The 71,453-nt window shown below is 46.3% G+C and overlaps 2 protein-coding genes across 4 annotated transcripts; one reads left to right on the forward strand and one right to left on the reverse strand.

The window, feature by feature from the left end:
• Positions 1 to 641: 641 nt before the first annotated feature.
• On the reverse strand, positions 642 to 23,893 carry LOC128347660 (Bardet-Biedl syndrome 12 protein-like). Of its 3 annotated transcripts, XM_053302590.1 has the most exons (3): positions 23,442 to 23,893; positions 6,619 to 8,056; positions 642 to 4,244 (listed from the first exon to the last, which is right to left on the reverse strand). In XM_053302590.1, exons 2-3 carry the CDS (start codon positions 8,041 to 8,043, stop codon positions 4,239 to 4,241), a joined length of 1,431 nt encoding a protein of 476 aa, XP_053158565.1. In that variant the 5' UTR covers positions 8,044 to 8,056; positions 23,442 to 23,893; the 3' UTR covers positions 642 to 4,238. The 3 variants fall into 3 exon arrangements, with proteins under 3 accessions (XP_053158565.1, XP_053158563.1, XP_053158564.1); XM_053302588.1 differs by lacking the exon at positions 642 to 4,244 and having other exon boundaries at positions 4,546 to 8,056; XM_053302589.1 differs by lacking the exons at positions 642 to 4,244; positions 23,442 to 23,893 and adding an exon at positions 19,215 to 19,275 and having other exon boundaries at positions 4,546 to 8,056.
• A 5,916-nt stretch (positions 23,894 to 29,809) lies between these two features.
• Positions 29,810 to 45,829, forward strand: NMRK2 (nicotinamide riboside kinase 2). The gene is made up of 8 exons (XM_053301338.1): positions 29,810 to 29,982; positions 35,245 to 35,335; positions 39,272 to 39,320; positions 39,537 to 39,708; positions 43,655 to 43,726; positions 44,289 to 44,395; positions 45,281 to 45,366; positions 45,482 to 45,829. The coding sequence occupies exons 1-7, from the start codon at positions 29,957 to 29,959 to the stop codon at positions 45,364 to 45,366; spliced, it is 603 nt and encodes a 200-aa protein (XP_053157313.1). The 5' UTR covers positions 29,810 to 29,956; the 3' UTR covers positions 45,482 to 45,829.
• The last annotated feature ends 25,624 nt before the right edge of the window (positions 45,830 to 71,453 follow it).

Genomic DNA, 71,453 nt, shown 5'->3' on the forward strand with positions numbered 1-71,453 from the left:
TTCAGAGATTTGCTTGTATTTCTTGTACTTCCAAGGCTGCCAAATTTAAAACCTGAAATCTTAAATTTACTTTGCAATCTTCTCTTAGCAAAGTACAAAGTACACTCATCTGTGTAGTGTACAAGGTTCTGTGGTAAAACTGCCGCCCCTGTAACCAGAAGGTTACAAGTTCGATCCTGACCAGGGGCTCAAGGTTGACTCAGCCTTCCAAGGTTGGTAAAATGAGTACCCAGAATGTTGGGGGCAATATGCTAAAATCATTGTAAACCGCTTAGAGAGCTCTGGCTATAGAGCGGTATATAAATGTAAGTGCTATTGCTATTTTGAACTCAACCTAATGTCTCCAGATAATCTCTTGGGCTAAACTTCTTTACCACCACACATACTCTGCGGTGTGAAGATTTTAATGTTTCTCCTCACACACCTTTAACAGTTCCAGGGAATAAAAGGGTCACTTTTAATTCACTTTCTACTTTAAAGCCATATGTTAATGATGAGTCTAGTGGTTCTCAACGTGTGGGTCCCCAAGATGTTCTTGGACTTCAACTCCCATAATCCCCAACCAAAGGCCACTGGGGCTGGGGATTATGGGAGTTGAAGTCCAAGAACATCTGGGGACCCACACGTTGAGAACCACTCTCTAGCACATTCAGTTTTGTCCCTGAGAGAGCACAGAACACCCTTCACTGTTATTTCTGCAAAGGAGTTTGCTACACCAGGCATAAACACCAGGTGGCAGCGCAGAGAGAGGGAAAAGAAGCTTTACTGGAAAACTGCAAGGAAAATAATCCAGCCAACACTGCCAGACAACGCACCCAGTATCCTTGCCCTTGTTATGTCTCATCACACATGACAAGTCAGCACCAAGAGCAGGAGTGACGAGACCTTAAAAAGAACTGAGATCACTGAGAAATCTATCCAGATTCATACCTCTTGATCTCCTGTCCTATCCTGACAGTCACCTTTACATAGTGATTGATGTTCCTGAGTTTTGGAACTGGGGAGTGATTCACAACCCTTTCTCCAGGTTGGAAATAATGAGCTTTCACAATTCCTTTGCATTTCAGTTCAGCTTATAAATCAGTTCAGTGCATTCTGAGTTGCCTCTACCCCACTATCTCCCAGCAGCAGCAGGGAACAGAGGGAAGAGCTGCCTCTTTTGGCCTCCATTTGGCCCAAAGGTAATATAAAAACTCTTTCCCCTCAGTGGCGGTTCAGGAGGCAGGAAGCCAATTCTCCCACCCCCTTCATAGCCTCCTCCCCTTTTTAAAAAGGAGGACAGGAGAGCGTCTTGCTGCCTTGCTGGTGTCTCAATAATCTGCAGCAACCACCTCGTCTCATCTCATGGAAGGGCTGCCCCTGTTTCCCCTTCATTGTGGACGATGTTATTCATTACAAGATGCTGAAAGCTGTATTTGAACGGGGTACGTCCCCATGCATGGAAGGACAGGTGGAACCAAAGCCAGTCACTAGGAGTAAAACATCTTAGCTACAGAAGTTACATGTTCAAATAATGTTAAATAAGAATTCATTATAATATCAATTACTATTCTGTTCTATGTTTTGACAAGTTTGTGGATTTGGTTGTGCAAAATAAAGTCGTACTTCTCTATTACCGACAGGTACCACTTTTGGGCACACAATCCTGCCACTTAATTTAGCTGAATGCACTACCTTGTACATCGGAATATGCTGGAGGGGAGGTTTATATATTTTACTTTTTTAAAAGAAGACATTCTGAATATAGCAATCATATTTTAACTGTTATTGTTCCCAACAGATTTTTAACATTTAATTATCAGAACAATAATTCCAAAATCACATTCTGCCCAAGAGAAGCACAAGATCTTTCTCAGATTCAGATTTAATAGGATTCAAAGTTACCATATATAGCTGTTGGTCAATAAAATGAATAATGTTTGAAGTTGAAATCCTACACATTTCAAACTGTGCTTTTACTTCCCTTTTGCAAGCACATTGATAAAAAATTCTATTACATATATTTGATTTCTTGAAATTTCCTATCAGTAGAACAACACAAAATAACTTTGCCCAGTCAATGATGAGCTTCACCAACTAGCATCAGATAGGTACATTAAATAATTAAATATTAATTTTAAATAAATAATTAAAGGTGAAGTGTGCCGTCATGTCGGTGTCGACTCCTGGCAACCATAGAGCCATGTGGTTTTCTTTTGGTAGAATACAGGAGGAGTTTACCATTGCCCTCTCCCGTGCAGTATGAGATGATGCCTTTTAGCACCTTCCTGTATTGCTGCTGCCTAACAGAGGTGTTTCCCATAGTCTGGGAAACATACCAGTGGGGATTTGAACCAGCAGCCTCTGGCTTGATAATCAAGTCATTTTCCCGCTGCGCCATATTTGGCTAAATAAATAATTACTAGATGTTAAATAATAATTATGCCAGCATATATCTTCCAATTCTGCTGTCTCAAAGAGAGCTAGTAGCAATGCAGTCCTCCTCCCTTGAGCACAAACGGAGGACAGGGCTGCTGTTAATGAGATAGTCTTCCAGCCTTCTCGTACAATGGTATAAACGGAACTCTTCTTGACTAGCTTGTTTTGCTAGCTCAACACCTGGGTATGTGTGATGCGTGTTCTTTTTGTCCTCAGTATAAGTGCTTCCTGCCATTCACTTATCTAATGCAGGGGTTCCCAACCTGTGATCCTCCAGATGTGGCTGAACTACAACTTCCATCATTCCCAGCCACAATAAATTGTTGCGCAGTTCATGGTGCCACTACGATTGCATGTGCTTGTGATCATACTTCAACATTTATTTATTTTTGGTGAACAAAGAATTGTGTGCTTGTCTTGCCATCCTGTCCCCCTGCTCTTCTGAGCGCCAGAGTGGGGAACGTGGGCATCCCCCAATGTGACTTCTCCCTTTGGCAGGATGGGATGAGGCGGAGTCCCTGTTGCCGGGCAACGTCTTGAGTGGCATGGAGATGGTGTGTGTGTGTGTGTGCGCAAGAGTTTGGAGAGACAACCATTGAGAAGTGCAGCAGACATGGAGCAGGCAAGTTCCTGGGTGGGTCTGGGCTGCCCCTCGCTCTGGTTTTGGTTCCAGAAACAGCATAAAGCTGCGGTTATGGTGGTGTCTCTGTTTGGACATAATGCTGCTGCCTTCAAACCTCAGGCTGGAGCAGCAAAACTCACTACAAATTGAAGGTTCAACTTGGAGTTTGGCAAGGGAAACGGCAGGTCGTTTTTGCCATGAAACAGCAGTTTCACACATTCAGACATGCACAATTTCCAACCTCTGCCCCCATCCAACTCGTTACATGCGAATGGGGCCGATGAGAGTTATCTTTACAACAACACTGTAAGGTAGGCTAGCATTATCATCTCCATATTGCAGATGGTGGCTTTCTGGAGGATATGACTTGGTGAAAACTTACTACTTCTTTTTTTTAGCTCTTAGAAGGAATTCTGAACGTCATACTTCCCAGTTACCTACAGATATCAACTTTGTGTGAACAATCCTGCCTGCCACTTAAATTAGCTGAGTGTGCCACTTTTAAAACCAGAATATCCTAAAAAAAAAATCAATATTTTCCATTCTATTTTTCAGGGGGAAAAATCTGAATATATTTTAACGGTTGTTGTTCACAACAGATTTTTAACACTAAGTAAGCATCCCAATCACTCCAGCCACCTTCTTTCTTCCTCCTCCCTCCCTGTAGAGAGAAAGCCTCCCTCCTCTCACTCTTCCTCACGTAGGGTTTGGGGGAGGAAGGAACAGCTCCTGGAGGGAGAAGGTTAAGTTCCCCTTCCCCCACCCCAACGCCCCGCATGTCAACAGCTGCACTGGGAAAGAAAGAAAGAAAGGAAGGAAGGAAGGAAGGAAGGAGCATAATGGCACAACAGTGGCAGAGGAAGGAAGGAAGGAAGGAGTGGCTTGCGGTGGGGAGTTTCAGTTCGCTTTCCCCCAACCCACCCGGGCATGCCATTGGTGTGGCGTCCTAGGAAAGGGAGAGGAAGGAGCAGAGCAGTGTAGTGGCAGGAGGAAGGAGTGGCTCGCCCTGTCAGGGGCCAGAGGAAGGAGTTCTGTGGGCAGGGGGTTTGACACCCCCGTTCTAAATCCTATAGCTTTAGCACTTAAGCCTGTTGGTTCTTCCAATATCTAATACATTTGGGCTCTGCCACTCAACTGTCAGGCGACACTATTTTTCCTCCGTTCTGCAGAATCCTGGTTCACATCCATAGCAACTGCATCAGCCCTTCAAAAGAGAAGAAATAAAGGAATGTTGGATTGGAATCAGCCTCAAACTTGGCTTTTCAAAAGCATCAGCCACAGTATTCATTTAACAGGGTTAAATGTCTGAAATGAATTTGTCTGAAATGAATTTTAGTGGGATTCATCATGTGTCAATGGTTCATGAAGTAAGCAACTTTAAAGTATATTTTTCTAATGACTTCTCACACTGAGCCAGGATCTGAAGTAGCCTCCAATTCCCAATCACACTTGAAAGATGTGAGCATCCAATGTCATGTTTTAAAAATGTATGCAATATGAATAGCTGTTATAAATGTTATTTTAAAAGTGAATCTGGATACAGGCCCTTCAAATGCATGGCACATAGGAAGATACAGATCTGTACCTGGGTACACTGTACACTTGTAAAAATGAACATAATGTGTGAATGGGTTATTGAGAGAACAAAACCAACAGAAAGAGATCGAGCTGAAAGAGAAAGTGTTACAGAGGCAATTAGAGACCGATCAATTTTGTCTAGTGTGTGTCGTGTGGGGGCGAGTTTCTAGCATACATGTACTTCAGTTTATGATTTGTATTTCTTTAAAGTCTCTGTTTGACTATACAGGATTCACAAAATCTAATTGTATAATGGTGTTCCACTGAGGTAATGCGGTGTTGTGGGTGTGGGGGTACAGACTAAGTTACTCACAGATTCTTTAAAAAGGAATAAAATAGAAGTTCTGATGTCCGCTTAGTTCTCTAAGGAAAAGGAGAGTTGCTGGCATGCTTGGTTACAAAACTGTTGTTTAGACTGTTACAGAACCCTTTCATATACTTCAGGCATATACAGTTTTCACTAGCTGTAAACCGTTTCTCTTCACAGCTCATACAGCTGATCCTCTTTAAACTAGCAAATACCTGCGAACCAAGGAATGCAAGGTCAATGGGTGCTGCATCCTACAGGCTAGAGTTAATCAGGATGAGTCAAAGTGGAAGTCTCTCCTACCCCTTAAATTGTCCCTACACAAACTGCCTTTGCCAGTCCTTTGTCTTAAAATACCAAGAGAGCCCCCTAAAGGAACTTGCTATTCAACAGTCTTATTATGCTGCCACACCTTTTGTTTAAGACTATCATCTGCCCCCAGAACAATGCATACACCATTGTTCAGAACAACTGTCCAGAACAATAGATGGACTGATCATGCCCCCAGGTCACTTTATGGCTATAAAAATCTCCTTGCACCCTTTTGTCTCTGGGAAATGAAAAGACGACATGTGGTACCTGTCAACTCACAGGCTTGTTATTTTACCTGTTCAAAACCAACTCACTTAATCCATGCACATAGAGAATTGGTCTCTTGAATGGGGCATTTTGGTTTTTTGCTCCCCCTTTCCCTTGGAGATCCTTAGGAGTGCTTCCCCACTCAGTAGCAAGAGCTTGGCCCTCAGCAGGCATGCTACCTTTCCATGTGGCCTGGAGTCACTCTATCCCAGCTCCCTGCAACTAAAGGACTCTTTCCTTGAGCATAGTCTTAAAACAGGAAAGCAATAATTTTGAACTTTATTTTCCTATCAGGGATTCAGTTCAGGCTAGCACCGAAATACTGGTGCTCATATTCAGCAATCATAACCATAAGGTGGCCTACAAATTCCTATAAAAATATGAACTCATTTGAGGCCTGTGAATCAAGTAACTGATCCCTCTTAGGTCCTGTAATAATTTCAGCATCTGTTTGAAGAACTAATAGCACCAAATCTAGAGCTCTACGCCATGCTTCTGCCTTGGCCGTAACATTGTCATACACTCTTAGAGCTTTTTCGTGAATCCCTATATGTTCAAAACTGGCTACTCCTATCTTCTCCTTTCTAAACTCATCCATTACGTAGGACAATGGTGACCAGCACACTGCTGCTTTTGTGAGATGTTGCTGTATAAGGGTGCTGGCTTCCAACTCTGTTGCACAGTTTGCAGCCTTATACATGACAGTACAAAGGTACTGGTGCCAACCACATGCCAAAGCATTAAGCACCAGAGTCTTATATTGTTCCAAAGACTTTGCAAGCCAAGAGGGACCAGCACATAATTCTCCTGTGGGATTTGTGACGGCTTTCTCCAGATTCTCAAGGTAAATGAGGCACAGAAACTCAACAGTACCGCCTCCAGGAAAGACTGCATGATCGAGAAGGGCATGATGCACACGATATGCACAGGTCCAAAACTGATCTTCAATGGCTAGCATCTTGGATATAACTGGGCTACTAAGCACAGCTGTAGTCAGGTGAATTCCGTTCACTGTTATAGCAACTGGCATGCAATCATCCAGTTCCACCCAATTTAATTCCAGAGCTCCCCAGAGTTTCAGAGAGACACCTTCACCTATACAATGCTCATTTACCTGAGTGAGGTAGGTCACTCTTTCAGCCTGTGTAATATCGCTAAAAGCCTTCAACACACAGTGGGGTACCCGATTAATGATCACTATGTTGTTTAGTAAGCATTTCCCCTCTAAATTTTCACATGCGTTGCCGTGCACCAAAATTAAATTTATCCTGGACTGAAGCAGAATATCCAACATAGAGTCAACCCACAAGCTTGAGTTGCTGTCTTGAATATTCACACCTTCTAAGACCATTCTCACATTAGGTGACCTGTTAAACCCCAAATGGTGATATGTTTCAGTCAGGTCACCATCTGCAAGAATAATACGAAGAGGCCTATCCTGAAGTTGCTTAGCAACAGCTGCTTTCTCTGGGCATACTAAAGTGATGTACCCAGGATAAACACAAGAATGACTTTCAGACATTCCTGGTAAACAACACGTCACAACTTCTGAAATATTAAATTGGAAGGGATGGGTGTCTGCCATTTTGCTGGAAGTTTGCAACTGGAATTTGAGAATATCCTGTACTAGTTTCATGCAAGGCCAGTTTCCATGGCTAAGAGACATTGCCAGTTGCTTTAAATCACTGGGCCCATCAGAATGTTTTGCAGATTCATCCCAGTGTTCTGTTTTCTGTTGTGAATTATTTTCTCTTGCACTACTAAAGTACCTACTGTGGGTCAGTTTTAACCTTTTGTTATGGCTTGATCTTCCCAAATTATTTTTGCAAACTGTGTAAACATAACTGCCATTTCCTGATTTAGCAAGTGAATATGCTGTGCTCCTTGTAGGTAACACTGAAGGAAACATAGATTCTTCCCAAGATTTACATGTGTTCACTTGGTTAACTGGAGGAACTGATGATTTTTCTTCTGAAGCTTGCAGATAAAGATGTTCAAGCGAATTTAAAAGATCATCGTTTGATTTTATATCTGGGGCTGGAATTTCAAAAATCTGCCTTCCACATGCACCAGAACTTGTGTCAATAGGAGCTTTGTCATTACCTTCTACAGGAACACAACCTAGCTTTTGCTGCATCTTTTCTATCGATATTGAAAGGCACTGCACATGCTCAATGCAAGAATCCAGACTTTCAGACATCACAGTTACTATGACTGAAACGGGAACATCCTGCTGAAGACATTCCAGAACAGCATTGCTCCACGCACCAACAAGAAATAACAGGGTAGTTGTCCCCGTTTTAAATTCATTGTGCTGAGCCTGGACAGCTTCATTAAGAAGCTGTCCCACTGCACTACTTAAATCCAAGTTTTCAAGGAGTTTCACAGCAGAGCAAATCAACGTGCTACCACAAGTACTTTCATCAAAAAAAAATTTGGATGATTTCACTGGTCCTAAAAGGCTTCTTCCGATGGATGCCAAAGACGAAAGCTGCTGTAGTCCAATGTGCCTCTTTCTGTTCATGTTCCTGAAAGCCATGATCCTAAGACATCTGCAAAGGAAACACAGAATTATTGCTTCTGCTTTTTATTGCCTTCCTGCTCTGACTTCATCCATCCCATGCTGTTCAAAGTTTCTTTTAACATTTGTGATAGAGATACAGGAACTCCCCCATTTTTCAGATGGAAACGAAACCCCACATTCCTCATAAAGAGAGTAGTGTGGTTTGCAAGCATGAAGGGCAGGGAACCAAAATGACAGCCTCTGAATTTGGGCAGATAAAACCAGCAACTGCCTTAGGAGCTGTGAGGATGCTTATTAGGAAAAGAACACTATATCAGAGAAAGGATAAGAACCAGGAAAGCACGGGCCTGTATTCCATTCCCTGAGGTGCAGAACAGAAACCCAGCATGACCCAATACAGTAAGTCAGAGTTCCCAGACTTGGGTCCCCAGATGTTATTGGACTGCAGCTTCCATCATCACCAGCCACAATAGCAAACAGTGAGCTTTACAGGGGAAAGAGATTCAAAAGTCATAGGAACATAAGAAGCTGCCATTTACTGAGGCGCTTCACATGATTACTGTGAAGCTCCTCAATGAGGTCTGCGGGGAGAGCGGGTCCACTCTCCCCACAGACGATCATGCCCGGAGCCCTATATGGCCAGATCGGCCGCTCATATAACTACCAGCTCCATCACCCTAGAAGTCCCAGGATGCCCCACATGAGTGCGTGGGGCATTCTGGAGAGACCCCTGAGCCCGGGAGGCTGCTTGCGGCCTCCTGGTCAGGGGTCTACTCATGCGTTGCCACGTGCTGCAGCAGCACACGAGCAATAAAATGAGGTTAATGGAGTGCTCTCTCCGTTAACCTTATTTAAGGGGAGGGTGAATTAGTCGGGCTAGCTGCCTGGGAACCACCGGGCTCGGCTCGCTCGCAAGTTCTTACGAGTGGTAGAAAGCAGGCTAGGCTCTCTTAGCCCACTTTCTACCGATCGTGGGAATAGTTCCACTGAGTCAGACCATTTGTCCATCTAACTCAGTATTGTCTACCCAGACTGGCAGTGGCTTCTCCAAGGTTGCAGGCAGGAATCTCTCTCAGCCCTATCTTGGAGAAGCCAGGGATTGGCTTCTGCTCTTCCCAGAGTGGCTCTATCCCCTAAGGGGAATATCTTACAGTGCTCACACTTCTAGTCTCCCATTCATATGCAACCAGGGCAGACCCTACTTAGCAAAGGAGAAAGCCAGCGTGGTGTAGTGGTTAGAGTGCTGGACTAGGACCGGAGAGATCCGAGTTCAAATCCCCATTCAGCCATGATACTAGCTGGGTGACTCTGGGCCAGTCACTTCTCTCTCAGCCTAACCTACTTCACAGGGTTGTTGTGAAAGAGAAGCTCAAGTATGAAGTACACTGCTCTAGGCTCCTTGGAGGAAGAGTGGGATATAAATGTAATAATCCTCTCTAATAAAACGCTTGGTGTCCGTCCGTGGACGGGCACCAAGCGTGTGTTCGTGCCTCCCTGCCCTGTTCTGCGCCTGCGCGAAACGCAGGCGCAGAACAGGGCAAGGGAGACATGAGGGCCGGCACCCGGTGGCCATCTTGGGCGACCAGAAGCGGCCGCCCCGAAGAAGCCGGGAATGCGGGGAAGGAGGAGACTGGCCGAGGCGGCGGCGAAGCCGCCGCCTCGGCCAGAGGACGCAGCGCGGCCAAGGCGGCGGTGGAGCCGCGCCGCCGAAGCCGGGCGGGGGGAGGAGATGACGGGGTAAGCCGGCCGAGGTGGCGGCAGAGCCGCCGCCGAGGCCTGGCACCGCCGCCGCAGCCAGGCGGCTGCGAGTCCTTGGGGCCCTTGCCCGTCCGGGGAGACCGGCCGGGAATGTGAGGCGGGGGCGGACCGGACCGGCAGCGGCGCCCCCAGAGTCTGCCCGGCCACCACCACCGCCACCGCCCACTCTCCCGCCCTCCCAGCTGCCCACATACTCCTTCCCCGCTCCCCCCCCGCAAATGATTAAGGGCCAAAACGGCCCAGAAGAATGCCTCCGCGGCCGCCGCCATGGCCGCCAACCGCCCTCCCAGCTGGCCGAGACTTCCTTACCCAAAGCAGCCCGCGACAGTCGGGCGATCAAAAATCCATTTTTTGCGAAGAAGAGAGGAGCTCCGGAACAGAGCTCCTCTCTGTGCTAAGCCAATGCCCAAACTGCTGCTATGGACGCAAAGGACGCAATAGGCGTCCTTTGCGTCCATAGCAGCAGTTTGGGCATTGGCTTAGCACAGAGAGGAGCTCTGTTCCGGAGCTCCTCTCTTCTTCGCAAAAAATGGATTTTTGATCGCCCGACTGTCGCGGGCTGCTTTGGGTAAGGAAGTCTCGGCCAGCTGGGAGGGCGTGGGGGGGGAGGCCAGAGGAAGTGGGGCGGGGGGGGGAACTCTCCCCTACTAGCGCCCGTTATCACAACGGGCCTGAAACACTAGTAATAATAATAATTAATAATAGGGGACAGGTCATGCTTGCTACCACAAGACAGCTCTCCTTCCTCTTAGTTTCACTGACTGATTCCTTCCTTTGTCAAGTCTGGGTTTTATCTTTAGACATAATTAGATAAGACCCTATGGATATTTTTTCTTTCATTTGGAACACTTGAAGAAGTGTTCACTTCCTTCTCCTGTGAGAAAGGAAGGGAGTTCTGCCTCATTATTGTGCGGCTATCTTAATTAAAATAACTCCATCTACTGCATTATCTGATACATGTTTTTTTAAAGGAAACTATTAAATAATCAACTTCTTTATTAGACAGAGAGAATATATGTGAAGAAGAAAAAGGAAGAAATGTACAACTCAAACTAGCTTGAGGTTTCTGGGCAGTTTTTCTTTGCAGTTGGTTAAAATATAAATTTTCAGTTTATACATTCTCATCTAGGCTTGCTCAGCTATGTATGTGCAACATTTTCCACAAACATTTTTAAAGACAGAATCATCCAATAATTTTAATTGTCAGTGGCACCACTCTTTATCTCAAATTAAAATAACGGAATTGCACCACTTATACCAGCGAAACATCTCACAAATGTTCAAATTATACTGTAAGAATGCCATTTTCAGAGGCATGGACTGGGGAGAGCAAAAAGATAGAACATCTGGATCAGATGATATTATGATTAGTTTTCTCTTTAGGTGGAATCTAGCATTCAAACCAAAGGATTGTCAAATGTCCTAGCTGATGAGGCAGTCACCATGAGTGTTCTCTCTAATTTTTTCCATCTGTGTGCGGAATGAGTTTCGTTGTGGGTGGCAGTATCAAGGCAGTGTATGTGCATGTGCATTTGGAGTAGGGGATTCTTCATTCAACCTGAGCGGTATCTAAAATTAACTGAGCGGACATAAAAAAACTTGTGAGTGCGTGCATATGCGCATGCCTTAGAGGGAAAACTGGTCACCATCATGTTCTGAATCAAGAATATTTCAGAGCAGGAAAACAACCCAAAATTGCAAAGTACATACTGAGGCTGTTCTCACGCACAGCCTAACCCAGGCTAGGGAAGTCCAGCCTGGGGGTGAGAACTACCGGGCTCAGGCCCAATCCTAGAAGGGCAGCACCACCTAGCCGGGCTTTTAACCAGGGTTAACCCAGCTCTGGGATAATTGAACACATTATCTTGGGCTGCATTGAACACATTATCTTGGGCTGCATTCAGCCCGAGTGGACACAGAGATGGGCACCTAGAGCGCCCCTCTCCCAGGGTAGCCCCATCAATGTACCACACTCGTCCTGGCCTCTGGGATGTGTCATCTCAGCCTCTGGAGCTCCGCATTGCATGACAAAGTGCGGATCATCTGGAAGCACAGTCGGCGCTCCCAACAATTTCTCTGCTGGGACATATTGTCTTGTGCGTGGAGGGGAAATGAATTGGACAAGCTTACCTGCCCACCCACTTGTGTGAATGGCTCTAGCCGCTCGTGTGATTTGCAGACACTGCACTAGCTCTCCACCTGCTCTGCGACTACAAGTCCCATCACCCCAGGCCACTGACTGCCTGCCTGCCAGTGCCCAGAACTTCGTGGAGGTGCTCTGGCTTAGAGCTCTATTCTATGGACTAGACTTGTAGGACAGAAAGCATGCTTTCGTGGCAAGTCTGCCATGATGAAAGCATGCATTCTGTCCTGCAAGCAGTATTCCTCAACTCTAGCAATCTTGACACGCTCTGGTTAGGGATGAAAGGTACTGTACGCATGCACATACTCCGCGCATTTATGGTTACTCAACATACTCCCGCCTCCAGCGTTGCTCCTGAAAAAAATCAGCTTCCCGAGTGAACTCCAACACAGATTAAGTCTTGCCCACATTGCCCTCCCTAACACGCTTGCGCGCCTTCTGCGGGGAATAAATACCTCAAGACTCACCACGGCGGAGCGCCGAAAAAACAATCTCGCCAACTCGCCAGTGTGCCCTTCCCTTGCTACTGAGCATGCCTATTACATAGCGCGCATGCCCAGTGGCGCCAATTGAAGCCATATGCCTTTCTCCCAAGGGGGTAATGGATTCAGATGTTACAATAGTGCATAACATTTGGACACAATAACCGTAAAAGTAGGAGAAAGAAGATACAGAAATGTATGATTATACATCCAGATAGGGCTAAAACTTACAGAAATGAAAAGCGCTATATTGTTTTGTTCTTTAAACGATAAACGTGCAAGAGCTTCAGAACTGGCAAAAAGCAGAGCATGTGCAGTCTTTTCTACTGTTGGCATTGCCCTTACTCTGCCCATTCCTGCTGCCAGACTTTGTTCTGTGTTCCCAGAACACGATAGCTTATTTTAAAAAGCTCATATATCTTACCAAGATCTGAATGCATTCCATTCATTTTATTTGCAAATACTTGAAAAGGGTTTCCATTCATTTTATCTGCACATATTTTAAAGATATCGGATCTTCGGATAATATCTTGATTAGATATTAGATGTTCTAATGAAGATCTTTTAAAAAAAGAATCTTAAATAAAAACCGAACATGTATATTTCTGAACATTTCAAGACAGCAGGAAAGGTGAGATAAATATTTGCAGGAGTGATGAGAGGCTGTAGCGGTGGCGTAGGAAGAGTGTGCGCGGGTGGGGAGGGGTTGTTTAACTGTGCAAAGACGAACTTACGCCAGTGAGTCGTGTGGATGGATTTAGTGGACTAACCAGAGTTACATGAGAACATGTCAGTCATTTTTAAAAATTGTTATTACTTTTTCGGGCTCTGCTCAGGAGGTACTACAAAGCACTGCAGTCCCCAGTTCTCCCTCAGACGAGGATTGTATCCGAGGAACATGGGTTGTCGCCACCTACTGCTCTGAGACAGGGCCAATCAGAAAAGATCTTGATAGCAGGAGGGAGGGACATCCCCCTCGCCTCTCCAGTCTTAGCCCTGTCTCGCTCCAAGCAGGTGCTCTCCTTTTGCTTCGCTCCAGTTTTCACCTCTTCGTATTTTCTACTGCCTTCTGTTAGCTAGCAGTTTGGGGCATAAAGAGGGAAAAGACCTGTCCTAGCGCTCCGCTCGCGATCTCTCCTGCATTCGCGGCGGTGAGTTTTTAACCATGGAGGTTTCTGGCTCGCGCTGTGAGAGGGAGGCCTCTCCCTCCCTCTCTGAGGACTCCATCGCCCCGGCAGTGTGCCATGCTGAGTGGGCTGCGGCTACCTCACCCGCGCCCGTGACTCAGCCCCCCCAGCCGAAGAAGCCCAAAAAGCTCTCTAAGGAGAAGAAGGCGGCAGCGCGCGCGGCCAAGCGCGTCGCACCTCAATCGCCTGCAGGCGTTGGTCGAGGGCATGGGGTGTCTGGCGGGGGGACCCAGTCCCTCCCGCCGCTATTGGAGAGTGGCTCGGGGACTCAGGCGGAGGATCAGCCGGAACAGCAAGGCTCCCAGGTAGGGACTTCACGCTCGGGAGAGCCTGCCGCCAAGCGCGCCTGTCCCTCTCCTCCCTCTCTAGAACGGAGGTCTCCTGGTGTGCCTGAGGAGGAGATTCCTCCAAGTTTCGCTGCCCTCCTCCGGCGGGTAGTTACGGAGGAGTTTGGCAAACTTGTCCCTGATCTCGCCCGGCAAATTCCCATCTCCGCCACTCCGGCATCCATTTTGAATCCCCAGGCGGCGGGAACAGTCGATCGGCCGCCATTTTGGGGGAACAGGCGGGAAACCCTCTCGTTTTGCCGCCTCAGCCGTGCGCTCCTGGGTCTTTGCGGGCACCTTTGGGACTGCCTATCCTGTTGCCCTGTGCTCCTTCTTGCCCTTCTGGGCAAGGGGCTACTTCAGCAGCACCCATCTTATTTCCAGAGGAAGAAGGGGAACAGCCTTCTGAGGACTCTGATTCAGGCAAGGAGGAGGGGGAGCTGTCTGGAGATGAAGGAGAGTTTTTGCCGCCTTCCCAGGCCCCCTATCGTTTGTTTAGTCAAACTGATTTCCCAGTTCTCCTTCATAAGGCCCGGAAGTCCCTCCGCTTGGAGGGGTTTGTTTCTCCACCACAGGAGGTGCCAGAAGGGGATCCGGCTGTGTTACCTTCGCTGAAGGCCCCGGAAGTGGCTGTCCCTTGTCCCCAGATATTTCTAGACATCATTCGAAGTGAATGGGACCGGCCCTTAGAAAGCAAGGGTCCTCCACCCGGGGTTAGGCGACTTTACACTATTCCCAAACCAGTTATGGATATGTTTCAGGTCCCTCCGGTGGACAAGGAGGTCGCTGCTCTTGTAACTGGGGCAGTCCTTCCAAAGGACAGGGATGAGGTTCTTCGTAATGTGGAGGACAAGAAGTGTGATGCTGCATTACGCAGATCACATGAAGCCTCAGCCCTCGCTGTCAGGGCTTCGGTGGCCAATTCCATTTTTGCTTGAGCGTCTGTTTTATGGGTTAGGGACCTTCTTCCCATGGTTCCGCTGGAGCTCGTGGCCCTTCGTCAGGGTCTCAGTAAGTTAGGCAAGGCTTCTGCCTTTATGGCCGACAGCTCCCTGGATGCCGTCCAGCTGTCTGCCCGGGCTATGGCTTCTGACATCACAGTCAGGAGACACTTATGGCTCAAAAACTGGAAAGTTGATCAGAAGTCGAGGAGCAATTTGGCCAATTCTTCCTTTAAAGGGGGTAAGCTTTTTGGGGAAGTATTGGAGTCGTGCTAGTTGAGACTAAAGACAAGAAAAAGGCTATGCCCTCCTCCGTTCAGCGGCAGGAGCGCAGATCCTTCTCTAATGCTTCTTCTTCCTTTTCCTCCCACTCCTCAAGCAGCTTTGGGCAGAAGGGGTACCGGTCTAATTTTCGTGCCCGACAGAACAAGCAGGACAAGCCTTCTTGGTCCAGACCCCAGGGCTTCTCCAGAGACCGGCCTCAAGGGAAGTTCCAGCATTCAGGCCAGTATGCGAAGTCTGGGTTCAAACGCCCCTCTCCAAAATGACTCCGTGCCGGAGCCGCAGGTGGGCGGCCGGCTGGCATTCTTCGCCCACCAGTGGACCCGGACGTCCACAGATGCCTGGGTTCAGCGCATAGTTTCCCAGGGATACAGCCTGGAGTTTCCTATCCCAGCCCCCGGACCGGTTCCTCTCCTCTCCGCTATCCCGCAACATACGCAAGCAGGCCCTGATGCTCAAGGCAATTCGCCACTTGCTCGACATCAGGGCAATCGAGCTGGTCCCCCCAGAGGAGGCGGGACATGGAGTTTATTCTATACTATTTTTGGTTCCAAAAAAGACCACAGAATGGAGGGCCATTTTGGACTTAAAGTTTGTCAATCGCTTCCTCAAGGGGAGGCATTTTCGGATGGAAACCCTGAGGTCCATCCTCATGGCCCTCCAGGAAGGGGACTACTTGGCCTCCATAGACCTCAAGGAGGCCTACCTCCATGTTCCCATTCACCCTCTGGACAGGAGGTTTCTGCGGTTTGCGTATGCAGGGGTCCATTACCAGTACCGGGCGCTCCCCTTCGGTCTCTTGACTGCGCCGCGAGTGTTCACCAAGATTATGGTGGCACTCGTGGCGCACTTGAGGTCCAGGGGGATACATCTTTACCCTTTTCTGGATGGCCTTTTAATAAGGTCGCCATCTTGGGACAAAGGGCTTCTGGACATCAGGGAGACCCTAGTGGTCTTAGCCAGTCATGGGTTTCTAGTGAACCGCAAAAAGAGTTCCCTGGTCCCCAGCAATGTGATTGAACATTTGGGGGCGATAATAGACACGTCTCGGGGGACTGTCCATCTCACCGACGAAAGGAGACAAAAGTTGCTTGCCACTTGCTGCAAGCTGCGGGGTCAAACTCAGGCACAAATTCTGTATCTCTCCCACTTACAGGGCCTGATGGTTTCCACGATCGGGATTGTGCCCTGGGCGCGTTTTCATTCTCGTCCTCTACAGTGGCTCCTTCTACCCCTTCAGGAACTCATCACGAGCAGGTCGAGACTCAAGGTGTCCCTGACTTCTCGCGTTCATCTGTCCCTCAGGTGGTGGATGTCCCGGGCTCTCCGCAGGGGGATGAGTTTCCTGCCGGTCGACCGGGTCATGGTGACGACCGACGCAAGTCTCTCAGGATGGGGAGGTCACTGCGGCCCTCAGGTGGCTCAGGGTCCATGGTCAGACATAGAGCGTCGCCAATCCATCAATTGGTTGGAGCTCCGGGCGATTCGGCTAGTCCTGGCTCGATTCCTTCCCGAGATTCAGGGTCGGCACGTGCTCGTGCGCACCGACAATGCCACCGCCAAGGCACATCTCAATCGTCAGGGGGGAACAAGGTCTTGGCCCTTAATGTGCGAAGCCGAGACTCTGTTGCACTGGGCAGAAAAGAACCTGGCCTCATTGGAGGCCAATCATATCAGTGGGGTGGACAACTCGGTGGCAGACTGGCTAAGCCGGTCTCAGCTGGATCAGGGGGAATGGATCCTGGATGATCGAGCGTTCAGGGAGATTGTCCTCTGGTTCGGGGTTCCCCTAGTCGACCTCTTTGCACTTCCAGTCAACTCCAAGGTGCCCAGATTTTTCTCCAGGTTTCCATCTCCGGGGGCAGAGGCGGTGGATGCTCTGATGTCCCCCTGGCCGCAGGGTCTGCTCTATGCTTTCCCACCCTTTGCGGTGTTATCCCGGACGGTGCGGAGGATCAGATACCAGAAAGCAGAGGTCATCCTTGTGGCTCCGCATTGGCCATGGCGGCCGTGGTTTTCGGACCTGGTCGCCCTCTCGATAGAGCCCCCTCTACCTCTGGGAACTCGAGCGCATCTTCTCCACCAGGGTCCCGTCCTTCATCCAGACCCAGCGTGGCTCAATCTTCACACTTGGAGATTGAGCGGGACTCTCTAGCGCGTTGTGGATACCCCGTTGCGGTCCAGGATACTATCTTGGCCTCGAGGCGGCCGTCCACGGCTCGTATATACCAGTCCACCTGGCAAGCCTATACTCAGTGGTGTCTCGCCTCCAGGGGGGACCCTCTGGCGGCTTCTGCGACGCAGGTCTTAGGCTTCTTGCAGATGGGTCTAGATAAGGGCCTCCGTCCCAACACTCTGCGTCGCCAGGTGTTCGCTATTTCGTCTGTGCTAGGGGTTCCAGGAGTCCCTTCCATGGCTGCACATCCCCATGTACAGCGTTTCCTGAAGGGAGCAGCTGCCTTAAAGCCCCCTCCCATCCATCGTTTTCCCACGTGGGATCTCAATTTAGTTCTCGGGGCCCTCTCAAAGGCACCATTCGAACCTTTGCGCGCTGTTCCTCTACGGATTCTAACCTTGAAAGTTTTGTTCCTGATAGCCATCACGTCAGCCCGTCGGGTCTCCGATTTGGGTGCCTTGTCTGTCAGGAAGGAGCTGTGCCTGGTTTTTCCTGACTATGTGATTCTTCGCACTGACCCCACTTACCTTCCCAAGGTGAACTCCATCTTTCACAGGGCGCAGGAGCTGATGCTCCCCTCCTTTTGTCCTAATCCTTCCTCCCCAAAGGAGAGGGAATGGCACAAATTGGACGTCCGTCGTGCGATCCGTATTTACTTGAGGCGGACTAAATCTTTCAGGGTCTCCGAATCCTTTTTTGTGTTCTTTTGTGCCAGTTCTATGGGTAGGAAGGTCTCTGTCTCCTCCCTGGCACGCTGGATCTGCCAAACCATCCAGCTGGCCTACGCCGTGGCAGGAGAGACTGCGCCTGAGGGTATTACCACTCACTCCACCCGGAGCGCAGCAGCCTCTGCGGCCTTGTCTACCTTGGCCCCCTTAGCTGATATTTGTAAAGCTGCCACTTGGGCGTCCCTTTCTACCTTCGTTAAACACTATAAGATACACGGTTGGGCCTCTGCAGATGCATCCTTTGGCCAACGTGTATTGCAGAGGGTGGTCCCTACTTAGGATCAGACCTTCTGGTGTGTGCCCTCCCGATTTGGGTTATAGCTTGGGTATGTCCCATGTTCCTCGGATACAATCCTCGTCTGAGGGAGAATGAATCGTTGGCACTTACCTGAATGGTCATTCTCCTCAGACGTATGGATTGTATCCGACCCACCCAATTGTGTGTCTGATCCTGTTCCCCTCTGATTGTCCTTCTTCTACTGTACCCTATATTACTGTGGGGTGGTGTTTTCCTCCTCTGTTCTGAGGTTTAATTGAGGGGGTGTTTCAGTGTTAGGCTTGGGCCAGGCATCCTTGTCAGTTGCTTCTTTGGGCACCTTGCCTTACTTTAGTTTTCTACAGTGTTTATTCTAGTTTGCCTTTTTTGGAGCTTCGAAGCGCTTTGTTAATGACTGAAGAGGCGAGGGGATTGTCCCTCCCTCCTGCTATCAAGATCTTTTCTGATTGGCCCTGTCTCGGAGCAGTAGGTGGCGACAACCCATGTTCCTCGGATACAATCCATACGTCTGAGGAGAATGACCATTCAGGTAAGTGCCAACGATTCATTCTCTTCTCTTCTCGGAACTCAGAAGCACATCCCCGCTGCGAGCCTCTTGCGCCTTGTCTCCTCCTCCCCTCCGCACTTTGAATAAGGCACAATGTATAATAAGAATAACGCTAGTATCCTGACTGGTTGATATTATGCGGGTCCCAGCAGCCTGCGGGGATTGCTGACAGGCAGGTGCTCCTTTGTGCTGCTTCTTGCCCTTCAAAATCAGAAGCGCTCATCGGATTTTTCAAGCACAAAATAATTTCCGGCAACTGGTTTGGAAAAACGTTGTTGGTCAACATTTGACAAACTGGAATTCTTAACGGCCTGGTGAACAAAAGAAAGCCTAGCCAACCTTGCAGGAAAACCCTGCCAAGCGCCTTAGCTGGGATTGGTTGCCAGGAGACTGTGGCCTCTGTTGTGTATCCAACTGAAAACTGCAACATGGAGTTCTGTGCGGCCTCACAATGCCTGCCCGGCATCCGCGTTGCCTGATTGGCCTTTGGAGAGAAAGAAGAGGGGGAGCTTCACGGGAATCCCCTCTCTCATTGGGCGCTGATGCCTTTCAAGGATGGGCCGTAATGTGCGAGCGCAGGTGGCTGAAGACTGAGCCCGATGCTCGGCTTGTGCGGGTTGCGAGCTAGCGGAGTGGTAAAAGCAAGGCGGTAACTTTTACATAATGGTGAGTGTGTGGTTCCTCCTGTAGTTTCCCCCCTGAGTAACTAATAATATATCTCTCCCTCACAAGGACTGAGTTATGTGGAGCTATTAAACTTGTATCTGTCCGTCTCCCGCTTCACCTTTGCCTCATTCATTGACTGAGCCTGTTTTATTCATACCTTCACCCCTTTCTCATAAGCAGCGGCGCATTGCCATGTGCCTCTGATATTACAGGCGGGTGAAATCAAATTTAGATCCTGAGCCTAGGCATGTCTACTGGGATGAAAGTGAGACTGCTTCGCAGCACAGGTAAGTGCCATCCAGGAAATGTGTTCTTAGTTAGCAGTAGGTCCTGCTAACTCCGATGGGATTTACTCCTCAGTAAATGTGTTTAGGATCGCAGTTTTACATGAATCTTCACTTTAAGCTGGGAAGAAACACTGAGCACTGGTTGGCTCTACAAAGCAGTGTCTATTTAATCCACCAAGTCTGCCAGGGAAGTTTCTTCCTGTGAACAGATAATTTTATACTGCTACAAAATGATGGACATCAGGGGTTCCCAGATGTGTTGGACTGCAACTCCCACAAAGCCACTGGCTGGTTATGACGAGAGTTACATAGGTGAAGCTGCCTTATACCGAGTCAGACCATTGGCCCATCTACACAGCCTGGCAGCTTTGTCTCTCTCAGCCCTATCTTGGAGATGCTAGGGAGGGAACATGGAACCTTCTGCATGCAGATATTCCCTGAGGGAAATAGCTTACAGTGCTCACACATGTGGTCTCCGATTCAAATGCAACCAAGGCAGACTCTGCTTAGCAAAGGGGACAATTCATGCTTGCTACCACAAGACCAGCCATACCAGCTGTAGTTGAATATCTGAGAACCTAGGATGTAGACGGGCACCATACACTACAGTAGTTTTTTTTCTGTGAACTACAAATGTCTGTAGCAAATCTATGTTGTTTGGCTTTGTATATGATGACTTGAACTTTGTTCATATCTTTAAAAGCATGTATCATCCTGATCTCGGAATGGTTGCATTTGTCATATCCACTAAAGTGCAGCCCATGGTTTCCTTACGTCTAGAGTTGTCTCATTAAAGTCTATGGTTGCTTCCACATTAGCCTTTTTCTCTAGAACTACTATCCTTTGTTCACTTGCTTTTTAAGGGGAATCGCTCTATACAATGTTGTTGTCCACATCTTGCATTCAATTCCCAGGGGAACTGTTGCATTATACGGAAAACTTCCTATTTTCTGGTTCAATTTGTTTAAATGCTTCCCCAGTGGCTGCAGGATTAGTGCTGAATTGTCTCTTAAAATTTAGTCAGTTTGTGTCTGTGTGGTGCATGTGAAATGATTGATTGATTGATATTTTTACACTGCCCAAACCTAAGTCTCTGGGCAGTTCACAACAACATAAAATAAAAGTTTCCAGACTACATTAGGCCCCACATAGAGTGCATTGCAGTACTCAATTCTGGAGGTTACCTGCATATGTACTACTGTTTTGAGGTGCTTTATCTAAAGAAACGGATGCAGCTGGTGTGTCAGCCGAAGCTGATAGAAAGTATCTCTGGCCACTGCTTCTGAGACACCAGAGAGAGGTTTGGATCCAGAAGCACCCCCAGACTGTACCTGTTCCTTGGGAGGGGGGGAGTGTAACCCCATCCAGAACCAGTAGATTAAAATCGTCTCCTGAGTTCCAGCCCTGCACAATAAGCACCTCCATCTTATTTGGATTCAGTCTCAACTTACCACTTTTCCAACCCATCACTGCCTCTAGACAGGTGTTTAGGGAGGTTATTCCTTTCCCCGATGGTGCTGATATGGAGAAATAGATAACACTATGCACCAAATCTCCTGATGATCTGTCTCAGTGGTTTTATGTAAATGTTCAAGAGCATTGGAGTCAGTATGGAGTCCTGGGGGACGCCATTCAAAAGTTCACTTTTTGAATAACAGTCTCCAAGCAACACCATCTAGAATCTGTCCGAGAGGTAGAAGCAGGACCACTGAAAAGCCATGCCTCCCACTCCCAACCCCCCCCCCCCAGACAGTCCAGAAGGATACTATGGTCAATAGTATTGAAAGCTGACAAAAGATCCCAAAAGACCAACCAAGTCACACTCTGTCAGTTCCCTGTTGGAGATCATCCAGCAGGCTGACCAAGGCAGTCTCCACCCCATCGCCAAAACCCAGTTTGAAATGGGTCTAGATAGATCATCAGTTTTCTCCAAGACTGTTTGGAGCAGGAAAGCCACTGCCCTCTCAATTACCTTGCCCAGTCATATAGGCCTATAGATATTTATCTCTGAGGATCTAATGTAGGCATCTTCAGAATAGGTATAATAATTGCCTTCTTAAAACAGCAAGGCATCCTGCCCTTCCTCGGAGAAACATTTATAATATCTACCAGACCTTCTACATCAGCTCCTCTAACAGATAGTATAAGCCATGTTGGACAAGGGTCAAGAGGACAACTGGTGGGCTGCACCGTCCACATTCTCAGGAGTCACAAACTGAAACTGATCCAACCTAACAACAGAAGAGGAGCTGCTGGACGCTTCCGCATTACACTGCAATAATTATGAAGTCTGAGTCCAAGTTGGCCCAAATACAAGAAATTTTATCTACCAAAAACTCATTTTTAAAAATGTCACAGCGGGTAACTGATGGATCCAAATCCCCAATTCAAGGGAGGAGGGCATGTATGAGCCCTCTTGCAACCCTAGACAATGCTGGATGTGAGCATGTGGATGCAATGCAGGCAGAAAGGAATAGCGCCCAGAATGTCAGAAAAGAATGGCTTACTAAGATAATAAATAAGAAGCCAATTGGCTAAAGTGCTATATAAATGCTAAGTGTCAGAACATTCAAACAATTAAGTATCATGAAATGAAACTGGCTGACCTCCATTTTTCACTTTATTTTAAAACATTTACTCCATTTTTACTTTATTTCAAAACATCTCTGTCCCACCCTTCTTGCCGCAGGCAACCCATGGCAGCTTTCCTTCACTTCCACATCTTACATTCATTTCCTGCAACCTACAATGACATGTGCTCTGATGAGATCTGGCATTCCCATCTCCTTCAGCAAAATAAATTCCCAAGAATTCGAGACAGATACTTGATTCCAAAATTACTTATTGTGTCTTTGTTAAAAAAATTAGCAAGCTAGAAAGAAGCTTTAGGTAAAATAGAGGATTTAGATCCAACCAAGTGGTGATGATGAGCCAGTAATAGTTTCCTGTGTCAGATGGTTACAGGTTATTCAAAGCGACTTGCAATATAAAACCAACACAAACACAGTTGCTCGCAGACTGATTGGCCGAAAAAGCGAACTGTTCGTAGAAACTGGTTTATAAGCCTTCTAGATAGCAAAAGCAACAGCGTCCTAGGGTACCTTCAAGACTAACACTTTTATTATAACCTAAGCTTTCGTGAGCTGGAAGCTCCTCATTAAATGCATCTAAGTAGCAGCTTCTTGTATTCTGCGCAGCGCCTAGCACTCAGTTGCTGTGCTTAGTCAATATTATGCACATTGACTATTATTATTATTTTATTATTATTATTACATTTATATCCCGCTCTTCCTCCAAGGAGCCCAGAGTGGTGTACTACATACTTGAGTTTCTCTTTCACAACAACCCTGTGAAGTAGGTGAGGCTGACAGAGACGTGACTGGCCCAGAGTCACCCAGCTAGTATTATGGCTGAATGGGGATTTGAACTCGGGTCTCCCCGGTCCTAGTCCAGCACTCTTAAGCACTACACCACGCTGTTGGGCAGGCGGGTTTTAAGCATGCACGCCTCCATCCTGTTTGTTTGATTCACATGACCTGGGTTTGCATCTTTCATGACATTCCAGAAAAAAGCCCAGCCTGCCTCCACGCGCGCATTAAGGGGGCCCACTCACGTGTTTAAAGAGTAGCTTCCTTAGGAGGTTCCGGGAACCACAGAGGAGGGCAGAGCAGTGCAGAGCTCGGCATTGGGGGTACTTCCGCAGAAACAGGCTTCTGTCAGCGCAGCTGAAAGCAGAACTCTGCAGCCAGCAAGCTGCGCCCAATACTGCTGTTCCGTGCGGCGGGATCGCTCGGCTTCTGGCGACTGCTGCATCAGTGGCACTGATTACAGCTGCAGATCCATTTCGAAGGCTCCACATTGGAGCAAAGAATGCAGAACACGCAAAAGTTCCCGAGCGCTGCCTGCTACCCGAGCCCAAACAGCCCTTGCACAAAGATAATAAAGGGATCTGTGTCCCTCCCCCACAGTGCAGTGATTGGAGGAGAAGCATGAGGCCGTTTGATGAAATCCTCCTTGGTTGGCCACTGCCTTCTGCCACTCAAGAGTACTCTCCCTCCGAAACCACTCCCATCAGACCTCTCTCTCTAGATTTAAAGAAACACAAGCTAAAAGCATTGAGTGTTTAAACGTTTGTATTTTTCTCAAGCTCCCCCCTGCTAAAACCCATGAAAAATACACTAAACAACATGATTTTAGCCACTATTGAATCCTGGGTTAAACCCCACCAATCTGAACTTCACGGGTGCCAGATTTCATAACAGTATGCCCATCTGTTCCAGAATTATAGGAACATAGGAAACTGCCATATACTGAGTCAGACCATTGGTCTATCTAGCTCAGTATTGTCTTCACAGACTGGCAGCGGCTTCTCCAAGATTGCAGGCAGGAATCTCTCTCAACCCTATGCTTTGGTAGTTTGTTGGTTCAATAAAAAAAATCTTGTCCTATAAAAAAAAAAATCTTGTCCTATCTTGGAGAAGCCAGACCAGCTTCATCCCCTGAGGGGAATATCTTGCAGTGCTCACACATCAAGTCTCCCATTCATATGCAACCACAGCAGACCCTGCTTAGCTATGGGGACAAGTCATGTTTGCTACCACAAGACCAGCTCTCCTCTCCCTTGTTATAAATTATAAAGGGGAGGGGGCAAAAAGGGCACGCTCATCCCTTTTCATGAAGGCAAAGGGCAGATTCCTCCACATGGGTGTTGAATAATGGTCCAAGGAGGGTCTTCAGATTCAGAAGGTTGTGTGTTTTTTTAAGTTAAGCCATATTTCACCATTTCAGAAATTCACCCAAAACCAGGGGATTGGCCAATTATCTTCCAATTCACTACAGGTGTCTCGCCTTTCTTCCCCACGTGTGTTTCGTGTTTCAAGACTCTAGAACCAACCAGTGATTTTTGGAGGGTTTTTATCCTTTCAGTTTCCCCATTCACCTCTATGGGGAGAAAATCCTATTGCCTTTTGCTAATTCTGAAATTCCACAGTATTTCCAAAATTAATTTTGATATTCCAGAATTAAAAATCTGACTTTACCAATCTGATTTTTTTTTAGAAATTGGATTTGGATTTTACAGATTTTTTCCAAATATTGGCAATTTCGAATAAAATCTGATTTTCCGAATCCAACTTTGCATGAGCCTATCAGCTAAGCTGTGACCCTACTTGGAGAAGTCAGACCTGACCTCAGTCACTCATGCATTGGTGACATCCAGATTGGATTACTGCAATGTGCTCTATGTGGGACTGCCCTTGAAGATGACTTGGAAGCTTCAGATGGTCCAGAATCCTGGTTGCTGCTAGTTCCTTCTCAAGCACCCATCCTAGAGAAGCTTCATTGGCTGCCAGTTTGCTCCCAGGCCAGATTCAAAGTTCTAGTTTTGACTTTAAAGCCCTACGCAGCCGCTAGGGTATGTGTTTGACTGCACTCATCCATAGGATTCTGCCAGAGCCCTTCACTCATCATTTGGAGCCCTGCCCTCTAGTGGCCTTTTCAGGCCAACTGAGGGCCTTTTCAGTTGTGGCCCCTCAGCTATGCTCCCTCAGAGGGTTTTTTTAAAAAAAGATCTTAAACCCCACCTATTTACAATTAAGACTAGTCTTGTGGGTTTTTAATTGGGTTTGTTTTTGCTTTTATTCTATGTTCTGTTCTGTTTTAAATTTTATATTACTTTTACTCTTTTGAGCCACCCCGAGCAGTATTGTACAGGAGGGGCAGGATCATAAAAGTAGTATTAGAGGTGAGGTGGCAGGACAGTATTGCCATAAGTACTATCCTAAATACTGTTTAAATAGCTAATTATCAGATGAGGACATTCATAAATTAAACTGACTATAAATGAGCTTCTAATTTGGAGATTTAGAAGAACTCTATTTGAAAGTTGCATAAAACTAAGTTGCTTCTTTTCCTCCTTTGTCCTGCTTAGATAAATGCAGCTTGTGGTAGGAGGGGCTTTCCCGGGGTGTAGGTATAACTGAGCAAATGGGTTCAAAGAACCTGGGGGCCCCACTGCTGAGGTCCCCCAGCTCCACCTCTCCCTATTTTATTCATTATCTCCCACACTCCGAGGGGTCTCCGGGGAGAAGGGCGAGCATGGGTCCCCTCTCCCCTAGCTACACCCCTGGCTGCTCTCCATGTTCCGTTTCATCAAAGTTAGGGTCTGAAGCGGCTTTCCCAGCAGAAGGGACCAGGTTCAATCTCTGGCATCTCTACTTATGGCAGGGAAAGAGCTGACAAACCTAGAGAGCTGCTGCCAGTCAGTAAGGCAGCTTCCTATGTATGAGTTTCAGAAGAGGAAACTTCTCCAAAATGAGGAGTATGGTGAAAAGAAAGCTGAAAGGGAAAATCAGGAGAGTCATTTCGCTCCAGAGTGCATGGATTTTACTCAAAACCACAATACTAGAAGCCCAGTTAGATTGTATACCCAAAAGGAGGAAAGGTACCACTAAGTCCAGGAGGATGCCAGCATGGCTAATGGGTAACGTCAAGGAAGCCATAAAAGGGAAGAAGACTTCCTTCCGAAATTGGAAGGCCTGTCCAAACGAAGAGAACAGAAAGGAACACAAACTCTGGCAAAAGAAATGCAAGGCAACAATAAGGGAGGCAAAAAGAGATTTTGAGGAACATTTAGCCAAAAGTATCAAGGGGGATAACAAAAACTTCTTTAAGTACATGAGAAGCAGGAAACCTGCCAGGGAGCCGGTTGGACCATTAGACCATGAGGGAGTGAAAGGGATTATTAAGGTGGATATGGAGGTTGCGGAGAAGCTGAATGAGTTCTTTGCGTCTGTCTTCACGGCAGAGGATACTGAGCATATACCTGTTCCTGAACCAGGCTTTTTAGGGATGGAGGCTAGAGAGCTGAGTCAGATAGAAGTGACAAGGGATGATGTTCTAAACTGTCTGGAAAAAATAAAAGCTAACAAATCACCAGGGCCGGATGGCATCCATCCAAGAGTCCTCAAAGAACTCAAATGTGAAATTGCCAACCTCCTTGCTAAAATATTTAACTTATCCCTGCAATTGGGCTCTGTACCAGAGGACTGGAGAGTAGCAAATGTAACACCGATTTTCAAAAAGGGATCCAGGGGCGATCCAGGAAATTATAGGCCGGTTAGCCTAATGTCCGTTCCAGGCAAATTGATGGAAAGCATCCTCAAGGATAAAATTGTAAAGCACCTAGAAGAACAGGCCCTGCTGGGAATGAGCCAGCATGGCTTCCGCAAAGGTAAATCTTGCCTCACCAACCTTTTGGAGTTCTTTGTGAGTATCAATGAGTGTGCATATCAAGGTGATCCAGTTGACATAGTATACCTGGACTTCCAAAAAGCTTTTGACAAAGTTCCTTCAAAGACTCCTGAGGAAACTTAGCTGTCATGGGATAAGGGGACAAGTACATGTGTGGATTGCTAACTAGTTGAAAGACAGGAAACAGAGGGTAGGCATAAATGGAGAATTTTCACAATGGAGGGAAGTAAGAAGTGGGGTCCCCCAGGGATCTGTACTGGGACTGGTGCTTTTTCATTTATTCATAAATGATCTAGAAGCAGGGGTGGCCAAATCTGCAGATGATACCAAAATCTTCTGGGTAGTGAAATAAAAAAATGGATTGTGAGCAGCTCCAAAAGGATCTCTCCAAACTGGGGGAGTGGGCGACAAAATGGCAAATGCGCTTCAATGTTAGCAAGTGTAAAGTGATGCACATTGGGACGAAAAACCTCAACTTCAAGTATATGCTGATGGAATCCGATCTGTCGGTAACGGACCAGGAGAGGGATCTTGGGGTCATGGGGGACAGCTCGTTGAAAGTGTCGACTCAATGTGCGGCAGCTGTGAAAAATGCCAATTCCATGCTAGGGATCATTAGGAATGGGATTGAAAATGAAACGGCTAATATTATCATGCCCTTATACAAAACTATGGTGCGGCCACACTTGGAGTACTGCGTACAATTCTGGTCACCACATCTTAAAAAGGACATTGTTGAACTGGAGAAGGTACAGAAGAGGGCAACCTAGATGATCAGGGGCCTAGTGAGCCTTTCTTATGAGGCAAGACTACAACACCTAGGGCTTTTTACTTTAGAAAAAAGATGACTGTGGGGAGACATAATAGAGGTCTATAAAATAATGCATGGTGTGGAGAAAGTGGAGAGAGAGAAATTCTTTTCCCTCTCACACAACACTAGAACTAGGGGTCACTCCACAAAATTGATTGCCAGGAAATCTAGGACCAACAAATGGAAGTACTTTTTCACACAAGGCGTGATCCACTTGTGGAACTCTCTGCTACAGGATATGACAGCCAACAACCTGGATGGCTTTAAGAGGGGTTTGGGCGACTTCATGGAGGAGAGATCTATCAATGGCTACTAGTCGCAGGGCTGTGGGCCACCTCCAGCCTCAAAGGCAGGATGCCTCTGAGTACCAGTTGCAGGGGATTAATGGCAGGAGAGAGGGCATGCCCTCAACTCCTGTCTGTGGTTTCCAGCAGCATCTGGTGGTCCACTGTGTAAAACAGGATGCTGGACTATATAGGCCTTGGGCCTGATCCAGCAGGGCTGTTCTTATGAGTTCATCCCAAGTTTTGTGCCATAGTATTGCCCCAAGGCAAAAATTGCACAAACACAATAATGAATCACGTTATTTAGTTCAGCTCAGTATATGGAACAGTGCAATGACAAACAACAGGTGTTCTCCATTTTTACCCTTTGGACTAATTTGAAAGTTTCAATTTGAAACTTTTCTTTAAAAAATTTTTTTAAGTGGTTTTAGCCTGTCCTTTTAACGTGTTTAGCTTACATTTAGTTAACTTTATTTGTCTTATTTTACATTGTATTTTTTAATTAATGTTGTGAGACGCCCCAAGCAGTAGTGTACTGGAGGGGTTGGGGTATACATATTTTAAATAAATAACTAATAATAAATAAGTACTTTGTAAGGATATTTCCATTCAGTGTTTGTCTCCCAACTTTGCCCTTGTGGTTCAGGCGATATTGAGACTACTGGACGTTTTATTTTACATTGTAACCTCTACAAGAATGATCGATCAACACTTATCTTGCCGTATCTTGTGATGTTTCCTGGTTATCCAGATGAGTCACTCTAAAAATTTTTATTGTCAAATTTTAATTATAAATACACCAACACAGAGGCTAAGTTTTGTTATATTTTATGCAAATTATGTTCTGTTGTGTGTGATAATGTTTCTGGTCAATGACTGAAATAAAGTATGTTCTGTTCTGTTCTGTGTTTGTCAACATGGATATGCCAGTCTTATTTTGCTTTAGAAATGTACACTTCTTCCAGATAATAATTCTTAAAGATTGTGGCCTTGTACACACCATACAAGTGCTAAATGATAGTTATATGGTTTTACAGATTCTGTAGAGTGTCTAATACCAATTTATACATTTACTGTAATTTATTTTAATGTAAGCCATCCTGAGGGCCAATAGATAGAATATAACAGAAACAATTTAAATGGGCTGGTTTGGTTTGCTTTGATTGTTTGTTTCTAAACACACACAAATATACCTTTGTGGAAGCTGTAAAATGCTGTAGATATGTTGCTCCCCCCATCTATAAAATCCTAAGGAAGTTTAGAAGAAAGTGAAATTACTTCAAGGTAAGGCTGAAGAGAGTAAGAAACATTCTACCATATCACTCTGAAAGTGTTAAAGAGGGTGACATTTCTACTTTCCTATTACTAATTTAGGCAAAGTGAAGCCAGCCAAAACCTATTTATAACAAAGGAACCCAGACCAGTGAGAAGTAAGGGGGGGATGTATGAAAAGTGTGACAGGTGCAGCTGCAGTGGGCATGACCACTCACGCTGCAATGGGGATTGGCTAAAATGTCGTCCCTTCAACTCATGATCGCTATTTGTGCTTTTCCATCCCCTCCATGGGGCGGGTTAAACGAAAGAGAAAGGGGAGAGGCTTCTGCCACCCTGGTGTATAAATGACAGACACACCGCCTTTTTCCTGAATGAAATAGTTAAGGCAGAGCAAAGTGAGAGGCAGGCATAGAACAGAAGATCTTTGTTCTCCGTCTTACATTCTTTTCTAACACTTCAAGTGTATTTTTTCCGCTCTGCATTCCTGCCTAAACAGAACACAGAAAGATGAAATACATCATCGGAATAGGGGGGTAAGTTGATGCGTTTTTCTCTTGCATTTTCACCGTGTTTGCATGTTCCAGTCTTTGAAGCGTATTTGTATGTTAATTGAAAAAGCAAGCTTGAGACAGAAATTAAAATCAAGCAGTTCATCCACCTTTTTATGCAATGCTTCAGACCCTTGAGGCTAAAAATCATCTCATCTTTTTTAAAAAGTCCTTTTATTTGGGCTTTCAGTACAAAGCATTTTTTAGTTACCCACTCTTCTCAATGGCTGCTGATTAATATGGTAGATTTCACCGCTTGATGGAAGTAGTCTCGTAGTTTAGGGTGCTATTTGGGAAAGCGGTTGGAGGCAGAAAATAGTTATCAGTCTGAGGGCTTAACTTGTAACTTTCTAATATTAATAAAAGCCCGATTAATAATATAGATACACATGTGGTAAAATTCTAAAATCATACTGCTTTTCTACCCATTTTAAATCAGATTAAAGGAAATCAAAAATCCATAGAAAGAATCTCACAACATCTCCATGACCCTCTATATCAAACACCAAGAGGGAGGGAATCCAAGATCAGCACAAGGAACAGGTTGAATAAGCAGTAAAATTTTGAAGATATTGGAAGGAGACCAAAAAATTAAGCAGATAATGAAGAGAAGGGCAGATTTTACAGAGAGCATATTTACTTAGTTCCCTAAGTGATGGGCAGTTTCCTGCTGTGCCAGCTAAGTTTATCAGTATTGCAACCCGCTTCAACCCAGGAAACTAAATTGAGCAGATAGCAATTTACACCCTCATGAGCTTAGATGCCACCTGTAAAAGCACCTGTCTGGGGATTCAAAGGCAATGTAATCAAGACAATCTGCTCAGATTGAATACTAGTAATGGCAACAGGAATACTCGTTCAGCTAGGGAGATAATTCTGGAAAGTATCTGCCCCACAGGACTTCTCTGTGCCATCATGGGCAGAAAGGACTGGGGAGAAATTATATTCTTCTCTGCCCTCCCCCCAGTGCCTTCAACAGCTACCGCCTCAGAATTCTAAGGGCTTGGAAGAGTTGATACCATCTGCCCAGAACAGTAACACCAGTAAGGGCAGCCGGGCGGGGGCACCACTTAGATTAGGGAGAGGCAGAACAGAGCCCAACAATACCAGATAGCACCCAGTACTTAGTAATTTAATATCCCGCCTTTTAAACACAGTGCCTCACAAGGCAGCTAATATACATAGGTATTACAGATCTATCATTGTGAGGGCAATCATTTACAGATCTGATCTTACTGTGAACCACTTTGAAAAACCACTATGGCTGAAAGCAGTATACTTTTTTTAAAAAAAATAGTGTGATCAGCTTGCTTGTAATCTCACTAAGGCTGATTGTTTAGAAGATCTTGAGGAGACAATGATGAATATTTATATACTGCTTTTCAACCAAAATTCCCAAAGCGGTTTACATAGATATAAGTACATTTAGAAAATGGCGCCCTGTCCCCAAAGGGCTCACAATCTAAAAAAAGAAACACAGGACAGATACCAGCAACAGCCACTGGAGGGATGCTGTGCTGGGGATGGACAGGGCTAGTTGCCGTCCTAAATAAAGAGAATCACCACGTTTAAAAGTTGCCTCTTTGCTCAGTTAGCAGGGGACTAACTGCTAGCAGGGCAGCAGTAAGTGCATCTACTCCCATTTTGCTAAACCTTCACTTCTGTTGTTTGCTTTGACTTGTTTGTGCAGACCAAGAATTGTCCAGTTTTCCCAAACGATGTCTCTGCCTAACTGTGTTCAGATCAAGTTTAAAATCATGGTGAAAATCACTGGAAAGTGGTGACCATTGTGCAATGCACTTTTCCCTCCTATGGCTAGTGAGGTTACTGCCAAGGGTGCACGGGGCTCCACTCCTAGTGGCCAGTGATTTCTATGAAACGTAGCTGTAAAGAGTTCCGTTAGGCCAATAAATGAATGCCTGTAAAACATTTTTTGTCAAAAGCTTGAAACAATTCCTGTTTCAGCCTATGGGGTGAAATACCAGGAACCCACTATTGATGTCCTTCCCTGGATTCATTTTCACATGAATGCCTATCTAAGACACTGAGCTATTACATGATGTTTTCCTCCATTAGGAGAGTGGTAATAGTCTAGTGTGCACAGGCAGTTGAATAGCAAAGGAGGAGAGATTGTGTGGTAACAGCTGCAGACATACGTTTCTCAACACAAAACACAGGATGTTATTCCACTGCCTGTTTTCACATGCTTAATATTTTCTACAATACTGTTGTTAACGGCTACAAACACAGAAGAGGCCCTTGAGATTGTAGATCAACCAGGAAAGGTTTCTCCTCCGCTCCCCTGCCCGGCAGACTCTGAAGCTAGAGTATTGGTTGAGCTAGGTCTGCTAAATAGTCAATTTATTATTGCGGCCATAGGCCATACAGAAAACATACAAGAATTAAAAGAAAATTAAAAACAGAATATACCAGCAGTAGTATGGTACATAATAATGAACAGTAGCTCCTAAAATTTAGATCATAAACAGGATCTTAATCCAATAGCAACATAGAAGAATTTCGCCACCACCTTGGTAATTTCATTGTCTAGCTCCTCAAGACAAAAATTGGTCTGCTAAATAGAGTTTTGCCGTCCTAAAATAAGCCTCTAGCAACACCCAAACGTGAGAACAGGAACTGGAGAAGAGTTTCAAGGCAGAGCTTCTCTCCTAGTCTGAGTGTGGACGTTGTTAATGTGACTGCCAAAACCCACTTTTAAAGCTTCCATCCTGGGAACACGAAGCTTCCACTCCCCCCTCTTTCCTCAAAGAATTTATACAGTGCCATTAGCATGCTTGGGATCTCACAAACAAAAATAAACAAGCTCCTATGACCAAAGGAGCTTTGCATCTACAATACGGAGATAAGCATATCAGTGGCTGCAAAAACCCTGTCCCCAACCCCCTTCAGAATGAAGTCTCATGATCTGGGGTCTGGTTTCCTTCATACTCACAAAGGCATGTAGATTTAACTAAAGGTTTATTGAGCACAACTCCATTTTCTCCTCCCCCTTTCCCTTTCCAGCTCCTGCCCCACACTCTCTACAGGATCCCCACTTGGGACAAATGCCCCAAAATAGCTAAATTCAGAAGATCACTCATTAGAATACAACAGACTTCAAACTCTTAAACCTCCTCAGAATACCAAGGCTGTTTGTTGTGTGAGAAAAACAAAAATTTCCCCTAATCCAGTCTGAAATCTTGTCGCTTATTCACAAACACACAAGCTGTAACTTTTTCTTTCTACAGCTGCTAGCAAACTGTTGCTAGCTAATTTTCATGAAATGAATATGAAATGAATCCATCTTTATACACGTCTCTATTCACTGACTTTAATGGTCTTTCTTGCTAGTTTCTAATGCTACTTAAATAGATCTTTGCTTCTAAAAATTGTTTTCATGGGCAATTTTAGCAGGGTCCGTAAAGTGTTTGGATCCTTTGGAGATAGAATAGCAGTTCTTACAGTAAAGAAAACAAGCTGCTGAAACTGCCACCATCCCCTATATGAGTTAAAATTCCCTCATATTTCCCTTATACTGATCCCTTTCTGAAGCTAGTTGTCACTAAACTGAACTTTTAGAATTGTAGTCAAAGAACTCCAGGTTGGGACCCCACAGATTTAATGCATGTAGGATGCCCTTTCAAAATAGCACATTTAAAAGAATTAAATACACCAAAAAGCTAAATTCAGCAAAGTTTTCTATTAATTGCCCTATGAAAAGGAGCCCCCTCCCACAAGCTAAAACCCCTTAGCTCTTTCCTTGAATTACTTTATAAAAATAACATATCTCCTTTATTTCCAACCACACTAAAACCCCGCAGATTTTACTTAAACTACACTTCTAAATCATCCCCCTCAAAGCTTGCCTGCTTCCCATCAACTATCTGCCAGGGAGGGAGTAACTACTCCCGCGCGCGCCCAAAAAGAAGTTGAACAAAAGAACAACGGCGGGAAGTATTTATAGCCGCCGCCGCCACCCCGCCCATCTCCAGCGCGCCAAACTAGGCCGTTAGTATCGGCGCGAGAGCCATCAGCCAATCACAGTGCAGCGATGGGGAAGGCTGGTGAGTTCAAGCACACCACTACCCCCCTTCCCCTTATTTGGAAGAGAAAACAGGTGGAAGAGATTTACAAAGTCCATCACCTCTCCCGACTTCCCCGTGCCTCAGAAATTCAGAATAAGAGAGAAATGAAGTGCACTATCTGATCCTATGTGTTTATTTGGTAGTAAGCAAGTAAATGTGCCGAGGCTAAGTGTATGTGCATGGTTTATTCTGAAGCAAGTCCCAGTTAGTTCAACAGTGTTTAGACTCGGGAGAGAATCTATCTATGTGGTCGCTAAGAGTCGACACTGACTTGACGGCACTTAATCAATCAGTCAAAGAAACAAAAGTGAAAAGCTTTTTCAGCTGTTGCCACCTGCTTTCTGTACATTGTTGACTCTGGAGTTTAGTGGTCCTTACTCTTGAGTAAGTGTCTCAATTAATTGTAATCTTTAAATATGTAAGGAAGAATAATCCCCCAAAACACAGTATTACTAGGCTTGGGTCATGCTGCCAACTTTATTCTATAACAGGGCTCCTGCCTTTAACAAGTATTACCTGAAGTCAAGAGTTCAGTATGTGCAAACTTTGCCCCTCAAGCATTTAAAATGTGTTGCCTGGTCCATTTCAGCCTATTGTGTAGCTTTTAAGGGCATCCAGAAGCTGCCAAGAAAAAAGGTGGCAAATCAAATTTTGTTTGTTGCCTGTACCTTATCAGAAGTCTCTGCAAAAGAAAATATGCAGTAATAACTTGATCTCAGGTCTTCTGGTCCTATATGGATATAAGAGTATTCTCTTCCTTTGAGACCTTCAGGAGAGCCTTAAAGACCCATCTTTTTAGCCTGGCTTTTATCTAGTTTTAATGTTATCTAGTTTTAATTGTAATTTTAATCTGTATTTTTGTTTTTAATGTAAACCACCCTGAACTACCTTTGGAAGGGCAGTATATAGGTAAAAATAAATAAATATAACATTCGAGTGGAAGAAATATAAATCTCATTATTACTGGTGTGAGTGTGTGTTTTCTAAAACAGCTTTCTATTAGACTCATTTAATGCTGAAGAAGTAATTCTCTTGTCAGCTATTATTCTTAATAGTAATTTAAAAATCTAGAAACTGATATGATGTCCACCAAAGATATCACTGCCGGTATGGTCATTCTAATGTTGTTTTCTGCAATTCTGCTTCACATTTTCTTATCTAGTGTGACCAATGGTGGCAAAACCACTTTGACCAATAGACTAATCAAAGCACTTCCAAACTGTTGTGTTGTCCACCAAGATGACTTTTTCAAGGTAAGCATAACATGCCCTGTTTAGTATAAACTTTCTTAGAAAAATAAACTCACTTTCAATGATTCATTATGTGTCATAGGGATTAGAGGAAGTGATTATCATAGGGAGTAGAGATTTGTTTTGTTAGCACAAGCTACTTGTGCATGTAGAGAGGTGTACTTTAAATGTATGGATGTGCATTTGAATGTTGTCCTGTTAAAGAGGTGGGTGATGTAATCAACAGCTTAGGGCAGGGGTTCTCAGATTTTGATGTTGCTATACTACAGCTCCCATCATCCCCTGCCACAATGTCATTTATGGCAGGGGTGATGGGAGTTGTAGTCCAACATCTAGGGACCCAAGGTTGAGAACCTCAGTTTTGAGAACAGATACACAGCCACACTGTTTTACTCCAGATCAGCTAACCTGGAAGAACAAACACCCCCTAGTTTCATGACTGACATAACCACCAACATGGATCTAAATCCCCACTTCACCCACAGGCATATATTACAGTTGTGGGGTAGAAGGAAGCCTCTCTTTTGACACGCCTTCACTGTCATATTACAAGTTGAACAAGTGGTTAAACAACCCTATGGGTCAATTAATCTGTTTTAAGGTCCTTTTGAGGATGCCCTGGTAGGCACTGCAATCTATAGGAAATGTTATAAATAATATTGTCTCTTTTACATGCTATCCCTTAGCATGTTGAGGTGTCTGCCAAGGAAATGATGTGTGATGCAGAGGATTTGGGGACATGTTCTATGATGCACACTCGGTTCATGCGAGACTTTGGCCAAGCTTTTGCTCTTTGTGAACTGAGAGTGCTCCCTAAAACATAACACACACCTGCTTCTGCACATTACAGGGTACACTTAGTAATTGTGAGAAAAGTGTTTGCCACTGATCTTCCCAAAATGCAATTTAAAAAACCAACACCACAGATACTAAGCCTGCAAGGTTATATGAGTTTTGTTTGCCCATTATATTTATTTTGGTTTTGTTTGCTTAATACATTTATTTTGACTAAATTACATTTAAATTACTTGTATCTATGCCCCAAGTCAGGGGTTCCCAACTATGGGGGCCCAGATTGTTATACCTCAAAACATCCCCGGCCAAAATTACTAGGGGTGATGGGAGCTGTGGTTCAACAACATTTGGAAACCCAAGGCTGGGAACCCCCGCCCTAAGTAATAACCAGTGGTGTAATCATCTCAATCAATCAATCAATCAATCAGTCTTTATTGGTATGGTCACAGACCAGCAAATAACTCAGAATAATCATCTTAATATACAGTGCCAACAATATTTAGAATAAACAAATATTTGATCTGGGATAACAGCTTAGCATTTGATCAATAAATGAATAGGTCACAGACCTGAGGCCAACCCAAATAACCTAATTACAATTACTCTAGGGCTCCCCCTCCCCCTTTAACAAGCTATTACCATTTCTCTGAATCTTTCTTTAACCAGCATTATTATAAAACAATATTTATGGTTTTTTAAATACTCCTGCATTTTTAAAAATTTACATTGCAGTTGTATTGTAATAATATACTACTCCTGTTAAACTGAAATGTTTGGCACATTTTTAACAGAATTTAACACAGTGAAAGGAAGTAGTTGCAAACATATAAACATGCAAGACTTTTCGCCCCTCCTCCCTGCACTGCTTATGTAGCTTCTCCATGCCTTAGTTAACTACCTCCAAAGTTACCACTCTTTGCTCTGAGATTTTCTTTCAATAGGGCCAGTTCTAATCGTTGAAAACCAGCAGTCCCTTACATGTGGATCAGTAGCCCACAGGCATGTATGTGAACGGCCCTAATTGCCATAATCTTTTCACATAAACAGCAGGATCACAGACCCAAAAGCATGCACATGCTGATATACAGGTGTAAGCACCGTGTAACGTTCGACATGATGTCACAATTAAAATAACATAAATTCCCCACGCCCCGCAGTACCACTAACACCGCCTGCTTCGTGTGGTGTTCTTAGACTATGAAGTAGTTTTCAACTGAATTTAATGTTCTTAGGATCACAGCCTCCAACTAACATTTATCTGTGTGGCATAAAGAGGAATCTGGTCTGTAGGGGTCTAGATGCAATAAACCAGGCTAATGTATGAGGCTGTTCTCACACGCAGCCCAAACCAGGCTAAGGAAGCCAAGCTCAGTCTTGGCTGCTGGTAAGAACCACCAGGATTGCACCTGATCCCAGCAGTGCTTTGGCAGCAAACCCGAAGCCGCCTACGCAGCTGCTCCCTTAACCCCATTTCCCTGCGTGTGTGCAGTGCTGCCCGTCACTGGAGGAATCCCCATAATACACCCACCACACATTCATACAGCACATTATGGGAGTTCCGGATCCCCTGACCCTCCAAGCTGCCGGGGGCTGCCTGCAATCATCTGGGCGCATGATCAGCATGCCCAGCAAGGCCAGTGGAATCATATGCAGGGAATGTTTAAGCAGCCTTCCCTACCGTCCGCTGCCCAGCCCTTCTCACTGATTGTGAGAAAGGGCTCTATCTGTTCCTTTAAGAGTTGCCCAAAAGAGGGAATTCTGGCAGATGCTGCTCCCCACCCCACCCCCGCAGCAAGTGGAAACTGCTGAAAATCCCACTTCTGCAGAACTCTTAAAGATGGAACAGCTTTTTCCTCGTACACTCCATGTGCCCTGTTGTAGCCAGCATACACCATTAAGGTCAGCAGCATTATGTTCCTGAATCATATTACAGCCTTTTGCCAGTCCTAACATACATGGCAGAAATTTGCTTATGCTATGTGATTGACACCAACTTGACAGCACTTAACCAATCAACCAATCAAACCGAGCCCCCTTTAGGACTGTTTGTTAAGACCTCATGCAAGCCATTTGTAACATCAGATGAAAACTGAATAAGACAGTTCCTTCGCTTTAACAGTAATTAAAAATCAATTAAACTGAGTGTTTGGGTGGGGAGCAATTCCTGCCGCGCCAAATTTTAAAATTTGTATTTTAAATTTTTAAAAATTAGATCTGTTTTTATATTGTAGCATATTTTATTTGTGTAATTTTTACAGTCGTGTTTTAACTTTTTCTATGTGAACTGCCTTGTGATTATGTTAATGAAAGGCAGTATATTAATTTAACAATAAATAAAATATAAATAAAACAAAAAAAGAGTGCAGGTTTCCAGCTAGTCCAAGGCTCCTGTCTCTATAGTAGTCATGTTGTGAAAGGAAGAACAGAATCTATTGACCTTCTTTGTCCCCATAGTGTGAGGACATTTTATGCCAATACAGAAGGCAGAAGTGCCACAAGGCAGCATCAGAAGCAGCTTACGCAAAAGATCTTGCTCTGTTGCGATTAATGTATAAATATAAGGGAAGTATTATTTAGTTATTTAATTATAAACAAGGTAAAGCAGAGATTAAAAGAACAAAAGCCAGATGGACAATTTTCAATATGTGGTGTTTATTATACTGATGTGGTTCCCAGGTGATCTCTCATCCAGACAGTTTACACCAAGGTGTTGGTGTTCATAGAGTCAGGTTCATCCTGGTTTATGGAGCCATACTGCTTCCGCAGGCTCTGTGAATGGGAATAGAGCAGCTGCCACATAACACTAGTTACATTAGTAATATCCTAAAACTCCAACTGTGCTGCTAGAACCATGTGTTCATGCCTAATGTAGGCCAGTTAGTCACTGCTAACTTTTCATTCATCAACTGAATGAAAGCTAATTTTGAAGCTAAACTTTTGAAGCTATTGAGCCAGGGTGGAGAAGTGAGGTTGGGAAAATAACCGAACTTTCTGTTGTTCTGCACGACAGCTGTTTTGCAAAGCAAGCACGTGTGTGTGCGTGCGTGTGTGTGTTTTGCAGTATTATATCCAGGTTGTGATCGGATCATAGGTAACAGATCACCCTGCATTTGCAGCAATGTTTTATTGGTCACTATATTTCAGCCACAAGATCAAATACAAGTCGGGGAAGACGGCTTTAAGCAATGGGATGGTAAGAGCGGTGTTCGCTATAGGATGCAGTAATGTATAATTTCCTAAGTATATTTTTATCACTATAATATTCTTAAATATTATTAAATAATGACTTGATAGTAACATTTATGTAATTCTAAAATTACACGTTTATCATTTACATACTTTCACACTTTTTTCTGTCGTTTTTTCAACTGACTAGTGTACATATATATTTTTCCTTTTTTCTAACTAGTATTGGCTTCCCTGGATATGGATGCAATGGTGAGCACTGTGCACGCATGGACTGAGAATCCTATGAAGTTTGCCCGATCTCACGGAGTTAATGTTCCTCCTGGCTCAAAGAAGCCGGATTTGGATGATATCCACATTCTGATTGTTGAAGGATTCCTGCTTTACAACTACAGGTAGCTATCTTTATGTTTGCATTGAATAATTGCATTTAGGGCTGCCAACCTTTTTACCGGCCCCTGATTTTGTGCCTTAAGTAGCAGATTCCTCTGCAGACATTAGCATGTTATCTCAAGGCCATGAAAAATTTTCATTTGCTGATTCACAAAGACCAAACTGCTGATAAAGTGACAGGAGCAGGTCAGCCCAGGTTTTTTTCTGGGTAGTTGGCAACCCCAATTATGCCAAGTAGAAGTGCTATCGCAGTGGGTTTCAGTGTTTTCTCGCATGCATTAAAGCCAGATCTAAACTGATTCACTTTAATGGCTTCATCATGGAATTCTGAGAGCTGTGAACTGACCTACTTCATAGGGTTGTTGTGAGGATAAACATAGCCATGTACAACCGCTCTAAGCTCCTCAGAGAAAAAGCAGGATATAAATGTAAAAAATAAAAAATAAATAAATAATGTAATGTATGATTCCATTCTAAGAATTCTCCTTATTAACCAATGTGGTCTTGTATGAACTTCCCCTTTTTCTTTGTCTTGCTCAGGCTGCATGCTGAGGACAAGAAAGTGCACTATAAAGTGTACACCCTTAAGAATACTTGCAGAGACGTAGGCAGTTGTTTCAGTTTAATCAGACCCTGGGGGGTAGCTGGGAAAGGCTGGAATCTAACAGAGATGTTAGATTCCAAGCCCCCTCAATGAAGTTGTTAGATGTGCTTTAAAATAAAAATAAGGTGTTCCTTATTCCAGAAACAGATTGTCCCACAGTATAATGCTGCTGCTTATTTCAGACACCACAGCTCCAAACTGGCAACCTTACCCAGCTACCCAGGGGTCCTTAAGTAGGAAGCCATTAAAGTGAATCTGATTAAACTTGGATCTTAGGCCTGCCATATCATGTCTCGGAAATCAAGGAAACAACTGCCCAAGTCTCCCCGTTGACCTCATTTCGGTGAGTCTCACCAATCATGAGACTCGCCTCTTTGTGTATTCCCAATTTTTGGTTGTGTGGAAGCCGAAAGAGGAAAACCTGGGTAGGAGCGATTGTGTAAAAACAAGCTAGGATTGTGTACCAGCACAAGCACTGTAAGGCTGCCAACTTACTTGGGTAATAACATTCTGCATGCTAGACAGCTCTTTAAAGTGTTCTCAGAGTGAAGCTTTTCCCATCACTCCATCTCTGGACAAGCTTCCTCTGCTATATTTTGGCATACCAAGCAGCTCTTTATAAAAGCTGCAGTATTCTAGCAATGAGGCATTGAGCTATGTATTGCACCAATATATTTGCTTTTTGTCTTGGCAATGCCACATGTTAATAGCTGTGAGGATAAGGTTGAATTAAGCTGCTCAAAAAGCAAGCCTCACAGTAACCATTATCAAAGCTCTAGCTCTCTTTTTCCTACAACCCTGTTTTACTGAAAACAGCTATTAAAATGATGACAAGCGAGACTGCGAGGGGATAGTTTTTGTGGCATTTGCCAAGGAATTTAAAATCCTATGCAGAACTCTGGTGTTTTTAACTTTAGGACATTTCTCTCTTTCTGGAGTGATGCAAAGATTTTTTTTTTTTTAAGAAAACCACACCTACATCTACTGCAAACAAGAGCACTGACTTTCATTTCCTAACACATTTACCCTTAATTAGAATTTGAATGCTGGCTGTTTTGCCTAGTATGTTCATTTTTCTCTACAAATATTCTACACACAAGGATGAGAAAACCTTTTCTCCAACTTCTAATTCTTGGTTCTGAACTTGCTGCAATTTAGACTAGTCTAGAATAGAAATTTGATTTTGCATGGTACATGATTCCTCATGATCCAATTTGTCTAAAGCCCTTGAATTCAGATGAAGCCTTAGAGTGAACCCATGATATTTGTTTAAATTAAAATGGAGAGCCATATTTTGGCTACTTGTAGGAATAAGTTTGCTACTAGCATTTATTTCTGTGTGTTTACATCCATGGGGGGGGGGCAAATTGGATACTTCATTCACATCAGACTCAAGATTCTGTGCAATCTAAATATGTTTATCTAGTAAAAAGGGGGAAATGTTCTTTTGCAAAAGGCCTCTGCATGTTCTGACAATTGAACAAGTACACAGATTGTACTGTGAAAAGGATGTTTTTGTTCAGTTTTCAAAAATAGTGGGGTACAGGGAAGAAGACAGTCCCTACACTTTGTTGCAACTAAGCTGTTTGTAGGTAAATTTGGCATCTCAGATTGTAAAGTCTGGAGGAAGCGTTATGCAGCTTCCAAACAACTTCAAGGGGAATCCCAAATAGAGCACAATACTGTAGGCAAAGGGAGGTCTACAAATCGTACCTGCTACCCTATAATTTGACTCCAGCAAAATATAACATTTATATGAGCAACTTTATTGCACTCAGCCAACCTGGATGAAACAATAGATACACATGATTGGTTCTAGTTCTTTAAATTTTTTGCCAAAAAGAAGAAGATAAAGAGAACCTGAATTGGACCATAATTATGGCTCTGTGTGTGTGAGAGAGAACCTTTTCCCCTTTTGCTATTTTCCAGATTATATATTGCCCTCCCCAGTTGCTTTTTGCCCTTTTAGGAGAAACTTGTGTACCTACACTTTTCCCCAAACACATGGCCACTTTACACTAAAAATAGAAATGCACTGGGGGCATTTTCACTGGGAAAACAGCATGGGGTCCTCCCTTGGCACCAAGATCTCAATCAGAATCCTCACCCCAGCACAGCTGCTTTTTGCAACAACTTAAAGGAGAAATCCCATAGTGCATCTTCTCCATGTTGTATAGTTTGACCCTTGGACACTTTGTGTCAAAAACTTGGCTCGCAATTATTGGTTTACTTCTAAAGGTTACTGTGAGCATTATGTGCACACTTGATCAATACTGGGGGTGGGGGAAGAGACCCAGGGTACATTTGTCCTTCACCTTCTCAAATAGAATAACAGCTGTAAATAACTTATTCCTACAGATCATGTGAGCATCAAAAGTGCTACACCTCATGAGTGCTTTGGCAAACTGCCTCTGGCCTGCAGCAATTTTGAAGAGCCTGGAACATGGTTTTCCCCCTAGAGTTTATGATACCTCTCGGGAGGGGGGGGGGGTTTGTCAGAGGCTGTCCCAGAAACCCAGTTACCTTCCTGAGCCATATTCCCACTAGGCACACTTGCAGGAAGTATAGACCACTTTCTAAATCCATGGTGATGGAAATAGGTTCAAAGTCCATGTATCATTTCTGCTTATGCTATAAACGCTCTCTACCACCCACTACTAAAGACCAATCAAGTCCACTCACCTCTTTTCCATAACCCATTGATGATTCCAAACTGCCCATAAACCGTGGCCTGTCATTCTGTGAGCCATATGTTCCCCTTGCTCAACTAGAGAAACCGTTTGAGATTATACTAATCCTTCAGTCCAATGTTTATGAATAAAAAAATCAGATCCCCCCCCCCCACAAAAATAACCAGTTGGCTATCTACTTTACATTAAATAGGTTTCTAATTAAACTAAATATGTTTTATCCCCTGCTAACTTGGCAAAGAGGCAGCTTTTAACATGGTGATTCCTTTTATTTAGCGGGGGAGAGTAACTGGCCCTATCCACCCCCAGCACAGAAACTCCAGTGACTGTTGCTTGTGTCTATCTTGTGTGTGGTTTTTTTTTTTTTAAGATTGTGAGCCCTTTGGGGACAGGAATCCATCTTATTTGTTATTTCTCTGTGTAAACCACCCTGAGCCATTTTTGGAAGGGCGGTATAGAAATCAAATAGATAGATAGATAGATAATGGCTGCAATTTTGTTTTGAGTCTTCACTGGATTAATGGAATGCAATGCATACGTCAGTTGTACACCAAAACAACTAGTTACAATTAGACAACAGAAACTGTGAAATATTTTGTGGAAGTAGAAAAGTTCCTATCTCTTCATCAATAACAGCTTTTTCCCCTTTCTCAGGCCACTGATTGACTTGTTCGACAAACGCTACTACTTAGCAGTTCCATATGAAGAATGTAAACGGAGGAGGAGGTAAGACGGTGCCTTGGACTAAAGTTTCTTGTCATCTTCATCTAGTTCCTACAAAATAATTGCAGATTGTGGTATTAGAAAAATTTCCCTCCTATTCAGTTTCCAAATACAAACATACATTAAACACACATTTTGGTAGGGGTGTCATATTTCTCAGACCTGGAGGTGTAGCTGCGACATCTCAGCTACATCTATGTTCCACTGAATGGAACATAGAATGCTGTATAGGCAGATGAACTTGTGCCTTCTGTCTACCATGCCCAAGCAATCCAACAGCCATGACCCTGCTCTAGGGCAAAAGTCATTACATGGGATTAATGGGTTGCATTGCTTTAACAGCACATCACTTTCTAAAAAAATCAGGTTTTAGACTAATACAGATTTAATTAAGAGTAAACCTTGACATAATGAACACTGTTTTTTAAAAGGGAAAGTGTGGCAGTTAGGAATTGTTTTCTGGAAAGGTGGCGTATTCCGCAACCGGCAACATAGTTCGATGGAAAACTACTGCATAGATGCTGTTCTTACTGTAGCCTAATGTTTTTATTTGTTTTGTTTGTAGTACACGTAAATATACAGTACCTGACCCTCCTGGCCTTTTTGATGGGCATGTCTGGCCCATGTATCTTAAGCATCGGAAAGAAATGGAGGCCAATGACGTTGATGTTGGTAAGTCATTTAAGTCTCTTTGAGACTTCCTTGTAAGGATCACATTTCAGTAACTTTATTTTGACTAAAGGAGAACTACCGAGTGCTTTTGTGTGTCAAAATGTGAAGGGGTGGGGATAAATCATGTTTTCCTTTTGTTAAATTGTCATAAAACAATAGCATATTTAATATGACTGTAACTCCACTGCATTGTGATTATGCAATGTTCTATGTTCTGTACCATTCCATTGTTGGTCCACCACATCCTGAGGGCTTACATAAGGGCACTAAGAGAGCTGGTTTTGTGGTAGCCAGCATGCTTTGCTAAGCAGGGTCAGCCCTGGTAGCATTTGAATGGGAGACTGAACATGAGCACTAATATATTCCCTTTAGGGGATGGGGCCACTCTGGGAAGAGCATCTGCTTGTTTGCATGCAGAAGGGTCCAAGTTCCATCCCTGGCATCTCCTAGAGAGTACTGAGAGAGAAGGCTTCCCGTAAACTTGGAGAAGCCACTGCCAGTCTGTATACTGGCTAGATGGGCCAATGGTCTGACTTGGTGGAAGGCAGCTTCCTATGTCCACTATAATATTTACAAGGTTGTGACTCAAATAACAGCCTATGCAATACAAAAATTTCACAACAATATTTTTACATGTGTTGTCAAAAGACCATTACACAAAAGGGTCAGCTCCATGTTGTGAGCCACCCTGAGCAATAGTGTACGACTACTGAGCAGTAGTGTACTGGAGGGGCGGGGTATTAATATTTTTAGATTAAATAAATAAAATTAGGAATGAAATTGTGATTCTAACTTGTGGGCACATCTCTAATTCAGTGCAAATATTTTAAATTGACTCATCTATCAACACTACTAGAATTTATAATTGCCAATTCTTCTTTTCAGTTTATCTCGATGGTCTGAAGTCCAAAGATGATCTTTATATGCAAGTCTTTGAAGATATACAGAACAAGCTTTTAAATTCTTCATAGGTGAATATACCCAATTGGCCTGGTGTGGGGGTGGCGGGAAGGTTCTCTCCCTACAATGAAATGATGAACTTTCCCCCATAATTTGGATATTAATTTCTTTCTTCTTGCTTTTCAGGATCTGTGGGAAACTGAAAAACCAATGTACAAACTTGGTGTAAATACTATTTTGGATATTAACATGTAGCGTTTAAGTATTTAAAAAGCCTTTCTTGATACTGTCCTTTGGAAAATAACTTTATGTATATAGTTGAAAGTTAAGGTAATTTATTTACAACTCTGCCATGGACAGTTTTTTTATTTTCTTATTTTATATTTATGAATGTATTAAGGATGAATTTTTATAATGGAACACTTAGATGAAGTTTGTACAATACAATTGTTTATGCCTGTGTGTCAGTAGTAGCCTTTGTTTAATTGCTTGTATAACTCTTCCTTGTACACTCAGTAAAGAAACATATTCATGTTTTGTCTTTCATTTTATAACTCATGGCAAAAAATAAAATCAACCATAGAAGGAAATAAAAGAAACAAAGTAGCATTCTTACTTGTACACTGATGTAATATAAAATGTTAAGTGTCATCAGCCAGGTCAAAATAATTAAAGTCAAAATTAGACAATTTTGTAAAGCATTTTATAGAGAAAAGTCCTGTCGCTGAAGATACAACGGCCTTTTACACACAATCAGAAGGGGGTAGCTTGGACTTGGGAAGGGTTCTTACCCTATTTATGGCAGATAAGCAGAGCCTCTGATCTGCTCTGTAAGGCTTGCTCCCTCCATTGTAGCAGCTGAGTGCTGGGAGGTGGGAGACCTCTGAGCATTGGAAAAGCAACCAAGGAGGGGAAAGAAGACAGAGCAAATCCCATTCAAGCCACTTTGAGCATTCAATCATAGAGTGGGCTGTGCAGAGTGGCACACTCATAGATCATAGTCCCTCTAGCCACAGCGTTTTCTGACAAACATGGTGGCTGGCTGCCAAGATCTGCAGAAACAGGGAAAAGCAGATACATGAGAAACAACCCAAGGTACTGGGGCTCCTACTCTTCACTTGCCGAGGTTAAGGTCAAGGTTTGGAACACAAATTAGGCTACCAGGACTTGGAGGCTATGCCCTGATTCACACAAGAATGCAAACCTGGGTTATCTGTCGCTAACCCAGGTGTAGATTATCATGTGAAGAGGCTTACTATGGGTGGAATGCACTCAGCAAAACCAAGTGTAACATCGTAGGAGAAAATTACTCATTTTCTAGGAGACAAAATTCTCTGATAAATGGTTGATGCCACAATCCCACAGCCAGCTGAAGTACAGTGGGCTAAATACAAGTAGGAAATGAATGTTATTAGAATCATATTAGTCACATGGCTCTGAATTACAAAGTTGTGTAGTAGGAAGGTCTGATTCAAAAAGGAAACCATCATGGAATATGAATTTAAATATCCAGAAAGCAGTCCAGACTTGAAATTCTAACCTTTTAACTGGAGGTAACCTTAGCAAGCCAAGATCCCCAGCTTCATATTAGAGAGTCAGTGACTGGGAAGCCCTGGACTACTACAGACCCCAGTGAGTCTCTTGACTCTCCACTTGCCAATGCATTGTTGAAAGCGGGGCACGAAAGAAATTAGCAGCCAGCAATTCTGGGGGTCGGTTGGACCCATTCCCAAAGGGACCTTCCATAAAATCTAATTTTCTTTGCATCTCAAGTGTTGCTACCCAATCCAGGCATTTTGCTGTATTTTGTAAGAAAACACAGCCAGACCATGGTTGCTTTTAGAGTCTGCAATGTTTCATACATGTACAACCTACAAGCTATTTCCCCCTTTCTCATGAGAATTTTGATCTCACTGATTTGCAGAATTCAGTCCTGAGTAAGCCATGTGTATGCCATGTAATTTCCCCTTATGTGTTTTTTGCTTTATAAAAAAAGATGGGGGTGGGGGTCAGGATCAGGACTGCAGTTCAGATGAAACTCTGCCCTTCCCAAGGCTGTTCTATGAGGGATGCTGCCAAATAGCAGCTTCAGGGGGTAATTTTTGTCAGAACTGGTTTTTGGCAAAGGGTTAGTTAGCCCCAACACGCTAGTGCTGATCATAACTAGGCCCTCAGCTACTATTTAAAATGAAAGCAATCACACAAGGGCAAACTACACCTTTAGGCAGTGATGCTCTTTGAACTGGACTTCTGGGGTGAGGTCCAGTCCCCCACGGGCCTGGGGGCCTCCAAATGCTGAGTGGCCCACCCACACCATGCCAGGTGACTGAGCCTGCTGGCATGACTTGCACAAGCACCGGCTAGGCAAACTGTGAGGGCTTGCTGCCCTGCCCAATACAGCCAGAAAATTTGGAAGAATATTTGATGCCTGCTAAGCTGGTTCCCGCCACCTCCGGCGCATTTCTCCCCACCTGCTCCCCCTGCCTCCTGAAGTGTTTCTTTACTGTTTCTCCCCTGTGCAAAAATATGGTATGCGCAGTACTGGAAGAATCTGGAAACATCCATTACCTCCAAAAATATCACCCCCTTGATTTTAGCCTAGTTGCCAGGCTCTCCGGGTAGTAGTCTTCTCTGCCTCCAAAGCTCCCACTCTCAGGAAGAATACCACACTGAAACAGTGGGGCAAAGGATTCAGTGCTCCAAAGCCAACACAGTGGATAAGGGAAATGCTGGTATTTGAATGACCATGCTGGGTTCACGTGTGTGATGAACCTGGAAGCTCCCAAATAGCAAGTCCCCTTGTGCACCCCATTTAACCACTTGTCTTATTTGGGATGCAGGGAGAAGGTGAGGGCACAGTCAGACTGTGATGCACTCCATCCCAGGAATGTGGGCTAATCAGGTTGGAGAGCACTCTCCCCTTGTGATGACTCTCATGGGGGCTGTTGAGGAGGATTCTAAAGATGGAGATGCAGAGCAGGGGGAGCAGGCTGAAACTCTGGCCAGCTCTACAGAGCCAGAGCTGACAGGCTTGCGGGCCCACTTGCCTCCTCCCCTCCCTCCTCCTGATGAAGCTTTTGAGGCCACTGAAGGCTAAGTGCCTGCCCCAGATCCCCGACAGCGACATTTGGCCAGAGTACAGGCTCAGAAGGAAGAAATGCCGTAGGTCAGAGAGGCTAGCCAGAAGGAAAAGGTGTCCCAGCTCTGGCCCAGCCATATCTCCTTGATAAGACCCAGTGGTGACCAGCCCAAACGTGAGCAACCTTGACCCTGTTTCATGTGTAGCCCTGATCCTGTGGACTTCCCGGTTTAGACCTCTGGCAACGTTTGTGACTCCCTGATCATCCGTCCTCTGGTGTTGACTCCTGGCTACGTCTGACTTTCCGTTCCTGTCTCTCCTCCCCCACCCTCGAAAAGAGTGGTTTTTGCAGCTGCTAGGCAGTTGGCCAAGGCAGGTCATTCCACCACTCACCATACACTGGTGGGAGAAGAAACAGTAGTGTTGCTACTGCTGGTGGCACTATTGCCAATGGGCATCAGAAGGACAGGTACAAGTGGGTCTTCCATACCAAGGCATTTGGCAATGCCCAATTGTGAAAGAGACAATCATGAATTGCATGGCAGATGAATGGTTCCACAGGCTGCCTCATCTGACCAGCAGCTTGATGATCACCAATAAGGCAGCCAATATTGTGAGGGAGGTGCATGACACCAGATTCATGGGCAGACAGTGCACAGCTCACGCACTGAATCTGGTGTTGACCAAAGCAGTTGGGTTGTATAGAAGCTAATTCTCCATTGCCATGAAGGGAGGATGACCCTGCACACAGTATTCCATAGCCCAGCAAGGTGGCATCTCCAGAACCCTTCTAAGAGACTTCCTGGGGAAATCAGATACTGGTTGGAGGTTGCAAGAGCCTTCCCTGCCTCAAAGAAGTCAGCAGTCACTTATGCTAACCACCCCTACTGCTCTTCTTGCCCTTTCCCAGGCTGTGGACCTGGCAGAAGGCTTCCTCCTGAGCCAGGCAACAGGACTCTGCTTTAACGCTCCATCTCCAGAGGCAGGACAGTCAAGAACTGCTCCAGGATTACCAGGTACAGTGTGTGTCATTCTGGTTTGAGACACTGACAACAAGCGTCATGGACTCTGTTACAACCCCGCTAGGGCTCCTCAGTCTTCGGGTAGCAGAACTGCTTCAGCTGTTGGCCCTTTACATCTGAACTCAGCATGTCCCCATCCAAGATCCTTCCCCAACCTTCCTCATTGCTCCCCCCATGATAGTATCTGGGCCAGCAAAGTGCACCGGTGGCCAATCAGAAGCTGTTGTGCCAGCTCTGGTTGAATTTGGATGACTTTAAGCTGTGACTCACAGTGACAGCAGCCTGTGCTTGGGATATGTCCTGTTCAATTTGTAGGACAACACCAGATCTTTCAGAGAAAGGATCTCTTAGATGACGGGTTTAGTGAAGAGGAGGAGGATTTTAGTGAGGAAGGTGAGTTCACTGAAGAGGAAGAGCTCTCCCCTATTGAGTCAGCCAGGAGCTCTGTTTTGGAATAAATATTATCTCCTTGGAGAGGAGCATTCTCAAATAATCAGCCCCTGGATTGAGGATGAGACACAGAAGAATGTTCCTCTGAGTGGACCAGTAATCCACAAGAAGGCTCTAGGGTTATACAGGCACTTTGTGGGAGAGGCAGTCAAGGCAACACCAGAAGGCGCTGGGTACAGTTTTCAGGCCAGCAGGAGCTAGTTTGAGAAGCTCCATCACCACAACCTCCACAATGTCAAGCTGTCAGAGGAAGTAGCACTGGCAGACCATGTGGTGGCGCAACGTTACCCAGCAGAGTTTGAACAGCTGATAGAGTCTGGAGGATACAGGCCAGAGCAGGCCTCCAGCCCAAGGATAGGCCTGTTCTGGAAGCAGATGCCATCTCGCTCATTCACCATCAAGCAAGAGAACACCACTCTAGACTTCAAGGCAATGAACGACCTCCTGATTCTGCTTCTGTGTGGCAATGCTGAGGGCGACTACATCATCAAGCCCATGCAGCTTTACCGAGCCAGGACCCTTGAGGCCTCAAAAGGGAAGAATAAGAACCAGCTTCCCGTCTTCTGCAGTGCAAACAGGAGAGCATGCGTGACCGCATCAGTGTTCAGAGACTGGGTGTCAGCTGCTTTCTCCGTAAGGTGCAAAGGTACCTTGCCACTAAAAACCTGGCCTTCAGAATCCTCTTGGTGTTAGACAACGGCCTTCCAAAAAATGCTGGCAAGGTCAACAGTTCATTCTTGTTTTTTCTTTGGTTTCACATTTGGATTGGCAGCAGCTACTGTCCAAGGAGATTTGGGAGTTGGGTTTCAAAAGTAAACTTTATAATTCTATAAAGATTAAAAGCGTGTTTATTTGTCTCCACCGCATGCCTATAAGCCTTTCCACTTTTTTTTGGGGGGGGGGGGCGGTAATTCTTGGACAAAGGTGTAAGGGCCATTGACCAAGCCATACAAAAAGTCTACATGGGGTCAGTGGAAAAAGTTAGGAGGAATAGACAGCTGTTCCCCTCCACAGTGTCATTCTGGTTTGAGACACTGACAGCAAGGATCATGGAGTCCGTTACAAACCTCCCAGGGCCCCTCGGTCTCCTGGTAGCAGAACTGCTTGAGGTGTTGGCTCTATACATCTGAACTCAGCAAGTCCCCATCCAGGATCCTTCTCCAACCTTCCTCACCTCTCCCCATCATGATAGTATCTGGGCCAGCCAAGTGTACCAGTTGCCAATCAGAAGCTGTTGCGCCAGCTCTGGTTGAATTTGGAGGACTTTAAGCTGTGACTCAGTGATGGCAGCTTGTGCTAGGGATATTTCTGTCCAACTTGCAGGACAAGACCAGGTCCTTCACAGAAAGGATCTCTTAGAAGGTGAGTTTACTGAAGAGGAGGAGGATTTTAGTGAGGAAAATGAGTTCACTGAAGAGGAGGAGCGGAGCTCCCCCGGATCGAGCCAGTCAGTAGTTTGTTTTTGAAATATGTATTATCTCATTGCATAGTAGCATTCTCCAATACTCAGCCTCTGGTTCGTGGATTAGACACAGAAGGCTGTTCCTCTGAGCAGGAACTGGTTTGTAAAAGCTCAATCGCCGCTACAGCCTCCACAATGTAAAGCTGTTGGGGGAAATAGCACTGACAGACCATGAGGAAGTGGACCGTTAGCAAGCAGAGTTCAAACAGAGTCTGGAGTGGACAGGCCAGAGCAGGTCTTCAGTGCTAAGATAGGCCAGTTCTGGAAGCAGATGCCATTCTGCTCATTAATCAGCAAAGAAGAGCAAACCACTCTGGGTTTCAAGACAAACCCTGACAAAAAATATGTCAGAAACATATGCCACCCTAGCAGGAAGCTGGAAGAGCAGCTACTGTGTCTGAACCACAGTTTGTGCACATCCCTAGGCTCAAGAAATCTACTTGGGATTCAAGGAACAGTTGCTTCTTATTGAAACTGTTCACATGAGCAGCCCTACCCAGGTATGGCTGCTTGTGTGGAGTGCTGGGATCAGGCCTGATCCCAGCACCACCTCGCAAGGTAGCCCAAGGTTTTTATTGAGGTTTTTTCTTAGAAGGTCATTAAAATGATCGACAAAAATGCCTGTTGATATAGTCAGATCGTCCAGAATCTGCTCCAGCTGGAATTGAGACCCCGGCCTCAATACCAACATCGATGCCTCCCGACGGTATGCCACCAATGGTATGGCAAACTGTGGCTGGAACTGAGGACTTGCAGCGATGTCCTCTGCCACCAGTTTCGGAACCTTCACCAACCTCTGCTGGGTCAAAGCAAAGAAGAAAAAGAAGAAACCGAAGGTCCCACATGATCCTCCGGTGGGACAGCACCTTCCCCCGATACCGAAAAAGAAATAGGCTGTGCCAAGCCCTGCGCCAGAAGGCCCGTTGGCCAAGAAGGACAGGCAGAGCCTATAAAGCCTGACGTGGATAACCCCTCCCCAGTTCTTATAGTCCTGCGTGGCTCCTGGGTAGGAACTCCTGTTGTAAGAACTAATTACACCCCTCTCTTTTATTCTCCCCTTGCGCCTAGCTTTCATTTTCGTCTGTGTTATTTGTCGTCTCTACGTGTGTTGTCTTAAAAAAAAAAAAATTACCCTCTCTGTTCCCCTCTTTTCCACCCACCTCTCCTCCCCTTTCCCTCCCTCAGTGTATCGAGAAATGAGGACAGAGAATTGTGTGGGTTAGAGTGCCTAAGGGACGTTACCATTCTCGCCTCCCATGCACTCAGCCTCCCTCCGCGCCCATAGCCACCACCCTGCCTGAGAATCAGGCTGTGTGCCTTCCGATCCTCCCTGTTCCCTCCTCAGCGGGTACTCTCCCAGCCGAACGGACAGAGCGAGAGGGCTACAGTCTGCTCCCACCAGCGGGTGGTGAAAACCGAGCCTCAGCAATGAACGAGCTCTCAGCGGCCCCACCGGGGCGCTTTATGCGCAGCAAGGCAGCCACCTTGTCAGAGGCACAGAGGGCAGAGAGAGAGCAGTTTGAACGCCTAGCGGCTAGTTTGACGGCGGGAGTTCCCCGCTCGGTATTTTCGGTTGCTCCGGTATCGCCGGAGTCCAGAGTCGTGGCTGAAAGGGGCGAGATGGCGGAGCGGTTCTCAGAAGCGGAGGGGTCCCAAAATGGCGACCGGGCTCCGGTTACAGTACAAAAGCCCGCCAAAACTCTAGAGACGACGCCATCTTCGGCGGTGGTATTGGTGAGCGACGGGCGTGGGGGAGGGGACGCGGCTCCGTCTAGGCTCCCTGAGTCCCCAATTTCAAGGTCCCCTTAATGGGCAAAAGCCCAGCTCCTTAAAACTGTGCCTCCTGAATGGCAAAAATGGCTTAAGGAGGCGATTGTAGACACAGTATTGCACTTAAAGCCAACAAAAAAGTCCAAAAAGACCAGGAGGCGGGGGCGCTCCTCCCCCTCCTCTTCAGAGGTGTCTTCTGATTCTAGTTCATCTCCGCACCCTCCTAGGAAGGCGAAATATAAAAGAAAACATAGTAAAAGGTCTAAAAAATCTAGTAAAAAGACCATTTCTCTACACTCTTCTGATCTCTCAGGAGAGGAATCTGGGGAACCTAACCAGAGAGAGATAAGACCTATAAGGCCCACTACGGTCCCTCAACAGGTTCCCTTAATGGGTGAAGACACTGCTCCACAAACTACGGGTTTTGGGGCTGTCGGGCAAGACCCAGACCTGGAACCCTGTCCCGATAAGGAGGAAGGGGAATGGTCGGGGGCAGAGGAATTTGAGCGAAACCAGGTGTCCCAAAGGCTGTTCTCCTTTGAGGACTTGAACCCTTTTATTCACTGAAGTAATTAACACTCTCGGCTTGCAGTCTAAAGTAGCCATGGAAGAGAGCCAAAATCCAAAAGGAGACCTGGTGTTCCCCAAGGCCAAGCCCCGGGACGTCCTGTTGCCATTGCCTGAGTGTTTTGCGGAAACTATAAAGGCAGAATGGGCTCTCCCTGCAGTACGCAAGAAAACCTTGATAGCCACAACAAGGCTATACAATTTCCAACAGGAACCCTCAGAGTTATTAAAGACGCCAAATACAGATGCACCCATTCCGCAACTGGTGACTGGTTCTTTGATTCCCAGAGATGGGGAGACCTCCCTTAAAGACCCCTCTGAGAAGTGGGCGGAATTCGCCTTCAGAAGGGTCCATGATAATTCTTCCCTCGCAACAAGGGCAGCTGCAGGGGCTTCCATGGCGGCACGAGCGAGCCTCCTGTGGATCAATGACCTACTTGATGAGCTGCCTCCTGAGTCCTCCCACCTCAGACAGCAACTAGTGAAGCTTCAAAGGGCACAAGCCTATGTGGCAGATACAACATTAGATTCTATACGCTTCGCCTCCCGAGCTTCGGCAGCGGCGGTGGTAGGCCGTAGACACCTCTGGTTAAAGGGTTGGCAAGCTGACCCCACCTCCAAGAACAATCTGGCGGCTGTGCCCTATGACAGCTCGAAACTGTTTGGAGACTCGGCTCTCGAGAAGGTTCTGGTCCAGTCAAAGGACAATAGAAAGACCATGCCCACGACATTCAAGAGAGGAGAGAGGCCCCCCTTTCGAAAACCCTTTAGCTCCTTTCGCCCCTATCGAACATCCTTCAGGGGGCGAGACAGGGAATTCAGAGGCCCCAGAGGTACATGGCAGTGACAACACTTCCATGCTAGAAATGCCACCAACCGTCAAGCCTTCCTCCAAGGGAAGCAACAAGGCAAGCAGCAATATTGACTCGGGGGCCCTCAACCTGGGGGGGTGCCTGACCCTATTCCACAACGAATGGGAGCAAAACGTTTCGGATGCTTGGGTCCTGAACTTAGTAAGATCAGGTTACAGAATAGAGTTGGACTGCCTCCCCCATCCCCGCTTCCTGCCAACCCCCCGCTCCGCCTCTTCTACCAAACATGCGGACGTGGCAGCGGCCATTCAGCACCTGCTGGACACTGGCGCAATAGAAAGAGTTCCGGCGGGCCGGGAGGGAGAGGGAGTCTACTCTATTCTCTTTACCGTCCCCAAAAAGGACGGTTCCAAGAGGGCAGTACTGACCTCAAGTATCTAAACAAACACATCAAACCCAGAAAATTCCAATTGGAGTCTCTCAGATCCATTACAGAATCATTACACAAAAGGGAGACCTACTGGCTTCCATAGACCTCAAGGAAGCATACTTGCATGTCCCAATCCACCTGGACAGCAGGCGGTTTCTGCGCTTCAAATATGCGGGAATCGACTGGCAGTACAAGGCCCTTCCTTTTGGACTCTCAACAGCACCCAGGGTCTTCACGAAAGTCCTAGCCCCTCTCCTGGCACACCTGAGAATGCTGGGAATTCATGTTTTCACATATCTGGACAATCTTTTAGTGAAATCAAGGGTGCAGGAGAAGGCGACGACGGACTTGCGAACTACCATTTCCACCCTGGAACGCCACGGCTTCGTGATCAATTTCCAGAAGAGTGTCCTGTCTCCATCACACAGGTTACAGCATCTGGGAGTTGTGATAGACACCATTCAGGGTTGCCTCTTCCTCCCAGAGGAAAGAGAAGGTTCCTCTTCTTGCGCTGGCACGTCTATTGGGCCTAATGGTGGCAACCCTAGAGTCCGTTCCATGGGCTCGTTTTCACCTAAGAGACTTACAATGGTTCCTTCAGAGGTACCAGAACTACATATCCCAGAAAAAGAACATAAGGGTACAGCTATCTTGCATAGTGAAGAGGTCCTCCGGTGGTGGCAACCCACGCAACACCTGCGCAAGGGGAAAAGCTTCCTGGAAGCCCCGAAAATTATTGTGACCACGGATGCCAGTTTCAGGGGCTGGGAAGCCCACTGTCTTCAGTGGACAGCTCAAGGCAAGTGGACCAAAGAGGAGAAACGTCACTCCATAAATTGGTTAGAATTGAGGGCGATTCGACTGGCGCTCCTACAACTGTGTCCCCAAGTCTCTCAATTAGACGTGCTGATCAAGACAGACAATACGACTGCGAAAGCACGTCAATCGCCCATGTTATCTAAACGTACCGAAGCGAGAAGGGAGCAGTCAGCACCAACAGATAACCAGAGGGTGCTTTGTCAGGCGAAGAGATCTATTCACCTTATCATCCAACTGAGGCAGCATCGTGGCTCCCTCGTCAGCACTCACCTATTCGTGGGTGACCACATCAGTCCTGGCCAAGGGATCATGGTGCTCCTTGCGACTTGGACAGCCCCTCAGTATATAAACAGAACAGGGACTGGGGGACATCATGCTTTCCCCTCTTCTGACTGATACCGCTCAATGGAGCATCATTGTCCACTAGAGGATTTGGCGCATTCGTACAGCGCTTGGCTAGAGATTCTTATGATCGGTACCGAGATGACACTTGTTCAGACCACTCAGACTATAACCGTTTTCACCACAGCTGCTGATATCAAGAGGGACGTGCTTCGAACTATCCTCGTACACTGAAGGGAGACTGCGTTCCCACTCCCCATGTAACCACTATCAGCATCCTGGTTCGCCCCGGTGTCTACAGCCACGCAACAGGCTTCTCAACAAGAACAGGGCCTTAAGGATTCTGCCTCTGCAGAAACCGACCAAGGCGAAAAACCTGATTGCCCTTCGGTTCCTATAGCCACGGCCCCAAAGACCCGTGGGGTCAGACTTCCGTGGGGCGCACAAAAGGGAAGAATAAGAACCAGCTTCCCGTCTTCTGCAGTGCAAACAGGAGAGCATATGTAACCGCAGCAGTGTTCACAGACTCGGTGAACAGTTGCTTTCTTCATAAGGTGCAAAGGTACCGTGCCACTAAGAACTTGGCCTTCAGAGTTGTATTGGTGTTGGACAATGGCCTTGCAAAGAGTGCAGAAGTGCTTGAGGTGTTGGCCCTGTACATCTGAACTCAGCAAGTCCCCATCCAGGATACTTCCCCAACATTCCTCACCTCTCCCCATCATGACAGTATCTGGGCCAGCCAAGTGTACCAGTGGCCAATCAGAAGCTGTCTTGCCAACTCTGGTTGAATTTCAATGATTTTAAGTGGTGGCCCCTAGTGACCCATCAGCCTGTGCTCAGGATCTAGCCCTGTCTATCTTGCAGGGAAACACCAGATCCTTCACAGAAAGGATCTCTTAAATGGTGAGTTCACTGAAGAGGAGGAGGATTTTAGTGAGGAAGATGAGTTCACTGAAGAGGAACAGCTGAGCTCCCCCCTATCAAGCCAGTCAGGAGTTCGGTTTTGAAGTATGTGTATCTCATTGGATAATAGCATTCTCAAATACTCAGCCTCTGGATTGAGGTTGTGATTTTATCGCTGCAATTTAGGGCTATAATGCTGTATGTCCATTGGAAGAAACCCCAGATGTATTTTTCCGTTCTAGGATGTTTACAAGTCTGTTTCAGCATTGTAAGGGGTGGTGTGTGGATTGTTCAATCTGGGCGGTGGGGTGCTGGCTGTTCTGAGCTGCTCTTCCAAACTCATCCCCACTGCACACATACTTGCCGCTGCCCATGCAGCTGATTTTGCCCACCCCACCCCATCCCCACTCCCCACAACAAAAAGCAGGCTGAGCATGGAGACTGTTCTGCCTCTGTGGAGCTGACTGCTGTCCGCCCCAGCCTCACTACCGGGACCCGGTCCAGAATTAGGGCTGCCCCCTTTGGGGACCGCTGCTGTTCCTGCTGCTGCCCCCGTGCCTGCAGCGAGCAGCCAATACACAGACGGTGGCGCCAATGTTCTTCCTGGTGTGATCATCAGCTGCTTGGGGAAACTTTGCATGTGACACTTCTGGGAGCCACTGGGCAAGTACAAAACAAGACTGTAGAGGTGGGAGCCCTGCATGGAGCTCAGCAACCAGCCTGCAGCACGGAGGGCTGGGAAGCGCTGGTGCTTCCCCTTTAAGGCCAGAGTTTGGTGGTGTGGATGCCAAGAGGGCACAAGAGTTCATCTCCTCGTCCCCGAGAGACACAGCAGCCCGCAAACTCCACCTTCCTGGCAAGGAAATGGTGGAACTGTAGTAAGCACAGCAAGATGGAGCATGAATCACTCGCAAACTCGTTGGGAACGAGGAGGAGAGCCAGCATCTGGGACCTGGTGTCAATGGCAGAGCTGTGCAAATGGAGTGGGTTTCTAAGAAGAAGAAGAAGAAGAAGAAGAAGAAGAAGAAGAAAATGTTCCGGGGCTTGCGCAATTACTGCTTTGCTCAAAGTCTCCAGGAAAAAGAAAAGTTAAGCAACAAAAGCCAAGCCTCACACGTCATCGTCCTCCGCCTCCTCTGTGACCTCACTTGCCCAAAATGGGGTACGGAGAGCACACAGTATGGACAGTTCCTGCTGGAAAAACATGTCCTTCCACATTCTATGCAACAAAGGGCTCCAACTCTTTCTTTACATTTCCAATATCATCCTGCAAAGATGAAGCATTTTACACGCCCCAACCTCTGTAGACCATGCTATTGTTAACCTCCCAGAGATGACAGTTTGGGGTGGTGTACAAATTTGATATATAAAATTATAAATAATAAATAAAATAAATAATAATCTGGAAAACGCCTAGAAGCGCAGCATCCAGGGCAGCTGTGCCAATGCAGCAGGCAGTTCCTCCCGCTCATTCAGCCCAGGGGGTCAAGCAGGGGTGCCTTGGCACCTTGCCCGGTTTGCAGTAGGCTCAGCCAACCGTGAGTGAAGAGCAGAGCAATGCATTGCACAGTACCTGCAAGAGCTTGTCGAGGAAGACCCTGAGATGGACCGTGCGCAGTTCTGGGCAACCGACCATGAAATCTGGCTGGACCTGGCGGCAGATGCTGTGCACCTCCTCTCCTGCTGCCCAACTAGTATCCAGAGTGAGCAGGTGTTTTCATGTGCTGGCAACGTGCTAACAGGTGCTCCTTCCCAGTTGGACCCTAGCTTGGTCGAGCAGTTGGTCTTCCTCAAGATCAACCTCCCCATGCTGGTCCACCCCAAGCAGGAAGTTGAGCTGGGTGAGTGATTGGCCCATGCTCAACCTAACCCGACCTCCCTCTTTCCTAAGCCGTGCCACAGCATACCACTAGTGCTGTGACATGACACAACTGCAGACACACCCACTGGAACCAGCCATGATGCGGACATCCCATGATGCTTAACATGATGTGGGTTTGTTGGTGTGTAAACAGCTGTATGTGTGTGCATACTTGCATATAATATATTTGTACAGTACTATATAGGTTCCAATTTCTTTACCCTCCTCAGTTCGTTTTATCATCTACACGCATGCACCGCCAATGAGTTAGTGGTCTGGTGCCACCATGTGTCTGAGTAGCCTTGCTATGCAGCCTCTCATCAAAGATGTGGTGGACCTGCCAGTCAGAGGTGGGTTTCCCTTTATTTTAGCATGCATCAAGAGAAGAAAACATCTCAAGGTGCGTTATTTAAATTTTTTATTGAATGTGGGTTTCTAATATTTATTTGCCTCTTTAATGTTTGCATAACAGCTTGGTTTATGCTGCCTTGCACTATCTTCCAAGGTTTGTCTGGCTGGACGCAGGCTAATTGTTGTCTTTAGTATTGTTTCCTCTCCTGATAGTTCTCCTGGTTTGCAGTTGTCATGATGATGTCAGTTAGCCCACATATCTTGGGTGGGATACTTCACAGTCTGGCTGGGTCTTCACCTTCTCCCTGCTTCCCAAATAAGACAAATGGCTAAATGGGGTACATGAGGGGACTTGCTATTTGGGAATTCCCAGGTTCATCACGCATGTGAACCCAGCATGGTCATTCAGATATCAGCATTTCCCTTATCCACTGTGTTGGCTTTTGAGCACTGAATCCTCTGCCCCACTGTTTCAGTGTGGTATGCTTCTTGAGAGTGGGAGCTTTGGAGGCAGAGGAGACTAATACCCAGACAGCCTGACAACAACTAGGCTTAAATCAAGGGGTGATATTTTAGGACATAATGGACCATCCCCAAGCTTGTGGTGTCCCTACTGCTCTCTCCCAATCTTTGCCTTTCACATGTGGCAGGTGGCAAAGCATCCCCAAGTCCTAATTATGTCCTTAAAAGGGAAAGCTACAAGGTGGCAGTGGCAGCACACCAAGCGGGAAGAAGTAAATGGGAAACGAGGCTGTGGTGGCTTAAAGGAGTCTAGGTTTGCACTTCCCTGCTTTCTTCTCCAGATTCAGATTTCAGCAAGGATCCTTGAATGCTATATAAGTTCTTCATAGGGGTTCACTGAAAGAACTGTCAAAGAGGCAAAAAAACTAAATAAGTAATTTTTAAAAATATCATTCATCCCAATGGCTTGGGGTTTGAGGGGGGAGTTGTTGTCCAATAAGCCAAGGGCGGGCAGCCTCAAATCCCCATTATTCACTATAGAAGAAATGATGAAAATTGAAAAATGTTTTTTTTTTAAAAAATCTCTAAAAATTGCAAGAGTGCCCTATTGCTTTGGGGCTTGGGTACTATTTTGCACCCATGGGTGCCTACCACCCAACCCAGTTTTGTGCCCCTAGGAGGTCACAATCCAAGAGATAGTGACGCAACTAAAGAGACACCAAACTGTAAACCAAAACATTACAACAGAGAGACAGACCTGCATTATAACATGAGACTGCATAAAGTGGCAGCATAAAGCAAGCTGTTACGCAAACATTAAAGAGGCAAATAAATATTAGAAACCCACATTCAATAAAAAATTTAAATAACGCACCTTGAGATGTTTTCTTCTCTTGATGCATGCTAAAATAAAGGGAAACCCACCTCTGACTGGCAGATCCACCACATCTTTGATGAGAGGCTGCATAGCAAGGCTACTCAGACACATGGTGGCACCAGACCACTAACTCGTTGGCGGTTCATGCGTGTAGATGATAAAACGAACTGAGGAGGGTAAAGAAATTGGAACCTATATAGTAGTGTACAAATATATTATATGCAAGTATGCACACACATACAGCTGTTTACACACCAACAAACCCACATCATGTTAAGCATCACGGGATGTCCACATCATGACTGGTTCCAGTGGGTGTGTCTGCAGTTGTGTCATGTCACAGCACTAGTGGTATGCTGTGGCACGGCTTAGGAAAGAGGGAGGTCGGGTTAGGTTGAGCATGGGCCAATCACTCACCCAGCTCAACTTCCTGCTTGGGGTGGCCCAGCATGGGGAGGTTGATCTTGAGGAAGACAAACTGCTCGACCAAGCTAGGGTCCAACTGGGAAGGAGCACGTTGCCAGCACATGAAAACACCTGCTCACTCTGGATACTAGTTGGGCAGCAGGAGAGGAGGTGCACAGCGTCTGCCGCCAGGTCCAGCCAGATTTCATGGTCAGTTGCCCAGAACTGCGCACGGTCCATCTCAGGGTCTTTCTCGACAAGCTCTTGCAGGTACTGTGCAATGCATTGCTCTGCTCTTCACTCACGGTTGGCTGAGCCTCCTGCAAACCGGGCAAGGCGCCAAGGCACCCCTGCTTGACCCCCTGGGCTGAACGAGCGGGAGGAACTGCCTGCTGCATTGGCACAGCTGCCCTGGATGCTGCGCTTCTAGGCGTTTTCCAGATTATTATTTATTTTATGTATTACTTATAATTTTATATAGCAAATTTGTACACCACCCCAAACTTTCATCTCTGGGAGGTTAACAATAGCATGGTCTACAGAGGTTGGGGCGTGTAAAATGCTTCATCTTTGCAGGATGGCATTGGAAATGTAAAGAAAGGGTTGAAGCCCTTTGTTGCATAGAGTGTGGAAGGACATGTTTTTCCAGCAGGAACTGTCCATACTGTGTGCTCTCCGTACCCCATTTTGGGCAAGTGAGGTCACAGAGGAGGCGGAGGACGATGACGTGTGAGGCTTGGCTTTTGTTGCTTAACTTTTCTTTTTCTTGGAGGCTTTGAGCAAAGCAGTAATTACACAAGCCCCGGAACATTTTCTTCTTCTTCTTCTTCTTCTTCTCCTCCTTCTTCTTCTAGGAAACCCACTCCATTTGCACAGCTCTGCCATTGACACCAGGTCCCAGATGCTGGCTCTCCTCCTCGTTCCCAACGAGTTTGCGAGTGATTCATGCTCCATCTTGCTGTGCTTACTACAGTTCCACCATTTCCTTGCCAGGAAGGTAGAGTTTGCGGGCTGCTGTGTCTCTTGGGGACAAGGAGATGCACTCTTGTGCCCTCTTGGCATCCACACCACCAAACTATGGCCTTAAAGGGGAAGCACCAGCGCTTCCCAGCGCAAGGGCTGGAGCTGCCCTCCGTGCTGCAGGCTGGTTGCTGAGCTCCATGCAGGGCTCCCACCTCTACCGTCTCGTTCTGTACTTGCCCAGTGGCTCCCAGAAGTGTCACATGCAAAGTTTCCCCAAGCAGCTGATGATCACACCAGGAAGAACATTGGCGCCACCGTCTGTGTATTGGCTGCTCGCTGCAGGCACGGGGGCAGCAGCAGGAACAGCAGCGGTCCCCAAAGGGGGCAGCCCTAATTCTGGACCGGGTCCCGGTAGTGAGGCTGGGGCGGACAGCAGTCAGCTCCCCGAGGCAGAACAGTCTCCATGCTCAGCTTGCTTTTTGTTGTGGGGAGTGGGGATGGGGTGGGGCGGGCAAAATCAGCTGCATGGGCAGCGGCAAGGATGTGTGCAGTGATGATGAGTTTGGAAGAGCAGCCCAGCACAGCCAGCACCCCACCGCCCAGATTGTACCATCCACACACCACCCCTTACAATGCTGAAACAGTCTTGTAACCATCCTAGAACGGAAAAATACATCTGGGGTTTCTTCCAATGGACATACAGCATTATAGCCCTAAATTGCAGCGATAAAATCACAACCTCAATCCAGAGGCTGAGTATTTGAGAATGCTATTATCCAATGAGATTACGCATACTTCAAAACCAAACTCCTGACTGGCTCGATAGGGGGGAGCTCAGCTGTTCCTCTTCAGTGAACTCATCTTCCTCACTAAAATCCTCCTCCTCTTCAGTGAACTCACCATTTAAGAGATCCTTTCTGTGAAGGATCTGGTGTTTCCCTGCAAGATAGACAGGGCTAGATCCTGAGCACAGACTGACGGGTCACTAGGGGCCACCACTTAAAATCATTGAAATTCAACCAGAACTGGCAAGACAGCTTCTGATGGGCCACTGGTACACTTGGCTGGCCCAGATACTGTTATGATGGGGAGAGGTGAGGAAGGTTGGGGAAGCATCCTGGATGGGGACTTGCTGAGTTCAGATGTACAGGGCCAACACCTCAAGCACTTCTGCACTCTTTGCAAGGCCATTGTCCAACACCAATACAACTCTGAAGGCCAGGTTTTTAGTGGCACGGTACCTTTGCACCTTATGAAGAAAGCAACTGTTCACCCAGTCTGTGAACACTGCTGCGGTTACATATGCTCTCCTGTTTGCACTGCAGAAGACGGGAAGCTGGTTCTTATTCTTCCCTTTTGTGCGCCCCACGGAAGTCTGACCCCACGGGTCTTTGGGGCCGTGGCTAAAGGATCCGAAGGGCCATCAGGTTTTTCGCCATGGTCGGTTTCTACCGAGGCAGAATCCTTAAGGCCCTGTTCTTGTTCAGAAGCCTGTTGCGTGGCTGTAGACACCGGGGCGAACCAGGATGCTGATAGTGGTTACATGGGGAGTGGGAACTCAGTCTCCCTTCAGAGTACGAGGATAGTTCAAAGCACGTCCCTCTTGATATCGGGAGCTGTGGTGAAAACGGTTATAGTCTGAGTGGTCTGAACAAGTGTCATCTCGGTACCGATCATAAGAATCTCTAGCCAAGCGCTGTACGAAGGCGCCAAATCCTCTAGTGGACAATGATGCTCCATTGAGCGGTATCAGTCAGAAGAGGGGAAAGCATGATGTCCCCCAGTCCCTGTTCTGTTTATATACCGAGGAGCTGTCGTCCAAGTCGCAATGAGCACCATGATCCCTTGGACAGGACTGATGTGGTCACCCACGAATAGGTGATTGCTGACGTGGGAGCCACGATGCTGCCTCAGTTGGATGATAAGGTGAATAGATCTCTTCGCCTGACAAAGCACCCTCTGGTTATCTGTTGGCGGTGACTGCTTCCTCCTCGCTTCGGTACGTTTAGATAACATGGGCGTAGAAGACTCTGCCTGTCCTGCTTCACCTTCTTGGCCAACGGGCCTTCTGGCGCAGGGCTTGGCACGGCCTGGGAAGGTGCTGTCCCACCGGAAGATCATGTGGGACCTTCGGTTTCTTCTTTTTCTTCTTTGCTTTGACCCAGCAGAGGTTGATGAAGGTTCTGAAACTGGTGGCAGAGGACATCGCTGCAAGTCCTCAGTTCAAAAGTAAACTTTATAATTCTATAAAGATTAAAAGCGTGTTTATTTGTCTCCACCGCATGCTTATAAGCCTTTCCACTTTTGGGCCGTGGGGTGTAATTCTTGGACAAAGGTGTAAGGGCTATTGACCAAGCCATACAAAAAGTCTACATGGGGTCAGTGTCAAAAGTTAGAAGGAATAGACAGCTGTTCCCCTCCACAGTGTCATTCTGGTTTGAGACACTGACAGCAAGGATCATGGAGTCTGTTACAAACCTCGAAGGGCCCCTCGGTCTCCTGGTAGCAGAACTGTTTGAGTTGTTGGCTCTATACTTCAAATACGTGGGAATCGACTGGCAGTACAAGGCCCTTCCTTTTGGACTCTCAACAGCACCCAGGGTCTTCACGAAAGTCCTAGCCCCTCTCCTGGCACACCTGAGAATGCTGGGAATTCATGTTTTCGCATATCTGGACAATCTTTTAGTGAAATCAAGGGTGCAGGAGAAGGCGACGACGGACTTGAGAACTACCATTTCCACCCTGGAACGCCACGGCTTCGTGATCAATTTCCAGAAGAGTTTCCTGTCTCCATCACACAGGTTACAGCATCTGGGAGTCGTGATAGACACCATTAAGGTTGCCTCTTCCTCCCAGAGGAAAGAATCCGGACCCTACAATTGGAAGTGAAATCTGCCCTTCAATTAGAGAAGGTTCCTCTTCTTGCTCTGGCACGTCTATTGGGCCTAATGGTGGCAACCCTAGAGTCCGTTCCATGGGCTCGTTTTCACCTAAGAGACTTACAATGGATCCTTCAGAGGTACCAGAACTACATATCCCAGAAAAAGAACATAAGTGTACAGCTATCTTGCATAGTGAAGAGGTCCTCCGGTGGTGGCAATCCATGCAACACCTGCGCAAGGGGAAAAGCTTCCTGGAAGCCCCGAAAATTATTGTGACCACGGATGCCAGTTTCAGGGGCTGGGAAGCCCACTGTCTTCAGTGGACAGCTCAAGGCAAGTGGACCAAAGAGGAGAAACGTCACTCCCTAAATTGGTTAGAATTGAGGGCGATTCGACTGGCGCTCTGACAGCTGTGTCCCCAAGTCTCTCAATTAGACGTGCTGATCAAGACAGACAATACGACGGCGAAAGCACGTCAATCGCCCATGTTATCTAAACGTACCGAAGCGAGAAGGGAGCAGTCAGCACCAACAGATAACCAGAGGGTGCTTTGTCAGGCGAAGAGATCTATTCACCTTATCATCCAACTGAGGCAGCATCGTGGCTCCCTCGTCAGCACTCACCTATTCGTGGGTGACCACATCAGTCCTGGCCAAGGGATCATGGTGCTCCTTGCGACTTGGACGACAGCTCCTCGGTATATAAACAGAACGGGGACTGGGGGACATCATGCTTCCCCCTCTTCTGACTGATACCGCTCAATGGAGCATCATTGTCCACTAGAGGATTTGGCGCCTTCGTACAGCGCTTGGCTAGAGATTCTTATGATCGGTACCGAGATGACACTTGTTCAGACCACTCAGACTATAACCGTTTTCACCACAGCTCCCGATATCAAGAGGGACGTGCTTTGAACTATCCTCATACGCTGAAGGGAGACTGCGTTCCCACTCCCCATATAACCACTATCAGCATCCTGGTTCGCCCCGGTGTCTACAGCCACGCAACAGGCTTCTGAACAAGAACAGGGCCTTAAGGATTCTGCCTCGGTAGAAACCGACCATGGCGAAAAACCGGATTGCCCTTCGGATCCTTTAGCCACGGCCCCAAAGACCCGTGCGGTCCGACTTCCGCGGGGCCCTCAAAAGGGAAGAATAAGAACCAGCTTCCCGTCTTCTGCAGTGCAAACAGAAGAGCATATGTAACCGCAGCAGTGTTCACAGACTGGGTGAACAGTTGCTTTCTTCATAAGGTGCAAAGGTACCGTGCCACTAAAAACCTGGCCTTCAGAGTTGTATTGGTGTTGGACAATGGCCTTGCAAAGAGTGCAGAAGTGCTTGAGGTGTTGGCCCTGTACATCTGAACTCAGCAAGTCCCCATCCAGGATGCTTCCCCAACCTTCCTCACCTCTCCCCATCATAACAGTATCTGGGCCAGCCAAGTGTACCAGTGGCCAATCAGAAGCTGTCTTGCCAACTCTGGTTGAATTTCAATGATTTTAAGTGGTGGCCTCTAGTGACCCATCAGCCTGTGCTCAGGATCTAGCCCTGTCTATCTTGCAGGGCAACACCAGATCCTTCACAGAAAGGATCTCTTAAATGGTGAGTTCACTGAAGAGGAGGAGGATTTTAGTGAGGAAGATGAGTTCACTGAAGAGGAACAGCTGAGCTCCCCCCTATCGAGCCAGTCAGGAGTTTGGTTTTGAAGTATGCGTAATCTCATTGGATAATAGCATTCTCAAATACTCAGCCTCTGGATTGAGGTTGTGATTTTATCGCTGCAATTTAGGGCTATAATGCTGTATGTCCATTGGAAGAAACCCCAGATGTATTTTTCCGTTCTAGGATGGTTACAAGACTGTTTCAGCATTGTAAGGGGTGGTGTGTGGATGGTACAATCTGGGCGGTGGGGTGCTGGCTGTGCTGGGCTGCTCTTCCAAACTCATCATCACTGCACACATCCTTGCCGCTGCCCATGCAGCTGATTTTGCCCGCCCCACCCCATCCCCACTCCCCACAACAAAAAGCAAGCTGAGCATGGAGACTGTTCTGCCTCGGGGAGCTGACTGCTATCCGCCCCAGCCTCACTACCGGGACCCGGTCCAGAATTAGGGCTGCCCCCTTTGGGGACCGCTGCTGTTCCTGCTGCTGCCCCCGTGCCTGCAGCGAGCAGCCAATACACAGACGGTGGCGCCAATGTTCTTCCTGGTGTGATCATCAGCTGCTTGGGGAAACTTTGCATGTGATACTTCTGGGAGCCACTGGGCAAGTACAGAACGAGACGGTAGAGGTGGGAGCCCTGCATGGAGCTCAGCAACCAGCCTGAAGCACGGAGGGCAGCTCCAGCCCTTGCGCTGGGAAGCGCTGGTGCTTCCCCTTTAAGGCCATAGTTTGGTGGTGTGGATGCCAAGAGGGCACAAGAGTGCATCTCCTTGTCCCCAAGAGTCACAGCAGCCCGCAAACTCTACCTTCCTGGCAAGGAAATGGTGGAACTGTAGTAAGCACAGCAAGATGGAGCATGAATCACTCGCAAACTGGTTGGGAACGAGGAGGAGAGCCAGCATCTGGGACCTGGTGTCAATGGCAGAGCTGTGCAAATGGAGTGGGTTTCCTAGAAGAAGAAGGAGGAGAAGAAGAAGAAGAAGAAGAAGAAAATGTTCCGGGGCTTGTGTAATTACTGCTTTGCTCAAAGCCTCCAAGAAAAAGAAAAGTTAAGCAACAAAAGCCAAGCCTCACACGTCATCGTCCTCCGCCTCCTCTGTGACCTCACTTGCCCAAAATGGGGTACGGAGAGCACACAGTATGGAAAGTTCCTGCTGGAAAAACACGTCCTTCCACAGACTATGCAACAAAGGGCTTCAACCCTTTCTTTACATTTCCAATGCCATCCTGCAAAGATGAAGCATTTTACACGCCCCAACCTCTGTAGACCATGCTATTGTTAACCTCCCAGAGATGAAAGTTTGGGGTGGTGTACAAATTTGATATATAAAATTATAAATAATAAATAAAATAAATAATAATCTGGAAAACGCCTAGAAGCGCAGCATCCAGGGCAGCTGTGCCAATGCAGCAGGCAGTTCCTCTCGCTCGTTCAGCCCAGGGGGTCAAGCAGGAGTGCCTTGGCGCCTTGCCCGGTTTGCAGGAGGCTCAGCCAACCATGAGTGAAGAGCAGATCAGGGAGTTCCTCCGCTCGTTCAGCCCAGTGAGTCAAGCAGGGGTGCCTTGGCGCCTTGCCCGGTTTGCAGGAGGCTCAGCCAACCATGAGTGAAGAGCAGAGCAATGCATTGCACAGTACCTGCAAGAGCTTGTCGAGGAAGACCCTGAGATGGACCGTGCGCAGTTCTGGGCAACCGACCATGAAATCTGGCTGGACCTGGCGGCAGATGCTGTGCACCTCCTCTCCTGCTGCCCAACTAGTATCCAGAGTGAGCAGGTGTTTTCATGTGCTGGCAACGTGCTAACAGGTGCTCCTTCCCAGTTGGACCCTAGCTTGGTCGAGCAGTTGGTCTTCCTCAAGATCAACCTCCCCATGCTGGGCCACCCCAAGCAGGAAGTTGAGCTGGGTGAGTGATTGGCCCATGCTCAACCTAACCCGACCTCCCTCTTTCCTAAGCCGTGCCACAGCATACCACTAGTGCTGTGACATGACACAACTGCAGACGCACCCACTGGAACCAGCCATGATGCGGACATCCCGTGATGCTTAACATGATGTGGGTTTGTTGGTGTGTAAACAGCTGTATGTGTGTGCACACTTGCATATAATATATTTGTACACTACTATATAGGTTCCAATTTCTTTACCCTCCTCAGTTCGTTTTATCATCTACACGCATGCACCGCCAATGAGTTAGTGGTCTGGTGCCACCATGTGTCTGAGTAGCCTTGCTATGCAGCCTCTCATCAAAGATGTGGTGGACCTGCCAGTCAGAGGTGGGTTTCCCTTTATTTTAGCATGCATCAAGAGAAGAAAACATCTCAAGGTGCATTATTTAAATTTTTTATTGAATGTGGGTTTCTAATATTTATTTGCCTCTTTAATGTTTGCAGAACAGCTTGCTTTATGCTGCCTTGCACCATCTTCCAAGGTTTGTCTGGCTGGACGCAGGCTAATTGTTGTCTTTAGTATTGTTTCCTCTCCGGATAGTTCTCCTGGTTTGCAGTTGTCATGATGATGTCAGTCTCATGGTATAATGCAGGCCTGTCTCTCTGTTGTAATGTTTTGGTTTACAGTTTGGTGTCTCTTTAGTTGCATCACTATCTCTTGGATTGTGACCTCCTGGGGCACAAAACTGGGTTGGGTGGTAGGCACACATGGGTGCAAAATAGTACCCAAGCCCCAAAGCAATAGGGCACTCTTGCAATTTCTAGAGATTTTTTTAAAAAAATTTTTTTTTTCAATTTTCATCATTTCTGCTATAGTGAATAATGGGGATTTGAGGCTGCCCCATTCCCCCCCCCCTGGCTTATTGGACAACAACTCCCCCCTCAAACCCCAAGCCAGTGGGATGCATGGTATTTTTTAAAAAATACTTATTTTGTTTTTTTGCCTCTTTGACAGTTCTTTCAGTGAACCCCTATGAAGAACTTATATAGCATTCAAGGATCCTTGCTGAAATCTGAATCTGGAGAAGAAAGCAGGGAAGTGCAAACCTAGACTCCTTTAAGCCACCACAGCCTCGTTTCCTATTTACTTCTTCCCGCTTGGTGTGCTGCCACTGCCACCTTGTAGCTTTCCCTTTTAAGGACATAATTAGGACTTGGGGATGCTTTGCCACCTGCCACATGTTAAAGGCAAAGATTGGGAGAGAGCAGTAGGGACACCTCAAGCTTGGGGATGGTCCACTACCTCCTAAAATATCACCCCCTTGATTTAAGCCTAGTTGTTGTCAGGCTGTCTGGGTATTAGTCTCCTCTGCCTCCAAAGCTCCCACTCTCAAGAAGCATAGCACATGAAACAGTGGGGCAAAGGATTCAGTGCTCCAAAGCCAACACAGTGGATAAAGGAAATGCTGGTATTTGAATGACCATGCTGGATTCACGTGCATGATGAACCTGGGAATTCCCAAATAGCAAGTTCCCTCATGTACCCCATTTAGCCACTTGTCTTATTTGGGATGGAGGGGGGAGGTGAAGACCCAGCCAGACTGTGAAGCACCTCACCCCAGATACGTGGGCTAACCAAGGTGGAGAACACTCTTATTTTTCCCCTCACCATCCACTGGTAGGGGAAGAAACAGCAATGCTGCTACTGCAAGTGGGCCTTCCATACCAAGGCATTTGGTAATGCCTAATTGTGAAAGATAGAGACGATCATGAATTGCATGGCAGATGAATGGTTCCACAGGCTGCCTCATCTGACCAGCAGCTTGATGATCACCAATAAGGAAGCCAATATTGTGAGGGAGGTGCATGACACCAGATTCATGGGCAGACAGTGCACAGCTCACGCACTGAATCTGGTGTTGACCAAAGCAGTTGGGTTGTATATAAGCCAATTCTCCACTGCCACCAAAGGGAAGATGTCCGTGCACACAGTATTCCATAGCCCAGCAAGGTGGCATCTCCAGAATCCTCCTAAGAGACTGCCTGGGAAAATCAGATACTGGTTGGAGGTTGCAAGAGCCTTCCCTGCCTCAAAGAAGTCAGCAGTCACTTATGCTAACCACCCCTACCGTTCTTCTTGCCCTTTCCCATGCTGTGGACCTGGCAGAAGGCTTCCTCCTGAGCCAGGAGGAACCAGACCTCTGCTTTAACGCTCCATCTCCAGAGGCAGGACAGTCAAGAACTGCTCCAGGATCATCAAGTTCAGAGTGTGTGTAAGTGTGTGTTTCTGCTTTGAGACACTGACAAGTGTCATGGACTCTGTTACAACCCCGCTAGGGCTCCTCAGTCTCCTGGTAGCAGAACTGCTTGAGGTGTTGGCCCTTTACATCTGAACTCAGCATGTCCCCATCCAAGATCCTTCCCCAACCTTCCCCATTGCTCCCCCCATTCATGATAGTATCTGGGCCAGCCAAGTACACCGGTGGCCAATCAGAAGCTGTTGTGCCAGCTCTGGTTGAATTTGAATGACTTTAAGCTGTGACTCACAGTGACAGCAGCCTGTGCTTGGGATATGTCCCGTTCAACTTGTAGGACAACACCAGATCATTCACAGAAAGGATCTCTTAGATGACGGGTTTAGTGAAGAGGAGGAGGATTTTAGTGAGGAAGAGGAAGAGCTCTCCCCTATTGAGTCAGCCAGGAGCTCTATTTTGGAATAAATATTATCTCCTTGGAGAGGAGCATTCTCAAATAATCAGCCCCTGGATTGAGGATGAGACACATAAGAATGTTCCTCTGAGTGGACCAGTAATCCACAAGAAGGCTCTAAGGTTATACAGGCACTTTGTGGGAGAGGCAGTCAAGGCAACACCAGAAGGCGCTGGGTACAGTTTTCAGGCCAGCAGGAGCTAGTTTGAGAAGCTCCATCACCACAACCTCCACAATATCAAGCTGTCAGAGGAAGTAGCACTGGCAGACTATGTGGTGGCGCAATGTTACCCAGCAGAGTTTGAACAGCTGGTAGAGTCTGGAGGATACAGGCCAGAGCAGGCCTCCAGCGCAAGGATAGGCCTGTTCTGGAAGCAGATGCCATCTCGCTCATTCATCAGCAAGGAAGAGAACACCACTCTAGACTTCAAGGCAATGAACGAC

Source organism: Hemicordylus capensis, chromosome 2 (assembly GCF_027244095.1).
Source record: "Hemicordylus capensis ecotype Gifberg chromosome 2, rHemCap1.1.pri, whole genome shotgun sequence".
NCBI lineage: Eukaryota > Metazoa > Chordata > Lepidosauria > Squamata > Cordylidae > Hemicordylus > Hemicordylus capensis.

Coding starts and splice junctions, on each gene's coding strand:
- LOC128347660 (XM_053302588.1), bottom strand. CDS start 8,043: ATGGCTTTCAGGAACATGAACAGAAAGAGGCACATTGGACTACAGCAG.
- NMRK2 (XM_053301338.1), top strand. CDS start 29,957: ATGAAATACATCATCGGAATAGGGGG. Junction 39,709..43,654: donor TTCCTGCTTTACAACTACAG/GTAGCTATCTTT, acceptor CCCCTTTCTCAG/GCCACTGATTGACTTGTTCG. Junction 44,396..45,280: donor GGCCAATGACGTTGATGTTG/GTAAGTCATTTA, acceptor TCTTCTTTTCAG/TTTATCTCGATGGTCTGAAG.